This window comes from Haliotis rubra, unplaced genomic scaffold (genome assembly GCF_003918875.1).
Source record: "Haliotis rubra isolate DU_JTF1 unplaced genomic scaffold, ASM391887v1 Scf656, whole genome shotgun sequence".
NCBI classification, from domain to species: domain Eukaryota; kingdom Metazoa; phylum Mollusca; class Gastropoda; order Lepetellida; family Haliotidae; genus Haliotis; species Haliotis rubra.
In genome coordinates this window covers 515,535-587,623 of record NW_025767364.1, presented here as the reverse complement: position 1 = coordinate 587,623, position 72,089 = coordinate 515,535, and the positions used below count along the sequence as shown (strand labels likewise).

Genomic DNA, 72,089 nt, shown 5'->3' with positions numbered 1-72,089 from the left:
CCCTATGTTCTGCTCCATGTCCCAATGTTCTGCTCCATGTCCCTATGTTCTGCTCCATGTCCCTATGTTCTGCTCCAATGTTCTGTTCCATGTCCCAATGTTCTGCTCCATGTCCATGTCACAATGTTCTGTTCCATGTCCCAATGTTCTGTTCCATGTCACAGTGTTCTGTTACATGTCCCAATGTTCTGCCTGTCCATGTCCCTATGTTCTGCTCCATGTCCCTATGTTCTGCTCCATGTCCCAATGTTCTGTGTCCATGTTCTGCTGTCCCTATGTCCCAATGTTCTGCTCCATGTCCCTATGTTCTGCTCCATGTCCCAATGTTCTGCTCCATGTCCCTATGTTCTGCTCCATGTCCCTATGTTCTGCTCCATGTCCCATGTTCTGCTCCATGTTCTGCTACATGTCACAATGTTCTGCTCCATGTCCCTATGTTCTGCTCCATGTCCCAATGTTCTGCTCCATGTCACAATGTTCTGTTCCATGTCCCAATGTTCTGCTCCATGTCACAATGTTCTGTTCCATGTCCCAATGTTCTGTTCCATGTCACAATGTTCTGTTACATGTCCCAATGTTCTGCTCCATGTCCCTATGTTCTGTTCCATGTCCCAATGTTCTGCTACATGTCACAATGTTCTGCTACATGTCCCAATGTTCTGCTCCATGTCCCTATGTTCTGCTACATGTCACAATGTTCCGCTACATATTCCTATGTCCTGCCACATGTTCCAAAGTTGTGGTAATAATTGTCTCACATTCTGCTACATGACTGTCTGTTCCACTACAGAACTGTGTTCCTGCCTTACCTGGAGACCAGCTACACAGAGGTTGTGAGTCTGATGGAGTTCCCCGCCCCGGGGGTAAAGAAAGGAGCCATCTCCTCCCTGTCCCAGTTCTGTCTGTGTGTCTTCCAGGTCTTCACCGAGACACAGTCAGCCGAGACACAAGCAGGTGAGCTTAATGGAAATCTCCAAATGTGTTTAATAATGTACTTGTTTAGTGAGTGAGTGAGTTAAGATTTTACGTCACATCAGCAATATTTCAGCCATATCGTGACTATGTATTTGTTGAAAACTGAATAGTGTAAATAATCATTTTGGACTAAATATTTTGACGTTGGGAACCTAATGCTTTCGATGCAGGACCTTGTGACAAGCACTGTCAAATATGATTTTGAGTAAGCTACATATATTTGACCACAGTTATCCCAGATGTTCCTAATGCTTCAGCGTGTGTCTGCTATCTCAGACTGAGGTGCTGTTTGTTGCTGTGCAGATTTCACTGTGGCATCTGGGTTCAGTTAGTCTTGAAATTTGTTCCAGTTATGTTCCTTGGTCTGAATACACAATGCCATTCAGAAAGTGTTCAAATGCAGCAGGTTAATATTATTATCTTAAAAAACCTAATTTTTGGAAGCAGATTAAAAAACAGTGTGCCACCTTTCCATGTTTTCCAGAATGAAATTAGACATTATTATATGATAACAAAGTGCTCTTCTTTAATGGCGTGTAATTTCAGCGCCTTTCATAAGTTCTGGTCTTCATGTCATGAACTGTTCACATGATTTGTACATCATATGCTTGTATTGTATTGTAACCTGAATGTCCTTTGTTGAGTTTTCGGAATAGACTGTAAAACATCTTTAAAAACAATAAAATTATATTTAAATATAAAAAATAATTAAAAAAACAAATGTAGCAGGTTATATCTGGGATTACACTTTCTCAGTGTAACTAGACTACCTTGTGTCTGATTTCCATCTCTGTGTAGGTTAGATGTGCTGGCGATGCCTCAATCTGAGCATGTGGGTTCAAATCCCAGTTAGGACTCAACCCTTCAAAAGTTCTATAATCTGTACTTATTGAGAAAGTGTAATCCCAAATATCACATGTATTACTTGATCCTTGGTGTGTCAAGAGACATTCACTGTGCCGGGTGGAACAGTGTTAAACAAAAACTCACTCAGTCACTCCTACTCTCAGACAGGCACAGGTGCATCCTGTAAAATGCAGCTCTTGATCATATCTATGCTGATTAAGGCATAAAACTACACTCACTCACTGTGTCTCCCAGCACTCAGCTCCATGATGCCGACAGTAGTCCAGAAGTTACTGGAGGTAGTCAAGACAGACATGGATCGCACCACTGTCATGGCGGCAGTGGATGCTCTACACGACATGCTGGAGAAGATCGGGGAGCCTGTGCTGAGAGAGACAGGCTCTGCTGATGCTATTCTCACAACAGTGAAAGAGATCTTTACACATAAGGTAGGACATCAGAACATAAACACTCCAGTCTTTCAAGTTAGGATCATCCAGGGGTTCAATTAAAGCCACTTGCCACACGGCAAGTGACTTTAAGAAAGTAACTTGTCCTGACTAATTTTCCACTTGCCCTGATTTTATGACATAATTATGATGATGTAATTATGAAAGAAGAAATCAACATGGTATTTGATGTTAATGTTTACTGGACTATTTATTGAAAAGTGATAAATAGCAAAGAAAGATAACTCTACTTTATTATCATTGCGAAATGTAATAGCTACATTTTGAGCAGATATGAAATTAAATCCAAGTTTGTTTGCGGTTTGAAACCATAAGTGGAAATTATCTAGTAGCCCACGGACAAGTAAGATACCATTATTTGATTGCCCGAAATGAAAACTGACTTGTCCCGGCGTCGGGCGATGGGATTTTTTAACCCCTGATCATCAGTCTGAGATTAGCTGGTAGCCCAAGGTTTAGGGTAGCTTAGTCCTTTAAGTATCATGAGCATATTTTTTTTAATCAAAGTCACCAATTTAACCAATGATTTTCAATACTATAGCATTGTTGATTAGTTGTATCAAGGTGGTAGACGTCTACACTTGTGTTAATTTGTACTTTCCGGAATCATTAAGCTTGAATGCTGTGATACTGAAATACTCATGAATATTCCATCAAACAAACATAAATAAATGTGCAATGATCTTGTCATGTTATTATGATGATTTGAGTGATCTGTGACCTTGACCTTCTCCTGCCCTTGACTCCAGCTGGCATGTCAGGATCAGGAGGATGAAGATGATGACGAAGCCCAGGCGGAGTATGACGGGATGTTGATTGAGTCTGCGGGGGATGTGTTGCCGGTGATGGCGAGGCTCCTGGGAGGTCAACAGTTCCTCCCTTTCTTCAGCAGCTTCCTCACTGACCTCCTCAAGAGACTGGTATGTGGGGAGGTTGGGCTTGAAGGGGAAATCAAAGGGGGTTCATATAGAGGAGATCAGGGAGTTTGATATAGACCTTGGGATTGATATAAGGCAGATCAGAGGATTTGATATTGAGATCAGTGGTTCGAAATAGATCAGATCAGGTGGCTGAAAGAGGGGGATCAGTGGGTTTGCTTCTATAGAATATCAGAGGGTATGACATGAAAGTATTTGAGATCATGGATACAGGGTATTTCGCGGGATGTGATATACAGGGGCTGGGGTGGTTTAATGTAGTGATCACAGGGTTTGATGTAGTGGAGACTGGCTTTGACGCAGAAACTCACTTTGACGCAGAGATCACAGGGTTTGATCATGATTTGGAAATGACTGAGTTGGAAACCGATTTTTGGGCTGGGTCTTATCATAGAAATTGAAAATCCGCATTTCAAAGAGGCCTCCCTGTCTGTAAATTGGGTCACATGCTTTGATACAGAGGAGATCATCTTTTGAAACTATTTGAGACAATCCTGTTCACATAAATGTATTCTTGATCAGAACAATACTATGTAAGCCTTTATTTAACATCAGGGGATGTGAAGCCTTTGAATTGCTTTCTTCAGATATATCCTCAATCACATGTTAATTCATTACAGAAAGAGACAAGCTCCACGTCAGAAAAGTCTTTTGCAGTAGGCACTCTTGCCGAAACAATCGAAGCCTGTGGTCCTACCTCTGTAGCATTTGTAGAGACATTGTATCCGGTGTTTGTGAGGATGATAAGGGAAGAAGATGATGAAGTCCGCAGCAACGCAGTGTACGCCCTGGGCGTGCTTGCCATGTATGGAGGAGAGAAGATGCAAGTGTATCCTTGATGTTCATATTTGGAACTGAGTGAATATTTCATCTGAAATGTACTTCTCGTAATAAGTAGAAGAACACATGATTCTTTCAGCGTTCAATGGTTAATCTGTATAAAATGTCAGTGTTCTTTGTCACTATTGTAATTAATCAGTCTCTTTATGTCACCTGACCCAAAACTGACCCCAAAGACCACCTCCGTGGTGTAGTGGTTAGAGCGTCCGCCCGGAGAGCGGAAGGTCGCGGGTTCGATCCCCAACCGCGTCATACCAAAAGACGTTAAAATATGGTACTTGTTGGTCACTGCCTGGCGCTCGGCATTAATTGGTACAACAAGGACTGGTCGGTTCAGAGTCAGAACACAAACAATTCTGGAACACTTGTTTTCATTAACAATATTTTTCACATGGTTTGTTTTGTCTGTTACATTTGTAAGCACTACAAGCTCGTTTCAAGTCATGATTGAATTTATCTTAAAGATTCCAAGAAATTTATGTTCCTAACATACTAGTCATCCTTTAAAGATGTGAAATTTTGCCAGAAGAACTACATATTTTCCCCCTTATTTTAATGTGCAATAACAAATTTCATAAATGATGCTAACCAATTATTTTCGATGATTGATCGGTAGTAATGAACCAATCATCAATTATGAGATTTTAACCAATTCCCAACACTAGTGTAAACTAAAGCAAACCAACATTGGTCTCAGCTCCAGCAGGCAATCACCTTGACACATAACCTTGACACATAACCTTGACCCCTTCCCAGCCTGTACAAGGATATCTTGAAGATGTTGTTTGACATCCTAAACAAGGAGACTAACGGCCGCGTCATAGACAACATCGCTGCTGCCAGCTGCCGCCTCATAATGGCCAACCAGGATCAGGTTCCCCTTGAACATGTCAGTACAACAATGAAGCCGTTGAGAATAAGAGAATTAATTAGATCCAGTTGTTTGGGTAGAAAGTTTTGTTTATCTGTTTCATCAATTTCAGGAAATGACTATATATAAATTGTGCTGGTGAAAACTTTTTCGTTTGAAGCTGTCTGGCAGGATTGGGTGGATTACCCAAATCATTTGTGATAGTATAGGTGTATTATGATTTATTGCTCCATGAAACTTGTGTGATTTTGTGACATTCTGTTATGAGCTGGTTTTGGCTCAGTGACAGGCTGCTGTTTTAGTATTAACAACTTTGAAGCGGTCTGCCTGTTCACCTATAATGAGTTAGCCTACAAGTTCCTGATGTTGTCTGTGTGTCTGAAAGATTGTTCCATCTCACCAATGCTCTACTATCTCTTTGTGGAACGGGGCCCTGATTCGTGCTGCCTATTGACATGTGATTAGTTAGCCTACAAGTTCCTGATGTTGTCTGTGTGTCTGAAAGATTGTTCCATCTCACCAATGCTCTACTATCTCTTTGTGGAACGGGGCCCTGATTCGTGCTGCCTATTGACATGTGATTAGTTAGCCTACAAGTTCCTGATGTTGTCTGTGTGTCTGAAAGATCGTTCCATCTCACCAATGCTCTACTATCTCTTTGTAGAACGGGGCCCTGATTCGTGCTGCCTATTGACATGTGATTAGTTAGCCTACAAGGCCCTGATGTTGTCTGTGTGTCTGAAAGATTGTTCCATCCCACCAATGCTCTACTATCCCTGATTCGTGCTGCTTTGTGTTAGAACAAGGCCCTGATGTTGTCTGTGTGCTGCTCCTATTGACATGTGATTAGTTAGCCTACAAGGCCCTGATGTTGTCTGTGTGTCTGAATGTTGTCTGTTCCATCCATCCCACCAATGCTCTACTATCGCTTTGTGGAACGGGGCCCTGATTCGTGCTGCCTATTGACATGTGATTAGTTAGCCTACAAGGCCCTGATGTTGTCTGTGTGTCTGAAAGATTGTTCCATCTCACCAATGCTCTACTATCTCTTTGTGGAACGGGGCCCTGATTCGTGCTGCCTATTGACATGTGATTAGTTAGCCTACAAGGCCCTGATGTTGTCTGTGTGTCTGAAAGATTGTTCCATCTCACCAATGCTCTACTATCTTTGTGGATGATTGTCTGCCTATTGACATGTGATTAGTTAGCCTACAAGTTCCTGATGTTGTCTGTGTGTCTGAAAGATCGTTCCATCTCACCAATGCTCTACTATCTCTTTGTGGAACGGGGCCCTGATTCGTGCTGCCTATTGACATGTGATTAGTTAGCCTACAAGTTCCTGATGTTGTCTGTGTGTCTGAAAGATTGTTCCATCTCACCAATGCTCTACTATCGCTTTGTGGAACGGGGCCCTGATTCGTGCTGCCTATTGACATGTGATTAGTTAGCCTACAAGGCCCTGATGTTGTCTGTGTGTCTGAAAGATTGTTCCATCTCACCAATGCTCTACTATCGCTTTGTGGAACGGGGCCCTGATTCGTGCTGCCTATTGACATGTGATTAGTTAGCCTACAAGTTCCCTGATGTTGTCTGTGTGTGAAAGATTGTCTGAAATGATATCGCTTTGTTGCCTATTGACCCTATCCTGACCAATGCTCTGAAAGATCTGATTCCATCCCACCAATGCTCTTATCGCTTTGTGGAACGGGCCCTGATTCGTGGGCCCTGATGTTGTCTGTGTGTCGGGATTGCCCTGATTCGTGCTGCCTATTGACATGTGATTAGTTAGCCTACAAGGCCCTGATGTTGTCTGTGTGTCTGAAAGATCGTTCCATCTCACCAATGCTCTACTATCGCTTTGTGGAACGGGGCCCTGATTCGTGCTGCCTATTGACATGTGATTAGTTAGCCTACAAGTTCCTGATGTTGTTTGTGTGTCCACCAGGTGGTGCCGGTCATCGTGCAGTGTCTGCCCCTCAAGGAAGACATGGAGGAGTGGACCACCATCTTCACCTGTCTCCTGCAGCTCTACAGTCAGGGCAGTGAACATGTGAGTACTCACTCCTGTTTCTCACTTGATGCTTTACCCATGAAGATCTGGGTTAGAACTGATCTTCAGCAACACATGCTTGTCGTTTGATGCGACTAACAGGATCAAGTGGTCAGACACGCTGACTTGGTTGACACATGTCACTGTATCACGTATCAATGCTGGGGATTATCTGGTACAGACTTGATTGTTTACAGACCGTATTGCTGGAGTAATGCTGAGTGCACAATCAACAACAAACAATCAAACTTGCTGCTTTTCAGCATGTCTGTTGTAAATGTTTTCATTTCAATTTAGTGATGCTGCAGTTTTCACATCTTAAATGAAAACGGATCATATTTTGATATGGAACCTTCCAGCAAATAGTCTCACTGAAAATTGCTTGTAGTTCACCCATGGCAAGATGTCATTTTGACCCCAAACTGTCTGTTTTTGTTGTGAAATACTTGTGTATGAGATATAAGTATATTGTATTTGTGTCAACTTTTTTGGCATATGATGATATACTTTCGAGTACTTGCAACAAAATATCAAATGATAATATATATTTTTTAAATGAATTTTGGAGATAAGGATGAAAATCTTGTACTGTTTGGGAATTTTTTTTCTTCAAACAATAACTTGAAACTATTAGTTGGATTATTTTCAAATTTGGGGATCACCGTCCATATTATCCCCAGACGCGTTTTGGGGGGGGTATTAAAATGGTCTCCGTCCATGCGCATGCTTTTCCGTCCAATGAATTAAAATTTCTTATGCGTAGATCTGGTGGTGTACTGGTCCGTGCAATTTGTCTTTAAAACATTTGAAAAAGCAATTTCTTCACCAAACTTGAAACTACAGATCTGGTGGTGTACTGGTTCCTTGGTATTTTGGAATTTGAATCAAAACATTTTTTGGCGATCATGGCAACAAGTTCCTTAGAATAGAAATCTATAACTCTAAAACCAGGTTGGCACATAGTGGTCAGAGTTTACTGTGCCTTTGAGTTTTGGTTTTAAAATGTATTTTGGCATTTCCATGGCAATTAGTTTGACATAGACTGAAATTGGTGATAGTGCTCTTTCTGGAGCAGAACCTTTCAATACTCTCCTTCCACTTTCTATATACACACCTAAATTTTTGTTCTTAACTTCGTAGACATAATCCTGTAACTTGTGGGTGATATTGATGACTTTGTCTTCTTGTCTATAATAGAGGTGCAGTGCAGAGTTTTGTTTTGATATTTTAAATTATCAAGAATTATTACATATTACATCTCTTGAGTCCCACAAATAATTTGTTTGCCAGTAACTTTTTGCAATCATTTAGTGGATTTGCTTAATGGCTTCTTTGTTTATTGGTAGAGTGCTGTGGAAGCTGGATACAGATCTTGTATTTAGATAAAGAATAATCAATATTAATTATTGTGCAGCTAAAGCTGGGAGTCACTGTTAGGAGTATAGTGAGCCCTGTTCACAGTTTTTGTTTTTGTTTGTCCCCGGGCCGCAATGCTGAACGGGGGACTCTGTATTCAGCGTGTCTGTACGTCCCGATTCTTGTTAACGCGATATCTCATGAACTGTTGTACCCAATGTCTTCAATTTTGGTGACAGTCTACATTTGGGGATTACGCAGATACCAGTTGATTTGGGTGACCTTGATCTTATCTTCAAGCTCGCTATGACACTTTGACCACTTTTCAAACTTATGTAAACGCGATATCTCATAAAACATTGCACCCAATGTCTTCAAGTATGTTGACAGCCTACACTTGGTGATTATGCAGACTCCAGTCATTTCAGGCATGTTGTATGTAACCAAAAAATAAAATGTAGTAAATGTGTTACAAATATTCCATTCTTTAGCAGTGGGGAACATTGCCATATCAGTGGAAAACAATTGTTTTAATAGTGGTCAGACACTTGCCATCATTAAAGGATTCTTGGAAGGAAACCCTCATCTGTCGTACACACCTGGAGACAAATACATCAGATGCAGACCTTGCAAGTCTGTGATATGTGCCGGATCTGTATAGCTGTAATGTAGGAGGTTCTGTTGGATCCTGTCTTTTCTTTTAGTGAGATTACTTACCAACTTTCTTTCTCTGTAATATTGATATTTTTGAGACCTGATATTTTTCTTGAACCCACATGCAAACTGCAAAATTGTCACATTGTTACATTTTATGCTTATGGTCCCTTCTTTGATGATTATTCAACAGGTAATAAAACTGGTTCCACAAATACTGAAGTTGATAGCCAGCCTTCTTGGTTCAGACACAATCAAACAAGGTAAGCATGTCATTATTTTGGAATATCCATTCCATTCCCCACATGGGTACAATGTGTGAAGCCAATTTCTGGTATCCCCTGCCATGATATTGATAAAAGCGGCGTAAACACACTTACACAGTCACTACTCTGTGGCTAGAAATTGGCGGAGTGTGACATTAAAAAATGATACTCATGCTTTCAGCCATTGGTTTTCCTGATCCCGACTAGACCGCCTCCGTGGTGTAGTGGTTAGAGCGTCCGCCCGGAGAGCGGAAGGTCGCTGGTTCGATCCCCGACCGCATCATACCAAAAGACGTTAAAATATGGTACTTGTTGGTCCCTGCCTGGCGCTCGGCATTAATGGGTACAACAAGGACTGGTCGGCTCGAGTCAGTATAATGTGTCTGAGTAGGGTATTCATGCTTCACTGCGGCATGGTATCTCAGTGAGCTAGCACTATAAAACCAGCTTCAGTCTGGGCTAGTACAAGCAGCCGCACATACACATACACACGCATGCACGTCGTCATATGAGCGAAATATTCTCAAGCACGACGTTAAACCCAATTTCACCTCACCTCACCTCACCTGATCCCGACTTAATTATTTACTGATATGATATAGCTGGAATAGTGTGGAACAACATTCACCCAGTCACTAAATTTCTCCTTTTATCTGCAGACATCCAGCAGCTGTTGGTCCAGTTTGTCCAGACAGTGGCTTCAGCCTACCCTGCTGTATTCACAGAAGTCAAGGCCAGCATCGGACCAGAGCAAGCCAACAAACTGGACATGTGTGTTGCCATGGTAGCAGGATCACCAACAGGATGAAAGCCTTCTTATTTCAATACTTTTATTCCGCTCAAGCCTTGTGCCTATGCAGTTTCTATTTTTAGTCTTTGAAACCATTCATGACTTGTCTTCGATGCGAAATGTTGTTGGAAAGCCGCTGTGGTTGTTGGGAGAGAGTTTTGTGGTGCTTAAAGCTGCTTGTAACTTTTCGGCCAGTTTTTGTTATGGCCTGATAAGCATGTGATGAAATATCAACCTTTGCTGTGACGTCCAGTGATAATGTGTCGTTACTACTTTGTGAAAGTCAGTGATAATCTTCATGAAACCTTGACAATCTTCTAGTCAAGTTCCCTATACTATGTTGAAAATGAAGAGTTAATAGTTACTCTATCAGCTAAACATTTGATCTTTTTTTTCAAAATGAAGTGTTAACAATAGTTTTTCTTTCCTCTAAGCATTTGATATTTTTGTTGAAAAAGAAGAATTAACAATAGTTTTCTTTCCTCTAAACATTTGATATTTTTTTCTCGGAAAACCTTTTCTCATTCCACTGTGAAAAGATATGTAAGAGATAATAAATTAAAGGTATATTTTCTTACCATTTAACATTTTCTAGATACATAACTGCCATTTGTGTTTTATCTTTGACAAAAGATATGTCCCGGGCCATGTTGAGTATGTGACTTAAGATGTCTGAGAGTCTGTGATAAGTCTCTCATACTGTAATAACCTGACAATCTGTTGTGAACCAAGCCGTAGCAATGCCTGAAATAGCACTGTAAATATGTATTTTATATTGAAGCTATCAAAATGTGCACATCAAACAAAATGGCGGTCAACAGACTGATAACATATTGTTCCATATCTGTCAGTGAGTATTAACCAAATATATTTGTTTATATGCATGTTTTATACAAATGTTTTGGTAATACTTGCAGTCTCATTTAGATGGGGTGGGGTGTAGCCTAGTGGTCAATTCCTTCGCTCGTCACACCAAACACCCGGGTTTGATTCCCCACATGGGTAGGATGTCTTAAGTCTAGTTCTTGTGTGCCGTGATGTTGCTGCACTATTGCTAAAAAAAGGCATAGAACTCAACTCACTTACTCCTCATTTCGAACAGAACTTTACATCATTCTGTCTAGACTGTTGAGACCTGGCATGGGCTTTCACTGCCCCGTCGGAATGAAGCTGAGTGACAATTAAGCTTTGTTATCATTATGTCCAATCACCAGTCATGGAAGAGCTTTTCGGGTTTTTGAGAAGGAAACAGAGCTGAATGGAATTTTGACATCATTTTCTGTGGGAAATTATCAAATCGACAGAATGTGAAAAGCACACAACATGCCAGTCTGTTTTATTGTTCATTCAGAACTGAATGTTTATGTTGTATTAAGGGATACAGAAGTCTCTATAAGAAACCTCCATGCTGCTTGATGAGTTACAATGTCAACCTGATTTGACCCATGGAGAATTTGTGACAACTCGAGGGAGCCATCCAATCAGAGTTAAAGATCTGATTTATTCAGTTGTGTATGCATTACAAATGAGTTACCATGAGTCATTTCAGCATGTATGTTGTCATTTGAAAAAAGATCTTTGGACCAAGAGATTAAGTTGTGTTTTGTGTTTTCAAATTGAAAAACACATTCTGGCTAAAGCTTGAGCAGTGCATGATTTGTATAGTTGCAGTGTAGCTAAGTAACATCTCAAACCACGATGATTTGACGTATCTGTACAAACCAAACCACTGGTTTTAGTTACAGTGAGAGGTTTTATCTGATCAAGTTTATACATCAATATGAATCTGATTATGCATGTTCCTCCAGTTATGTTAAGACTATGTATGACATACACCAAATATATCAAACATAGGTTGCTTGTTAATCAAACATCAGTAAAAAATGTTTCATCTGTTTCTATGCCTTAAGTGCAAATTCTGAACTTGCTAGCTCACTTTCCATCAAATGAGAAACTACAGTTTGTTTTACAGTTGAAGTCTGAGCAAGCACTTAAAGTTCCATGTTGGATCAATATTTTAACTCTGAGTTTTGGGAGGGAGGTGTTCGGAGGTTTACAGATTTCTCCTGGTGACAAAATCTCAGGCTTGTTACAGTTGAGAATTTTCACAATAGAAATCTGCTAAAATTGTCATAGTTATCCCTGAAATTAATTAAGATTCTCCTTTGAAGGTATATAATTGAGTGATGTACATGTTAACTCAAAAGCTCTACTGCACCAACATCTATGTTAGGATTCACTCAGCATTTGCTGTTAGAAGTTCTTGGTAATACATACAGTCTTTGAGGGCCTTGCACAATTTAGTTAGAAGATCTCGAAACCTAGTTGCTGTATTTTCACTTTCCTACTGGTCCTTTCATGGTGCCAAATAGGAGTTGCAGTTTTACATGATTCCAGACGTCAGGACCAAGATGTGTTCCACTGAATGCATTCCATGATCTGTTGATTGTGTTTTGTCTGGAGGTGTAACGATACATTGATATACAGGGGTGGAAATAACCCATTGCCCGACGCCCGAGTCCAGTGTTTTTTTCTGTCGGGCAAGCAAATTTGTATATCACACTGTACCAGTTGACTTTCCAATATTAATTATGTTGTTTATTTAAAAAATCAACAAGAAAACAGCCGGTATAGTGGAAAAATTATCAGGGCAAGTGATTTTACATGTGCCACTGTACCGGAGTACACTAGTAATTTTAAAGGTATTTCCACCCCTGATATACAATACAGTGGGATACAATTCGTATCCTGATACAATACATGCGATTTAAAAGTTTGTATTGTCTCTCAGGCTGCAGGTAAATCAAAACCCTGAATCATATGTCGTTAAATCTCAGACAGCAAAGATATGGGACATTGTGATTGAGAAACATATTGTAATTATTTCAATACTGGAGTTGTGTATCTATGTATTGTATCCTGCTCCTTGTATCGTGATACAATACTGTATTGCTGTATCTTTACACCACTAGTTTTGTCCTGTACAGTATGCTGTTCACTGTCTAACTGGTTCTGTGTTGATGTTCTCTAGCCACTCTGGTGGCTGAGTGGATTAGACGGCTGACTTTAGGTGCCTGACTCTGATGGTGTGAGTTTGAATCCCAAATGGGACTCAACCTAAGAAAAGTACTTGAGTCTGTACTTCACTAAGGAACTGTAATCCCAAATATAACATATGTTACAAAGGGAAAACAGTTGTCTGATTGGTTACAATGCAACCAAAATGGTGTAAAATATTGAAAATATTTCTAAAGGTCAACATTTTGATCTATCAGCTGTCACAGACAATTTCGGCCGTACAGTATTCAGAATAGTTGTTATTTCAGTGACAGTGATCATTGACAGATAGCTCAACCTAACTGTGTACAGGATTAGAACCAGTCAAAACTTTAGGATGGTTTCATTGGCAGCTGCCTCTTTTCTGTAAAGTAGACTAGGCAACTGTCTGTATGCAGCTAATGCTGGAACCAGTAGACTGGCAACTGTCTGTGTGTACTGGTAGACTAGGCAACTGTCTATATGTAACTGATGCTATACTGGTTATATGCTCTATATTGAGACTATTTATTCTCCTCTGCCTGCAGTATTAAACCCTGACAATGGTGTACAGGGAGATTGGAATAGTGAGAAATGGAAGCTAACTTGCCAAATAACTTACTAATTAATCAATTTGGAGTATCATTGAACAGTTAACATATCCCTAACAATAATTTGCTAAACTATTCTTCTCTAGAATAACCAGTTCTGCTTGCAGCATTGTAAACTAATTTTCAGCCTTCCTTTAAAATTCAGCACTACAAACTTAACAAACACATGACAATACCCTAGAATGTAATTTGTGATTTCTTTTGAATACAGTACTGACAAAACATTGCCATGTAACATCAGACTAGATGCAGTGAAGTGTGAGTTCTTGTGGGTGGTGGGGTAGCCTAGTGGTTAAGGCGTTTGCTCGTCACACCGAAGACCTGTTTGATTCCCCACATGGGTACAATGTGTGTCATCTCTACACCCCACAGCACAGAATAAGTGAGTCACACATATTCTCTTTAAGTCTGGTAACTTGTCATTTGTTTCAAGTGACCTGTTGCAAAGAATGTTGTTATGAAAAGTTTTGGTTGTGAATTCTGAATATGCTCCAAAATTTTAATCGACAACTTACATATGGTCTTATTTTAGAGATGTTGAAAGCATGACCAGGTCCAGTGTTGGTTTGTTTTGCTTGTGTTTGATCATTGTTGAAATGCTGTTGTACAGTTAAACAATTTGACTGATATAAATGTTCTTTTTGAATTTTCTTTGAACTCTTAAAATGTTATTAGCTGTAGGTTGTTGAAATGTTCGCTTTGTGTATTTCTTGAGTGTTTGTAAGTGTGTTTAGAATCTTGATGGCCATTTTGAAAATGTTTTCCAAAAATAGAATCCATGGTTAAAAAAATGATTATTCAACGATATCAGAACTATTTTCATCAAGACTATTATGTCATCCATGCTGTGTCAGCAGTTTTAGATTGGCACAAAAGAAACTTGACCGGGAACTATATTTATGGTATAGACGTATACTCTGTTGGCACTGATATATCTTTATAAAATAGTTAATTAATGATAATCATGACAACTGATGATGTAAGTGATGAGAATTACATCGATAATGAATGAGTGAGTGAGTTTAGTTTCACACCGCTTTTAGCAACATTCCAGCAATATCACAGAGGGGGCGACCAGAAATGGGCTTCACACATTGTACCCTTGTGAGGAATCGAACCCAGGTCTTCATCATGACACGTGAACGCTTTAACCACTAGCCTACCCCACCACCACATTACATTGATAAACAAGGGATTGACCATTACATGTTCCGGAATATGGGGGGAGGGGAGGTAGAGTAGTGGTTAAAGCCTCGCTGGTCATACTGAAGACCCGGGTTTGATTCCCCACATGGGTGCAAGTGTGGGTACATGTCTGGTGTCCCCTGCTGTGACAATGCTGGACTGTTTTTAAAAGTGGAGTAAAACCATACTCACTCACTCACTCAGCGATATGGTGCAGAGGACTCTGTTCTTTGTACATTAATTGTCAGAAGAGACAAAAAAAATTGTTTTTATTCCTAACACAAGATGTGTTTTCATCTGTTGGTTTTATCAAAATATAGAACACTTATTTTTCACCAGTTTCTCACTCCCATTCCCCTTGAAGATAAGGTGGTCAGTCCAATTAAATGATGAACTGTTGTTTCTGCAGATGTGTTTAAAAGTATGTCATTGATTATGAAATAGACATAGAGATATTTGTGATGATAAATCAAGTAAAGTTTAACATCAAAATGTAATGTACGGCAACCAAAATTTCAGACTTATGCATTGCTATTTTCTGGCATCATTGTTGTTTGTATTTTATGAGAATGGTATCATGGTTACAGTGCAATATTTTCTTATTCATATTTGGATTCTTCCATTTCGACTTTGCCCTGAATGTGAATTAATTGCCTTTCAAGTGTTCAAAACTTTTTCTTTGGGATGTTATGAACTGTCCATTGTATTGAAGTCATTCCCTTTCTTGATAGGGCAAGGCTGCACAGAATTACACATGTTGCATATCCAGGTTTAATTTCACGACATGTCTTTAAAAATTGGCGGGCATGGGGGCCAATATGTCCAAGGTGCTGCTGTTCTCTGTGTAGGGTTGCTTCCATTAGGCATGCCAGGAAGATATAGATATGGGTTTGAATACACATGGTCCCAAATATATATCTGGGTTTTAGAGGTGAAACGGTACGCTCTTAACACGGTAAGGTACGTATTGCAGTACAAACCCTTTGGTTCGGTCGGTTTCGGTTTGACTAGGTTTGTGCACACCACACCATAACGTAAGACCTGCACTTTCTTCCTAGATCAGGCAAACACACTGTGACACTTTCCTCTCATATCAAGCTCACACGCTGTGAAATAACTGGAATACTAAGCAAAGTGGCTCAAACCCCAGCTCACTCAAGGATTTTGTTTGAAATACTCTTCCTTGTTAGTGATTGATGATCTTACATGTGTCACAAGCAGGATGCAAGGAGCTCAATTTTGATGTACCCGGAAGAGTCCTCTGCTGGTATTATTATATTGCGGGGAGCATGTCAAAGCACCTTACAGTGTTTAATGTCGGAATACAGACAATACTCCCACAATTATAAACTACACGTGTCCCTACTGCCAGATAGGGCTGGGACGGGTGAACCGGATACCTGGGACGGGTGGGTAATGAGTTGGACCCGGTACCCGTCTCAATACCCGGACCCGTAATGATCATCTGACTAGTAGATTAAACAATGTAATATGTTATTCTTTCATATTAAAAGGTTGTATTGTCTTTGAAGATTTAGACATAATTACAGTCACCTCTTTTGAATATAATACAAGGTTAAGATATTGAAAAAATCAACATTTTAGCCTCCGAGCTGAAGAACATATTTCCATTTCTTACAAATTTGATGTCAGGAAATAACATAACGGGTATCCGGGTAGGGTAATAGGGGGTGGGGTACCCGGGTAGAAAAATTGGGCCCGTCCTAGCCCTACAGTAGATGTCATTGTCTCGCTTGATACAGGGAAAAACGAAGCACCTTTGAGCAGGTGATCTGGATACTAGCGCTATATAAATATATATAAATAATAATAAGAGCTGTGTGACAGGCTGCATTTTGACAAAATGCAACTGTTGTAGCCACTAAGTTGTAACATTTGGGATAGTCAACATGCTCCTATTGTTAAGTGGCCTGTTATTAATATGCACCCTGGACACACCTTGAAGTGATACCCTTGTATCATGTATCCTGAATCTGTCAAGGTGTGTTTTATTTATTCATTAGGAAAGAAACTTCAGAGAGGACAAGTTGGTAGTCATATCCTATTTCTGTGCTGGACAGTATGTTACATCCAAAGAGAAAGTTCTGAAAATTATTTTCAGTCAATAAATTGTGATGAAACAGAGGTATGTGTTGTCTTTTTGTTGTCAGCTGTGAAATCTGCAGGGACTTCCAGAACCCTGATCACACATGATCATATATCACCCAAACATGATCACACATCACCGTCTCGTGATCATTTATTACTAGCACATGAAGGGGGGTGGGGTAGCTTAGTGGTTAAAGCTTTTGCTCGTCACAACGAAGACCTGTTCGATTCCTCACATGGGTACAATGTGTGAAGCCCATTTCTCGTGTGCCTCACCGTGATATTGCTGGAATATTGCTACTAGTGGCGTAAAACCATACTCACTTACTTGCACATGAATGTATCTCAGCCAAATTGAAAAATTCTTAGAAAACATATGAGTTTAATTAGTGCTGTGTAATGTGACCTAGACTGACTGACTGACTGAGTTTAGTTTTACGCCGCCTTTAGCAATATTCCAGCAATATCCCAGCAATATCACACATTGCCCATGTGGGGAATCACCAGAAATAGGCTTCACACATTGTAATACATGTGGGGAATCGAACCTTTGGTCTTCGGCGGTTTTGGACGAAATAGCTTCAACGCTTTATCCACTAGGCTACCCCACCGCCCCATTGTGACCTAGAACAGGAGCTGAAGTGGTAACACTAACAGTGCAAGGTTAGCCTTGGGTATGAACAGAAGTATGTTCACTACAAGGGGTGTGGAAATACTGTGTTTGCTAGGGTGATAGCTGAGTCACTGATGATAACAGCTAGTATTGCAGTGTTTTCGCCACTTGACCCTGGACAGTATCCAGCATGGTGCTCATCAGAAATGGGTTTGAGTCATGACATACATATTTTGAAAACATATCTGATTTTTATTCAGACCTTTAAAAACTATTTCTGATGTCTACATTCTAGGACATTGACATTCTGATAATCCATACAAGCTTCATAAGCTGTTCACATGATGAACAAGGATGTTATATACCCCTAGTGGACAGTACACAATCCTGTGCACTTAAAAGAACCCACGAATCCGTTGGTATATGACCAGATGGTGGCCACATGAATACGTGCAAACACCTAGTTGCGGGTACAGCAACGTGCAGTGAACTTGGACAAAGTACTGTGACTATGTATCCCAGTCCACCCAGCTGTGAATGGGTACCTCGTTAGGTTGAGAAAGCCACAATAACTCGGTGCGCCTAGTGGCTGCAAGAGTTGTATACTCCTCAGGGAGTTGAGGTTGATAATAGGATGTGCCATTGAGATTGACATCCAATGATCGAGGGGGAAAAATATCATTGCCTTGAGCACACACTAGTTGCCTGGATATGTGCGCTATATAAATATCCTATGATGATGACATACATTCTTTGAGTGGCATGTATAGAAGTAGGTGAATCAGATAAGGAACAAACTTTATGGATGAACAACTTCTTTATTCGGAAGATGCGACGTTTCGATACAGATTCTTGAATCGTTATCAAGCAAGTATGGGTCAGGTACGAACGAACGGAATTTGGAGTTTAACGTCGGCTTTTAGCCTAGCCAATGTCGCCGACGGGGTAGGTGGGGTTTTATGTAAATGAGTTAATAATGGAGTACATAGGGAGTAAACCACCTTACCCAAAAAATGTAAATGAAGGGGAATTAAACTTACCTGAATTTTAAATAATTGGTGACATGTCCAGGGCAACCCCAATTACCAAATCCAATGATTTATTTTTTTCCAAACCATGGAAACATGACTTAGGCTGTGACTATGAGGATGTCATCTTGTACTCTCCTTCCACTTTGCTGTATACACTTCAAAACATTGACATAATCATAATTAGTAGACATATTCATAAAGAGTATTTTGCCGTTGCGGGGGATATTGATGACTTTGTCTTCTTGTTGAGTCTTGACCTGACAATTTAGTTGTTGACACCATAAACATCGATCTACTAAATAGGATAGAGTGGCGTACATCAACCAAGTTGCCAATCCTAAACCCCAAAACCTTTTTGTTGCACTTGAAACAACTTGACGATAGAGTCAAGAGAACACTGCATGTACAATCACATAACTATGTACTGTCATCAATCCTTAATGTGAGTCGGATCGTGAGGTAGCCTAGTGGTATTGTCTTTTTCACACCAAAGACCCGGGTTTGATTCCTCACATGGGTACAATGTGTGAAGCCCGTTTTTGTTGTTGCCTGCTGTGCAATTGCTGGAATATTGCTAAAAGCAGCGAACGACCTAACTCACTTTAATATGAATGAGTGAACATGAAATATCAGCATTATTCCCGCTGTGCCACAATGGCCTCTGTCAAGTCTGAACAAGAGAAACTAGTGACTGACAGCATGGGCAAAGACCCATACCGTCATCCAGACAATTATTTTTGAGAAACCTCCATCTCTTTATAGGGTTATTGCCTAATGTTTACGAATCATTAACCTGGAAGGGGCCGGTGGGGTAGCCTAATGGTTAAAGCGTTGGCTCGTCACGCCGAAGACCCGGGTTCGAATCCCCACATGGGTACAATTTGTGAAGCCCATTTCTGGTGTCCCCGGCCGTGATGTTGCTGGAATATTGCTTAAAGCGTAAAACCAAATTCAGTCAGTCAGTCACTAACCTGGAAGGGAGTGATTGGGGTAGCCTAGTGATTAAAGCGTTTGCTGTCACGAAAATCCCCACATGGGTACAATTTGTGAAGCCCAATTCTGGTGTCCTCCACCGTGATGTTGCTGGAATATTGCTTAAAGCAAAACCAAATTCAGTCAGTCATTAACCTGGAAATGAGTTAACCATGTTAATCCAGACGATCTCATCAAGAATGACAGATTTTCAGAGTGTCTCAAGTTATCAAATTTTGTTCTTAATACTCTCTTCTCTACACAAATATCTGCACATGAAACATGCCCTTGTTTCTCGCTGTTCCCTTATTTATTTCCATCAGTATATGTACCTGTGATTGACGTGACCTGGCGAAGTGTGCCCAGGTATGGCTACACGACACACTGTTCTACATGAACAGGAACACCGTTCTTCTACATGGTATCAAGGTCATCACACTGCTGGAAGTCCAAGGTCAAACAGGAGGTAATCACGCACAAGACTAATTACCTTCTATAATTTATTCCCAGTTTTCCCCAGACAGAATAATGATTGATGTTGGAGTCTCTCTTTCCACGTGAAGTCCACTTCACCAGTGTTTCAGAACTCCATCTAATATGTTACCCATGCTGAAGGGTGTCACCATTTTGACAAAAACATCAGTTATTTATGGTGCCTGGTCATGTAACTGAGGGGGAAAACAACTGGTTGTCACTATAGTACAAGTATAAATGAGACACTGATAAACCTGGGATCATCACTGTGATGAAACTGGGATCTTAAACTGCTATCAGTATGATCAACTGATCCTGCCACACCCAAGGGACACAACTCTGCATTAAAAATTGTGGCACCTCAGCCCACTGACTGACATCTTCCCCCTTAAAAAAATGTCATTATTTGATGTGTAGTTCAGTGTTGGTGCAGAATAGCTACATTAATAGATAAACTGCTACGAGTGGCATTCAAAAAGTAGTCAGCCTAACTATGTTCTCGATGTCCAATGTTTGAAAAGCTTCCATTTCATTTTGAAGGAATGATTAGCAAAGCCATATCCAAAATTTCACATATGTGGGTAATGTGGTTAACGAGACATTAATCATCACAACACATTGGGGGTATAATATTTCTTTAAAAATTGCAGAAAATGAAAAATGATCTGTCATTTTAACAAGCCATTGTAGTTTCAAATTGCTTTTCATGCACTTTAATACCTAAGTTTGATTCTAGCGGACTTCTGCCTATCTCAACATCAAAAATGTATCTTGCATATTTTGTTTCCTGAAGTTTGTGATGCATTTATTGCAGATTTGCATTTCTTGGGAGGTACCAGGATAAAAAGTCAAACAAAATGGGGATCGTGAGGCTGGAACATGGCAAAACCAATTTGCTTGAGTCTGACAGATAATATGTAGAAAGATAAAACATAAAACAGCTGCTTTTGTATCATTTTCTAGGTGAGGCTGACTACTACGCCCCTCATATAAATCCCGAACAGGTGAAAAATCGGGCAATGTTGAGCATAGTTGGTTGCAGAGTTGAGTTGGATAGGAGACAGTGTTGATGTCAGTTTGACTCATGAGAGTTCCTTGGGCTTTATTCCTGCTGTGTCTCCATAGGTTAGTGGGGGTGGTGAGGTAGCCTTGTAAAAGCATTCGGTTGTCACACCCGGAATGTCTGGGTTTGATTCCCCACATGGGTACAATGTGTGAAGCCCATATCTGGTGAATGGGTACCTGGTAGAACATTACACTGACACAGTCCACTGAACCCGGCAGTGAATGGGCACCTGGTAGAACACTACACTGACATAGTCCACTGAACCAGGCAGTGAATGGGTACCTGGTAGAACACTACACTGACATAGTCCACTGAACCCGGCAGTGAATGGGTACCTGGTAGAACACTACACTGACATAGTCCACTGAACCCAGCGACCGCCTCCGTGGTGTAGTAGTTAGAGCATCTGCCCAGAGAGCGGAAGGTCGCGGGTTCGATCCCCAACCGCGTCATACCAAAAGACGTTAAAATATGGTACTTGTTGGTCCCTGCCTGACGCTCGGCATTAATGGGTACAACAAGGACTGGTCGGCTCGGAGTCAGTATAATGTGTCTGAGTGGGGTATTCACGCTTCACTGCGGCATGGTATCTCAGTGGGCTAGCACTATAAAACCAGCTTAAGTCTGGGCTAGTACAAGCAGCAGCACATACACATACACCCGCATGCATGTCGTCATATGAGCGAAATATTCTCAAGCACGACGTTAAACCCAATTTCACCTCACCTCACTGAACCCAGCAGTGATGTGAGACTAAAACATACACTCCACGTTCGGGGTTTTACACAATGCAGCAATATGTGTCAAGTATGCACGAACATATGATGCACAGTAATGTTCTTTATACCAAATTATTGACAAAACCATAAAAAGGCCCAAAAGTGATCATCAAATCTTACAGTAAAATACACTGCACCACTGTATTACTTTACAGGGCCCTAATTGGGCGGTGGGGTAGCCTAATGGTTAAAGTGTTGGCTCGTCACGCCGAAGACCCGGGTTGGAATCCCCACGGGTACAATGTGTGAAGCCCATTTCTGGTGTCCCCCGCCGTGATGTTGCTGGAATATTGCTAAAAGCGGCGTAGAACCAAATTCCGTCAGTCAGTACAGGGCCCTAATACCTCCTTCAAGGACCCTTGAAATCAATTGTGCCATCGCTGTTATCATTATTGATTCTGTAGTCAAGAAAATACGTCTGAGAATGGCAATGCAGGAGTCCTTGATCTTCATTGAGAACAGCAAGTGAAATAAAAAGATTGCACAAAATGTAAAATCAACCACTTTATAAACTTACTACTATGTTGCTACAACATGAACGACTGACTATAGCAACATGCTGTATTCATTTGTATTCAGTAGTATTATGCCTATTAATGCCTGTATGTGACACACATGTTAATTACTGGTGTAAAATTCATACATTGCAAGCAAGCATACAAGGGCTGTAATTTGTATGGTATGCCTAAAACATACATTATATCTATATACTGAGGCTTCTTTGCCAAAATATCTTTTTTATCTTACCCCACACACAAATGTCATTTTCTAAATTGGCTGAGCCAATCAATGTACCCCACATTTTCTATGTTACCTGCTGGAAATGCCGAACTGTGGGAATTCGTTTGGTACTTCGTGTTAGTAGTGTTTGGGCTGTTGCCTAACTCCGGTACTCCTTATTATGATCCAATACGTGTGCTTCAAACAGTTCAAAATTAACATTGAGGTGTTCGCTAAGATAAATCGGTGTTCACTGGTCCCTCGAGGGTACATCAACCCATGGGCCCCGAGTGACCAGTGAACAACGTATTTATCTTACCGAACACCTCAATGGTACATTTGAACTGTTTGAAGCACTGGTATCGGATCATAATATGGAGTACGACAAGAAAAACAAATTTAGAGTTATCTCCCTTTCATCGATTTGCATTTGCAAAACGTCGGTAATTTCCGTACATCATACGTGATTTAATGTTATTCGAGATAAAGAATTACTACTATGAAGGACCAAATGAGTTCGGCAGTCCCAGTGGGATACATGGAAAATGTTACTCGCTTGTAAGTAGGATACATTGAAAATAATAGAAGAGCGCTCAGCGCTCAGAAAACGACATTTAAGTGTGAGGCAAGATAATGGTTGGTGTACCTACTATGTTTGTTTATGTTCCCCTGGCCCTTCTGGCTCAGGATACATAAACAAACATCGAGGGTACATCAACCCATGCCCCCCTCGTGACCAGTTACTAACAGCTTATACTGTCTGCTCCAGTAAATCAGAACTTTTTTCAAGAAAAGTACAAATTAATGTAATACGTGTATTGTAGATGAATTAATATTTTAAACAAAGATATTTCACTGATTATTTCTCCAAATACTATTATTATAAATAGAAAATGAAAAATGATTTGAGCCAGCAGAAAAATATTTAACAGTCTGTTGCTATTGCTGTATATTTACATAGCAAAGCTCAAGCAACTTATAAACGTGTACATATAACAAAACAGGTACATACAGACCTGTATGACCAAAAAATATAATGTACCAGTTTGGAAATTGGAATGTCATGGTTATATCGATAGGCCATCTCCAAGATAATAACTGCTACAAGAAAGAAATGTCATTCAAATAAAAAAAATATTTATATTTATATTCATGATAATTGTTGTTCTAATTTTATTAGTTTCAAATAATTACAATTAATAAGTAAAATTAAAAGTATTTATAAATACTTTTAATTTTACTTATTAATTGTAATTATTTGAAACTAATAAAATAAATACTTTTAATTTTACTTATTAATTGTAATTATTTGAAACTAATAAAATTAGAACAACAATTATCATGAATATGCCAATATTCATCATTTCGAGTGTTCTCTCAACCAAGTTTCCACAATAAACAACAAATTACCTGGTTGACAAAAGTTTATGGATAATAGGTTCTTTATAGTACTATATTAGTGACATTTGGTAAAGAGCCATATACCATTGTCAAGCAAGACTGATAATGGTGTAAGTCGTGCTTTACAAGGGTCTAAAGATATGTACCAGCTTGGATATTGCAGAAAATGACTCATCAAGATAAAAAATATTTCATCATAAGGCCAGACCAATTGTATTTCTTCTTTTACGGATCCGCCAGTCATATTTTGCAAGAAAAAAAAAAATTAAAACAAATTAATTATCCCCGCACAAAAAATAAAATCCTAATGTTTTCATTGGCCAAAAATGTTAAGTTACAAGAAATGTTTATGTTAGATTGGTGTTTGCCCCATATTTTGGTGCAGAAAACCACTTACCGGTACTCTTAAATGTCACAAAAACAAAGGAACTGATAATTGACTTTCGGAGTAAACCCACAGAAATGCTTCCAGTAATAATCAACGGTGAATGTCTTGAGACAGTGTCGGAGTATAAGTATCTGAGAACCTTCATTGACTCTAAGCTGAACTGGAACTCTGAAACTGATTTAGCCCTATACAAAAAGTGTCAACAACGTCTTCATCTCATGCGTAAACTGAGATCTTTTAATGTTAACCCATCTGTGATGTCATCTTTTATGTAGCATTTATTCAGAGTATTTTAACATTTTCCTTCCATTGTTGGTACGGGTCTCTCTCAGTTCATCTCAAATCTAACATAGACAAAATTGTTAACACTGCAAGTAAAATCGCTGGAGTCAGATTTGAATGTTTATCATCAATATATGAGCTGCAAATCGTGAATCAAGCTGTCAAAATCATATCTGACCGTACTCACTACTTAATTCGGAATACAACCTCCTCCCTTCAGGCCGCTGCTACAAAGTTTGAATTGTGAAAACTAAGAGAGCCCGTACATCCTTTATTCCAAGTACCATATCTCTCTTATACAAATGTGAAATCAAAGAATTTATGTAAATATGTTTGGTATCTCTCTAATGTGTCAGTAGCTCTGCTGATGTAACACAAATTCCTGAAAAGGCATTTAGGTATTATTCTATTCTATTCTATACACTTCATTAATTGCCAAAATTAATTTACTTTTAGCATTTAAATGGAATAGTATTTTGGTGATTATTTTATTTATTCCTTTTTACCTCCTGCCTATAGGTTTTCTAAGGACAAAAATCTGTAAAACAAGAAATAAAATTGGTCTGGCCTAAACATACAGACATTTTGTTCATATGGGCTGAAACATTCATTAATGATAACAGTGTTTCATGGGTGAGAAAATACACATGACATAATTCACCGGTGCTCTGAAATATTAAACTCATTATGGTAAAGAATACATGTGATTTTATGACTACTTAATTTCCAAAAGACAAAATGCCGTGTCAAGTGAGGTTAATATAATAACCCGCAGACCTCACTTGGCTATAATGGAATTGTAAACTCATCGCTTCTGATCAGAGTGGCTGTTGCAACTGCATCATCATTATCATTATCATCATCATCATCAATTGCACCTGCATCACTGCATTCCTGTGATGATACTGATTTGGAATTGCTTTATCATCATCATCATCAATTACATTTGCATCACTGCATTCCTGTGATGATACTGATTTGGAATTGCTTCATCATCATCATCAATTGCACCTGCATCACTGTGTTTTCTGTGACAATACTAATCCATAGTTGCTTCATCATCATCATCAGCAGCAGCATGGTGTAAACACTGTGGTAAAATTCATATGTATCACAGCAATTGTGGTAAAACAACAAAAAGTAAATATGAATAACCATCACATAATGCTTCTCACATGTCACAATAAGCATCATACAATCTGTCATGTGTTACACTGGCAGTATAAATGACATAGAAGCTAGAACGTGGATCCAGAAACTTGATAACACTCTTGACAGGCAAACTTCAAGAGTACCATTAAATCAACAAGTTCAGTGTATTTCTTGGAACAATACCGACTAACAGGATCGGGTGGTCAGGCTCGCTGACTTGGTTGACACGTCATTGGTTCCCCATTGCTCAAATCGATGCTCATGCTGTTGATCACTGGATTGTCTGGTCTAGACTTCGATTATTTACAGACTGCCGCAAATAGCTGGAATATTGCTGAGTGTGGTGTAAAACTAACCTCACTTACTCACTTGGGACAATACACCAAATTTCCAGGACCATTTGCATAACTTTAACAAAAATGATCCTGTTTCAATAATCTTGGGAAATTGAAGAATTGAGAATGCTGAAGGACATTTCGTTAAATACATCCTATATACAATTGCTATAAGGCTATATAATGTGTACTGCATATCGTCTATCTCCTGATATGCCTCTCAATACAATGAGTCTTCCAAAGAATTCCAGTACATATGACTGGTAATGTATATATTGCTATTATCATACACAGATTTCGATAACCAAAAAAACAGAACTATATCACTTCAAGTTATATCAGATTATAACAACCCATAGTTAGCTACAGATGATTAACGTCAAACAGAAAATCTTTATCATTTCTAGGACTAGTGTGCCAGATGGCTTGTCACTTGTCCCTGGAAACAAATGACACATGATTTAAGGAAAAGACGGTTCCCATGTGCTAAATATTTTATCATCGGTTTCATATGTAATAGGTCACTTGGCAACACTGACCAAAACATACATCAGTCTGAAGCCCTGTATGACATAGCTACACATCCAAGATGTCAGATAACATGACAGTAATTGTGCTGGATAATTTAACTCTCATACAATCAAATTCAGAATTGTATATTCCTGTAGTGTCGCAGATATGTTGCATAAACAGAAACAAACAAAATTCCCTTAAAACTCAGCATAACATCCAAACAGTACAATTTCCGAGAGTCTCTTGTCAAGTTAAACATTAACAACATCCAACAGCACTCTCACAGCTTTAGAAGAGGTGCAGTATTGTCTGAAGATGGAAAGACATCAGAACCTGTCACAGGCAGTTCCTGATACCCTGTTAGCGTGTGCCGGTACTTCCGACCAGCCTCTTGTGCACTGTATGCAGGCCTTTCATGCTGCCCTCCAGCTTGTCCACAGCCTCCGGGGTCAATCCGCTACAGTAGGATACATCAAGATGACGCAGACGATGACAGTTGGTCTCGACATAATACAGAGTGTGATTGGTCAATCTGTCACAGCTAGACACATCCAGGTGGGCCAATCGTGGACACTTACTTGTCAAAGCTTCTACTGCTGCATCAGTGATGTTTATACACTGATTCAGGTGGACTTCCTCCAGGCTTGGATTGTTACGGGCTATGGCAACAAGGCTCTCATTGGTCATCCCATGTACCATGCCAAGGGATAAGCTCTTAAGTTCCTTGAATTTTATTGCTTCTTTCAGACCAAGGTCTGTGAATTTGGAGCAGGATGTCAGGTCCAAGGTTCGGAGACCTGACAAGTTGCTGAGGCTGTAGAGCTCTCCCCCATTCTTCACCATGGCCTCCAGATCGCCAATAGACATCTTCTTGTCCTTCCCACCACTACCAGATGGCTTCTTGAAAATGTTGGAGCCTTGTTCTGAATGTCTGCGAGTGCAGCGGCATTGTCCATTATGACCATCAAGAACATGAGTCTCGTACTTAGAGTCATCCAGTTCCTCGAGCCCCAGCAGACCCTTGTCTGATAATTCCTTACACCATGCAAGTCGCAAGTATCGCAGATGCTTCAGCCTCTTGGAGACCGCGTGGACACTGATGTCAGTGATATTGAACAGAGAGCCAAGGTCAAGGTGAACCAAACTGGGCACAGTTTTTGTAAGTTCCACAACAAAGTAGTCAGTTAGGGCAGTGCAGCAGCTAAGGTTGAGGTGGGTGAGCTTACTCTGTATCCCACTACACAGCCCCTGAATCATCCCCTGGCTGAACAGCTCGTAACACTCAGAGAGGTCCAGACTTTCCAGGAGAGACATGTACTTGAACAGTTTCACAGAATTGTCAGTCATCTGCCTGCATTTGTTGGCCTTAAATGATCGCAGCTGGGTCAGGTTGGTTGCCACGGCAGCAATGCCACTGTCGGTGATGTCAGTGCAACTGCTGATGTCCAGCCTCTGTAGACTCTTCTGTTGGCGACAAAACTGACCAAGGCCAGAGTCGGTGATCTCTCGACAGCCAACAAGGATAAGTTCCTCTAAAGCGATGTTCTGACACCTGGCTAACTCGGAGAGATGGCAGTTGGCAATGGTGGTCCGGCTTAGGTTCAGTGACTTCAGTTTTGGCCCCTGTCTGTCAACAAAATCCAGGACGTTATGGAAGGTAAGAACAGCTGAGTTGGTCCCGACCTTACTTCCCTGGGGGTAGTAGGTTGAACTGTTGAATGTTATCTGAGCATGAGCAAGAGACAGTTCCTCAACATTTGGACACACTGATAAGATTCTATTGAAGCTTACATCAGACAGAAATCTTACTGAAGCCAAGTTCAACTTCTTAACATGCTGCAGAGACTCTTTGAGGCTTTGGACATCTGACTTGCGGTCAAGGAGGTTGCCTGACATAAACAAAGAATTACAGCTTGTCAGGTCGAGAACGGTCAGATTCTTGCACAGCGATAGAAGCTTCACAAATGTTCCTTCAGTAATGTTGGAGCCCTTGAGAGACAGGTTTATCAGACTTTCGCTCATGTACTCAAAGAACTTGACCATCTCATTTACGGAAGAGGTAGAGTTGTCGATATGGTTCAACAACAGGTGGGTCAGTTTTCTCCTCGTGTGGCAGTTGGTTACATTACTGTCCGAGAAGTTGACCACCATGTCCCTCTGTAGAGCTGGATCCATAGATGCCTCGTACCATGCTGTGTTGACCAATGCAGCCTCCTTACGGTCCGACACACTGAGGAAGCTCATCAAGTGGGAGATGACCTGCAGAGAGAAACAATAGGTCAGTTGACAATGACTTATTAAAGACCCCCCCTACTGTGAGCTACTTATGGATGGTTGTTTGGTTTGCTGTTTATATTCACCGCACTCAGCAATATCCTAGCTATATGGCAGAGGTCTGTAAATAATGAAGTCTGGACCAGACAATCCAGTGATAAACACCATGAGCATCGATCTACACAATTAGGATATGATCACACATGTCACCACCCAATCCCATTAGTCGCCTTTTATGACAAGTAGTGTTGGGAATTGGTTAAAATCTCATAACTGATGATTGGTTTATTACAACCGATCAATCATCAAATTGGTTAGCGTCATTAATGAAATTTGTTAATGCACATAAAAATAAGGAAAAAACATGTAGTTCTTTTGGCAAAATTTCACATCTTTAAAGGATGACTAGTATGTCAGGAACATAAATTTCTCAGAGTCTTTAAGATAAATTCAATCATGACTTGAAACGAACTTGTAGTGCTTATGAAATGTAACAGACAAAACCAACCTTGTGAAAAATATTGTTTATGAAAACAAGTGTTCCAGAATTGTTTGTGTTTGATTATAAGAAAACATGATCGATTGCTTGGTCGTTTAGTCACTGCGACCAATCTTCGATTATTTCAATTAATCGGACCACCACTAATGACAAGCATGTTTAGCTATTAATAAAGACCAATTCTAATCCGGATCTTCACAGGTGACAGATTATAATTGATGAAGATAACAGAAATGTTTAACTCGTGACTCATTACTGGGAAACAACATAGGGTGGGTCAGTTTGTATCACTGGGATACAAATCAAATAAATTGTTCATTGCATGAAAAACCATAGGCCCATAAACATGTTGTGCATACAATACAGTACAGGAGCATATATTAAATAGACTCATATATCATTTCAGTACATTTCTACTCATCAAAGCATATTTGAAACATGACACAACAGATTTTAGACCTTGAGAATTTGTGGTTGCCATAAGGCTAATAAATTGTTGTAAAGTCTAATGTACACACAGGCAAATATATTAAGTAGTTTGTCTGCTTCTAAGATTATCTTAAAACTTGTAAAACATTCATGGCCAGACTAAATGGTAATTTATTTGACTCCATTCTTCCTGTATGTTTCTTTAAATTCTAAACAGTGATTACGTAAGAGTACATGATGCATTTAAATTTTAATGCAGTACATTTGTCCATAATCCAGTAATATCATGTCTGAGAACACCAAGAATGACTTTTATGCTTAGGACGCATGTGGATAATACAGAAAAATCAGACTCGAGGATTTAGATGTGAAAAACAACTTTAACCCCTAGAGATTACTTTCATTCTTTGGTATTTAGATGGTCCTCTGTAATTCCAGTTGTATCAAGACAGGCAACAGATGGGCCAGACAAACCAGCGGTTGATATCATGAGAAACACCCAACCAAGTCATTGACCATCTGAGTCCATCTAGAGTGAGTGAGTGAGTTGAGTTTTATGCCCGCTTTTAGGAATATTCCAGCAATATCACGGCAGGGAACACCAGAAATGGGCTTCACACATTGTACCCATGTGGGGAATCGAACACGGGTATCCAGCGTGACAAGCAGATGCTTTAACCACTAGGCTACCCCACTGCCCCTCATACAATTAAAATGCAATATGTATTATGTTATATATATGTGAATTGATCAGGGATTAAACTATGTAACTCATGTTACTGACTCGTATAGAAACAGCTCTGACTGACTAAAGTGAGGGAGGGAGGGAGTTTAGTTTTACGCCGCGTTTAGCAATATTGCAGCAATATCACGGCGGGGGACACCAGAAATGGGTTTCACACATTGTACCCATGTGGGGAATCGAACCTGGGTCTTCCGTGTGATGAGCAAGCGCTTCAACCATTGGACTACGCCACCGCCCCTTCACTGACTGTCTAAAACCCAGGGCAGCTGTCCAGTAATAGATTAGGCAAACACAGTGAGTGAGTTTTACGCCACACTCAGCAATATTTCACCTATATGGTGGCGGTCTGTAAATAATCGAGTCTGGACCAAACAATCCAGGAATCAACAGCATGAACATTGATCTGCGCAATGGAGATACGATGACATGTGTCAACCCAGTCAGCGAGCCTGACCACCCGATCCCTTTAGTGGCTTTAGTCGCCTCTTACGACAAGCATGGGATACTGAAGATCAATTCTAACCCAGATCTTCACGGGTCTAAGGCAAACACAACCATATTGCAACTATATGGCTGGTATGACTGGCCTGTGTGAGATCATGTGAGCTTAGCCCATATATGCACCAGTTCAAAAGGTGAGGTGAGGTAAAATTGGGTTTAACGTCGTACTTGAGAATATTTCGCTCATATGACGACGTTCCAGTTCAAAAGTTGATTGTAGGATATATATAGGAGATCATAACAAAAATAACAAGCCTATTTTATTCCATGAATGATGCTTTGTCTCTCATTAATACAAATAGTGGAAGAAGGCAAAACAAGGCCTTGTGAGTGAGACACAGCAGACAACAACATATTTCAAAAGTTCCAGTTGGAGTTCGTTATTTCCATTGTTAACAAATTGTTAACTGTAGGCACCTAAACCTGATAAACTTATATTTCCCTGTGATCACAAGTACAAATACTATTATGAAACATAACGAAAGTACATGTTAATTTAAAAAGGGTTAACCCTAAAATGTTTGCTCGCATACCTTTGACATGATATTAAGTTGGTACTGACTGCCTTGGACCCGTGGGCTACTGTTAGCAACTCTTGGTTATCACTGCCACTCGTATAGAAGCCAGGGTGGTTATTTTCAGGGACATGAGTGACAATATAAACATTGTGAAATCATGAAATGAAATAGCTCTGTAACCAGGTTACCTGGTACATCAAGGAACATAACCCAACTGGTAATATGCCAGGTTAATATTTATCATTTCATAATTATTTACAGGAATATAATGATAGTTTTTCCTTTTTTATTCTCAGAATATAAGACGTGTACAATGTATATAATGATGTATAAAGCTGGACACAACAAAAATGGGAGGGTAGGTGGGTGGGGGGTTGGGGGGATTGGTTGGGTTACACATAGATACAACATTCCCTCACAGTGTCAGCCATCCTATAAAAATACAGAAATAAATTAATTCACATTGTCAATGATTACTACAGAACAAGATTTTCATATTGTTTCCATTTGTTATGGTATTCCTGAAACCTTGCTTTGCTATATATATACCTGATTTGTTCAACCTTGCAATAGTTCAATTCTTTTTTAAATGTGGATAGATACGGTATTCGATTTGTAAGTTTACATTTATAGATATGAAATTTAGCTAGTAATAAATAATCAAGTCAAATATAGTATCAATGTGGAAGGATTCTGAAATGCCAAATAACACTAGCTCACAATGGAATATATAATTCTGGTAGCATGTGAATATTTCAGCATAGTCCACTGAGAAAGATTATTCCAAACAGATTCACTTTCCCTACACCCCCAAAACAGATGGAGTATTGATTCCAGTTCAGATTTACAAAATGTACATAGATGCTATTAACAACATTCATCCTGATTAAGTATGTATTGACTGGTATAATTCTGTGTAGTAGCCTGTATTGCATCCATCTTAACTTTGCATCAGATGTACTTTTAAATGCTTTGATAAATATGTTTGACCAGTTCTGTCTTACTAATATTTCCTCTTGCCATTTTTCCATTATCTTTAAATTTTCTTCAGTCTGTGTCATAACATAGTAATATTGCTTCGAACCTCTTCTACAAGAAAGCAACAGAGTAATACATACATTCTGTGACCTATCTCCTTCTATAAAGTTATCTTTAAAAGTTTCAATCTTTTTAAATAAATATTGATAGATCTTTTTTTCTTTTCTTTTTTATTCCAGATAAAGACCTGTTTCATTTAGAGGTCCTTGCCAGGTTACCAACGGACCTCTTAATCTTATACATGACTAAATATTGCTTGTGGTTTTCAATAATCTATTATTTGAGCAAAACTTTCTGTTGACCGATCCCTTGCAAGAAAAATAAAAATTGAAAATTTTAACTATAAATTGTATATTTCTATACCGTACCTATCCCATCTGACACCCTGCACTCCCTATTTCCCTCTGCCGCAGGCTTACTTTGGTTCATACAGTGATCCTTCAACCCCAAACACACACACACAAACACCCCCCACCCCCATCATGAAAATGACCACATTGAAGTTAATGTTTTGCAATGCTCGGCAGAGCCAAGGTGGGGTTCAGGGGTTCGTCTCCCCACTGAAAATTTCTGGATCCGCCTATACATACTAAGGTTTAAATGCCTTGATGCAGAAGCAAACAGGAAATTGAAAAAGGAGGTGCTCAACATGCTGAAGGGAAACGATACAGACTTTAAAAAACAACACATTTTCACAAATGAAGTATGCACCATTATGTTTCCAGTGATTAAGGAAATCATTAAAGAGATGGTAGCAAGTACTTATTATAAATTTATTCAGTTATGTAATCCATGCAAAAGTGAAATTCTAGAAATAAATAAAAAATACTAAACACTCAATCTGGATTTAGATTTCATTTGTGAAAGTATTGCATCAGTTATGACTCATATCCAAAACATTAAATTATTTGGGCAATTATAAAGTCAAATCCACAGAAATTATGTATGATGTAAAACTCTGCTTCAGATACTGTCAGCGACTGTGACCTGCATAAATATTACTGAAATATAATAACATGGCTGAGTGTTTTCATAACATTACTGCCATGAAACAGCATAATCATGATAATAACAAATTTCATATTGCTTCTTGTCTTTATAATCTCACAAAACTGGGTTATTTACATAGCTAATCTATTCATAACTTACTCACACCACGGCAAACATGCTGATACACTTAGAGAGTTAATCAACAGTTTATATTCTTTCGGGTTGTTTCTATCTCATTGGACTTGGTTGAGAATGTTGAGGGTATCAAAGCGAACAATGTTCTCTTCTTTCCCGAGTTGCAAATCACAGAAATTATTAACTGATAAAAAGAATATAAAAAAGTGTGTATTTAATAATTAATACATGTCTTTCTTTCAGTATTTAACATCTTGACACATGGACTGATAAATTGGTGTCTGAACAAGATATTACCAGCTCACCTTTGCCATCGTCTGCCTCACGGAGATGGCCTCTTTTCCTTATCAAGGAATGATTATGATTGAAAATATTTTTCAAGCATCGTAAATAAAGCTGTCTTTACATTTCACAGTCACCTGGCTTGTTTATATCCTTTTCAAACCATGTGACAACTAAGAAGATTTAAAAATAGAAGATTCGATTTTCGAAAGGTAAAACTTAAAATGTCAATTAAAACCATCTCATTATCTAGTATCAAGCCCCTGTTTTGTTCACATTCACAAGTTGTCAAGTCATTCTCCAAACGTCAAACTAAAAAGATTATAAGTAACAACAAAATGGCACCATTAACTACTCACCTCTGTTGGTAGTTTTGAAGCCATAACTTCTGCAACGTTGATATAAGATGTTGTTTGCTGGTTATATCCGTGTACGACTACGTATTGCTCAAATGATCGTGACCTCAAATGACATCACATTCACAGGCAGATGACTCGATGCGGCCATTTTGTTTACATGAAATGTCATGTGATTTACCGTTGCGTAAACAAATATTAAGTTTGAAAAGTAACTGAAAAAAATTAGCGATCCTTCGTCAAATCGATATAATAATGCTTAAACACCAATACCGTCTAATTAATCTTATATTCAGAAAAAAAATATTATATAAGTTATGTTTGCATGGTCAGCTGGGCCCCGTCTCTATACCGCTATGACGCAAATTAACGACGCGCAAAGGGAATCGGAAACCAGCTTAAAGGCCAAAGTTTATCTTGGACAAGATGGCGACCTCCATAGCTATACCGAGACGGGTGCCTCTACTCTTAGTGGCAGAAAATGTGTTACTACCTGGTTCCTCGATGCGAATTCCTGTCAGAAACATCAGGAAGTGAGTGTCTTTCAATTGCACCCGTTGTCCTGGTTTGTCTTAAACGCTATGTTTAATGATCACGTTCACGGCAATCGTCAAAAGTGTGCTGTTAGTGTTATTGTCACGTGACAGGTGCCTGTCAGCTGGTTCCAAGTGCCACATTCAATGATAAACAGGTCCTGATAAAGGGAAACGCTCATGCACGTATATCGACTTCAGTGATCATCGTTCTCATCTTCACTCATCTGTATTAAATATGTTTTATAACTAGTGGGTGATGGTATTTTTCTGATACTGTTTTGGTGAGCATTGCATCATGACTTGCACTGAACTTTATTTAAAAATATGTAACTTTCAAATTAAAGTCTTTTTTTGGCTTTCAACCCTTTTCCTATTCTCTACCAAAGTAACGGAAAACTTTACTGCAAGATATCAGGCTTTCTCCTTCATTTCAAGCCTTCAGATCAAAGTTTAAAAACACTGTCCTTTCAATAAAGTATATTGCACAAATCTATATAGCCAGGGCCATTAACGACCTAGTATTCTGATGTTAGCATATGACAGCTGGATGATATATATTGTAATATTTATGTAAGATTTAATAACTAAAGTATACAATACTCTTTGACAAAGGACACTGGAATGTAACAGCTGTGTGTCCTGGGTTCTCATGAAAATAATGTGAATACAGACATGGTTGTACAACATTTCAGCATGAATATGGTGAAGAGCCGTCTCCTTGGGCGCAATACACTAAGCAGTACTGTCATTGGTGTCATACCTAAGGATCCAGCTAAAGATGATGAGGTAATTTGGCTTCAATCTTCATTTATACAGGGGCGGAAAATATATATAACCTTCTGTGAAATTGTTTTTTTAGGGACCGATCATAATTTATGGCTTGGGGGTGGTGTGTGGGTGTGTGTGTTTGTTTATATGATTTTTTTGGGGGTGTTCCACCCATTTTGTTCTGGGGAGGTAGGGCGGTCATCAATTATGTACACACATGCACTAGGGGGTCATCAATTTTGTACATATAATATTTACAAATTATGCGTGAAAAATATCTGAATGGGGAGGGGGGGGTCATTGATTTTGTACATGACAAGCAGGGGGGATCACTTACTTTGTACATAAATTTTAGGGGGGGGTCAGTCACATTGTACATGCTTCTCCATAAAAATCATCATCGCCCCCCTAGCCATAAATTCTGAACGGTCCCTTACATACAAAAAATATTACAGTATTTAGAAATTTCCTTTGTGTCATGTTGACATTGTTGGGTATTTTCAATATTCATGGTTATGTGCCGCTCTCAAAAGTAGATATTGTTCACATATTTAGTAAGTTAAAACTGCATCAGCATTTCTCAACCACATCATGATGAGACCAAGTTTTTACATACGAGCAGGTTCATCATAAATACTCTTTATATTTAAAAGAAAACTTATTATACCTATTGAATCACAGTAATATTATTCACAACTTTATTACACAAGGGCTATAAGCCACCAGCAAACAAATCTAGGCCACCTTGCTGGGGGTTCATTTACAAATTACATATGTATATTTGGAACAATCTAATGGTTACCATGGTTACAATGTTTTCATAATTAAAGCATACCACTGAATGTCTCGCTATGTGTAGTTTTGGTAAAATAGTTGTGTCTTCAGTTTCTGGTATGTTTTAGTTCACAATATTTCAGGTGATATCAAACCAAAGTAGATATTTTGATACGGTTCATCATGAGATTTGTAAAGTAATTAACTGATGTTGCAGTCTGAATGTGAAAACATGTAAAGAAAATATGTTAGAGTGCTGCATTGATCATGTTCCTTTTGATAGTAGGGCTATGATTTCCCTTTCCTTTTTGTAGAGTGAGTGAGTTTGGTTTTACGCCGCTTTTTGCAATATTCCAGCAATGTCACGGCGGGGGACACCACAAATTGGCTTCACACATTATGCCCATGTGGGGAATCGAACCCGGGTTTTCGGCGTGACCTTTTTGTAGAGGAACAGTCTGCAACTAGACCAAAGCTTTGTACAATTCTGTTCAGCCTAAGAAGCTTAGGTACAGAAGTACTTGTAATAACATTCAAATCAACTGAAATTGATGCTGTCAAGTTTGGGATAATTGCTTGGAAAGGTTTGGGCACAGTTTGGTTGAATATATAACTATCTTCATGTTAATAATCAAACTGACATTTTCCAATTTTCTCTTTTAATTAAATTTGTAGGATGATGAGCTTACAGCACTTCATTCCATAGGCACAGCAGCTGTTGTTGTTCAGATAACTGGTACCAACTGGCCAAGACCAGCATACACTTTACTTGTTACTGGATTGTGCCGGTTTAAGGTGGAATCTATACTTCAGGAAACACCATATCCTATTGCAATGGTTACACAGTTGGACAAACTTTCTGAAAATGACCGGGGTAAGTTTCAGTAGTTACACCAACTTGGTCAAAGGTTAAGGTTTCAAAATGTTTTGTTAGTATTTAGTTTTTGAGACAAAATACAAGTGAAATATATCTGGAACATATTCACTTCTATCCTTGGGAATTTATCTAGACTTGCTCAGGGATGTTTGGCGCTCAGTCAGCAGCAAATGTCAGTACAACTTGCAGAACTGGGAATTGATAATTTCCCAGAATTATATATTTCCCAGTTGATGTTCAGGGTGCCGTTGTACAAAGCGATCACAGCGCTAAGGTGACCGTAAGTCCCATACCTTACATAGACTTGCGGTAGTCTTAGCGCTAAGGTTGTTTTGTACAACGGCACCCTGATCTTCATTACAAATAAGATGGGACCTTATATTACTGCTAAGTAGTGCTGGTATTGGCATACAACCTGCGATACGATACATCACGATACTAAAATTTTACTCACCACGATATATTGCCAAAGTATTGCGCACTGAAGCTGCGATATGATACGAATCCCGATACAAGAGTGGCGATGCGATAAGTATCACGGAAGGACTAAACGCTTATGCGTTTCCACCTCTAGCACTACTACCACAAGTAATACAAAAAATCAAGCAGACGACAATGCTGCAACTGAGTTTGGTCGGCCCTATTGGCCAGCGAGGATATGGCTTCCCGTCCTCATACAAGAACTCGGAAGTCCAATCCTGAAACTACCAGAGTGGTCGAGCCTGCTCGTCCATCCACACACCAAGCAAGCTCACGGGAATCCGGCATTGTTCCAGCTACACGCATGGAGCGTATCAAAGCTTGCCTGAAGACTAGAGGGTACTCCGCCAGAGCAGCGAAAGCAGTAACACTAGCTCTACGCAGATCAACTTGCAACTTGTACGATGACAAGTGGCAGAGATTTGATCAGTATGCAACGAGAAAAGGCTTTACAGCGGTAAAAGCGACCCATCCTCAAGTGGCGGAATACCTGTGTCATCTGCGACAGACGAGACACTTAAAAGGTTCAACACTCTCAACGTACCTGGCTGCTCTCAGCACAGTTATCACAATGAAGACGGGTGTCAAGCTGACCAAAGTACCAGAGATACTGGCACTACTACGCTCGTTCAAGTTGGAAGACCAACAAAAGAAATTCAAGGCTCCTGCCTGGGATCTCAACATAGTTCTACAACATCTCACCAGTGACGCCTACAAGCCTCTAGAACAGACATCCTTTGAACTACTGACTCAGAAAACGCTGTTCCTGATCGCCCAAGCAACAGCAGCATGGATGTCAGAAATACATGCTCTGGACTTTGAACGAACATGATTTGAATCATGACATCGTGACATCGTACATCTAGGACTGAGATAGGATTTTATTGCCAAGAACCAACTGCCCGGCCAGCCTGACAGACAGTTCCACATCCCAGCACTCTCTACAGTCCTTGGGCCACAGGATACACATGATCTATCCTTATGCCCTGTCAGAGCACTAAAAGTCTACCTACAAAGGACAAAAACAAGGAGACGAAAATTCAAGCGCCTATTCATCCCCTTATCTCACGGACAACGTTATCGATATGGATGAGAGCCGTTATACTAAGGGCCTACAAAGCAGCAGGACTTGAGCCTCCATGAGCCCCCCAATCCCCACGAAGTCAGAGCCCTGGCGTCTACACTTGTCCTGCATGGAAACTGCTCGATTACAACAATAATGGATGGCTGCTTTTGGAAATAAGACACAGTGTTTGCCAACCACTACCTCAGAGACATTGTCACCGAAGACGTCTCAGGCATTCACCAGTTTGGGCCACTTGTTGTAGCACAACAACTAACGGTTCCACAAAGGCGCTGAGAAAAATCTCACCCTTTTATCACGTGACTTGTGAAAATCAACGCTCTGGAGAGCAAATGGTTAAAGTCCATGCACACATCTAGGGCAGACTAGCATGAGTGATAGACCCTGTACTTGTATAGGACATACTTGTACATGAAGAAGGGTCACATCTCCTCTTAATGCGCACATCAAGAGATGGAGTTGCAATAGATAACTAATGGAACATTACTATATCTAAAAATCCACATGGAAATGTCAGGAGAAGTTTCGGAAGAAATCTGACAAGTGGTTCCCCCCAGACTTATCAGAGGAAGTTGAAAGAACAGAATCATCAGCAGTGCCGTCATAAGTTCCCATGGGGGGTAATACAGGACGTAAATCAACAGCCAGAGAATCCAGATGTGGCCTGACTCACCACCGATTCCGATGGATTCTGCAAGCATTTAGCATGAGTCAGGATTAGGAAAAATATGTAATTTTCTGACTAAAATTGAGCCCTCCCAACCTCCCCTCTTATGGCACTCTGGATTTCCCTGTAAATTTGGTGTCGGGCATACATACGGAGAGAGTGACAAAACATGGCCGGTCATGTGACCAAAAGGGCACCAAGAAGGCAAGGGAGGTAACTCGTGGGTGAGTGGTGATTTTACGTCCACTTCAAGGGATTTCAAGTGTTCCACTATCATTCACAAGGAGAAAGAGACAAGCATTTAGCATGAGTCAGGATAAGTATAAAATATCATTTTAGTCAGAAAATTACATTTTTGAACATAAACTCCTTTAAGTTGTATGTTTCAAATTTTGCAGAATTTACCACTTATGTTCCTGATTTGTCTTTCAATGGTAATTAGATACAAATCCTAGATAGGTTTGTCCTTAAGATGCCTTGAAAAACAAAGGCCAAATGTGGAGTGATTGCAGGTTTGGCAAGATATGATCAATGGATGCAAGAGCTGTTATTCACTGAGAGTTATCATTGCAGGAAGCCATAAATGTGACCCACTTCACATATGTGGATGTTTTCAGTGATTTCTTGCTGACTAGAAACCTCTTGTATAGATACGTTCATTGTATATGTCAGTTCTGCTATACATTTATTGTGTTTATTATTTATGTTTATTATTTCTGTTATTGAAGAGGATATGGATGAAAACCAGGAACTCACTGCATTAGCGATGAATTTCCGCGACCAAGCTGCCAAACTTGTAGAGATGCTGGATATCTCAATCCCAGTTGTTGCCAAGTTGAAGGTAATCACTGTAACATATTGCTCGGAAGAGCTTATTGAACAAATATGGAGGTACTTGATGATGATTTTTCCTTCATTTAATCACTTTGAAGATTAATCTTTGTTCTTTCTGTGGTGGTGACAGAATACTGTATATCTGCTAAAGGATTCACTGCCACATTGACGTACTACAGTTTGTCTCAGTCAAATAATATATTTTTTAACTTACCTTACCATAGGTCTTATGCATATTACCTCAAGCTCCGCTTAAAGAGATCAGACAGTCGTTGATTCGCCATTCTGTAGAACGGCCACCTCGTGTATCGACGAGTGTACAGGCAACGGAAGTGACGTGATCTCCCCTCCCGCGCAAGCGCGGTCCATCCAAAATCACTTTTACTTCAAGCGTCTTGCTGGTCAGACGTTTTTGGTTCGCTAAGTTTCAGACACTTACTAATAGATTTCAGATATTAAAGTTATTGGTATGTATGTTTTTCTATCTTATGTATCTTCTCTGTGGGTGAAGAACATAATTTACAAGTAACTTCACTTACCTGGCTACCTCGTGTTTATGTTTTTCACTTCGGCTTGGGTGTGTCCCCACGCCCGAAGTTTTTTCCATCGTGGCATGTTTGGGTGTTTTGATACCTCAAGGGTTCTTCCACCTTCTGTTTCATGCTTGTTTTTGTGTACCTTCTTTTTCTTGCCTAATTTGTGTGTTTTTCAACGCTTTTCGCGCTCAGTGTGGGGCAGCCATCTTGGTTGTTTATTATCGACTGTCCCACTTGAATTCAAGGGCCGCCCATTCTTGTGGGAGGGTGCTTCCATTTTTTCGTCTGCAGGGGTTGTTTCTAGGTTTTTTACGTTTCACATTTGTGTGTTACAGCTTTTGGTGTGCATGACCCGGCAGTTTTGTTGCATCTGCAAGGTGCAGAAGTCTGCCAAGGACCCACACCCCTGGTGCCCAGACTGTGCGACTGTTGCCTGTTCCATTGACGAGCGCTGTCACTTTTGTACTCCGCTGTCCGTCGCAGATTTCAAGGCCTACCTCAGCTCTAAGAAGAAACGCTTGTCACAACGGAGGAGGAAAATGTCTTCCCCTGTTTCTTCTGTGGACTCCCGGTCTTCTCCCCCTCGTACGCCGGTCGGACGCTCTTCTCCTGTGATAGATCAGCCGGCCCACCCTGCGCCTCGCTTGCTGACGCTTCGAAGCTGCTACTGCCTGACGCTTTTTGTTGACCTATCCCACCCGGACGCTTTGTCGCATCCGAGGTTCAGAAGTTGCTTCGACGCCTCCTTTGCCGGGCAGCTGCCGGAGCCTGCTAGCACCGTTCCAGCGCCGTTGCCTAGCTTTGTCCCTGCGCCGACGCCTGTGGCACTTGATTCTCCAGTTGCTGACTTGTTGCTTCAACCAACGTCGATGCCTACGCCGACGCCCATGCGGACGCCGGCGCCTATGCGGACGCCGACGCCGACGCCGACGCCCATGCTGACGCCGACGCCTGTACCGACGCCAGCGCCAACTCCGACGCCTTTGGCAGACTACCGTATCCCCAGGAAGGCTACAGTGTCTAGAGAGGAGAACCTACAACGTCAGTTAATGGAAGAGCGCTTCCCGACGTCAGGACGCCGAGCGTTCCCATCGTGCTCGACGATCTCGTTCCAGGTCTCCTCGGCAGCATCATCGGTCTAGGAGTCCTCGTCTTAGTTCGGATACTTCTCTTCGCCGTCGTCGGTCTGATTCAAGGTCTCGCTCTCCCGTACGTTCCAAGGATAGGGAGAGGCGCTCAAGGTCACCGATGCGTGGTAGGCGATACCGTCGGTCCCGTTCAAGGTCACCTCCTGTTCGCCGCTCGCCGCGTCGTCCACGTTCCCCGACAGTTACTTTGAGTGCTGCTTCTCAGTTGTCATCGGTGCGCCCACCGAAGCCTGCTGCTTCGGGTCAACGATTTACTGCTCCTACCGTGTCCTGGGAGGACACTGAGGAGCGCTATTTTTCTCCCGATTATAATGAGGAAATGTTGCAAGAGGATGATGATGATGGGGGCACCTACCTCCCTCTCTCTGCTGTGTTCGACTGGATTGCCGACAGACTGCCGGATTGTCCTTCTCCCTCTTCAGGTTCGGGCCGACCGAAGGCTATTCGGTCTTCTCCGAGTTACTCCTCCCGCCTCACCCGATGGTGGCCGATGCTGTGGCTTCTTTGACGCTGATTTTGCTACTTTGTCTCTCAATACCACGATAAAGGCTCCAAAGTCACGCAAAAGGAGACTACAAGATTCATAGTTTGATTTTGCCGATGGAGGCGCTGCTCATGACGAGTCCTCAAGCTTTATCGGCTTCCCCACAGGCATCCTACCGAGTGCAGGACTCCAAGATGTTGGCCATTGATGCAGAACTCAAGCGGATGTTGAAGCCGTATCAGCGTTGGCCCGGCAACTTCGGCTGCTGCTTGGGATCTGACGGAAGACAACACGTCAAGGTTAGAACATCTTACCACCCTGTTTCAATGGCAGGGCAAGGTGTTGCATGATTTGCTGGCGCACCTCCGGCGGCTCTGGCCATGACAACGGGTTGTTCGGGCGGATGGGTTTCCTGGAGCCCTGTTCTTGGCAGGAAAAGTTTAAACTGTTAAGAGCCCCTTTATGCGCTCGCTTCCTCTTTAATGACGGCATTCGAGGTGTATAAGGAACACGCAGAGCTTACCAATACGGAGGTTTCTTTGTTTACGTCAAGCTTTGAGTTTGGCCTTCGTGGCAGATCATCTGCAAGGGGTAGAGGGAAGCGCCCGTTACGTCCCGAAAGAGACTCCGCCCCGCGACGCCTCTGGCAGAGGGCGTGGCGTGGCAGATCCGAACCTGTTTTTCAGCGCAGCAGGATCGTCCCCTGACCCCTTCGACGCCCCGGCAGGGGTGGTAGGGGAGGCGCCCTTACTTCGGGTCGCTGAAGTTGCGACCCAACACGACTGGGACCTCCCGCCTCAGTCGTGCCGGTTCGCCCTACTCCAGTAGGCGGGAGACTGGGGATCTTCTGGCCCAATTGGACAATCCTGGAAGACCCGCTTATCACCAACATTCTCAGGACCGGTTACAAGCTGCCAATCACCGTGTCACCGCCTCTGACTTCAACGCCCCAGTCACGCGTGTGTATGCTCCAGACCAACAGTTACTGCTAGCAGACAGCATCCACACTCTGTTACGCCAAACAAGCTATAGAGATAGTGCTAGACCCCGACAGTCCCCGGGTTCTACTCACCAATCTTCCTGGTTCCCAAGAAGGACTCAGGGAAACTACTTAATGATTCACAACATGGCAGTTTTCAACCACCTTTATCTTCCGGAACCGCCTCACTTCCGCATGGTGTCCCTGGAACAGCTACGAGCCAAGCTTGCGCCCAGGGTCTGGTTGGCCAGCCTCGACCTTCAGGATGCCTACCTGCATGTGCCCATTTACCACCGTCACAGAAAGTACCTGAGGTTCTTTTTCAACGGGTCCCACTACCAGTGGAAAGTGCTTCCATTTGGAATTTCCACGGCCCCGTGGCTTTTTACTCGGATTACCTCGCCGATCACCCGGTTCCTCCATCTCAGGGGCATCGACTTCGACCCTTATATAGACGACTGTCTCATGAACCACCTCGACCCTCAGTTGCTTCGCAAACAGATGCACTTTGCCATTCATCTCTTGCAGCAACTGGGATGGATTATCAACATAGACAAATCCCACCTGGAGCCGTCCCAGGAACTGACGTTTATAGGAGGCCTCTTCCTGACACATTGCGACCTTGTCAGGATTCCGCTAGATCGCTGGAGAAAGATTGTCAGTTTCGCCAACCGAGGTCTATCCCAGCCGCTCGTGCTCAGGGAGTGGCAGTCCCTCTTAGGTCTCCTCACCTCAGCCCAGGACTTGACGCTCAGAGGTCGCTTGATGCTTCGGCCGTTACAGCGCTTCCTGTTGCCTTACATCCAGGCGGACGACCTTCAGTTGAGGTTCCTTTTGCCCCTGCATCTCCACGCTTACCTCCGTTGGTGGACTGTCGAGTCGAACGTCTGCGCAGGAGTCTCCTTGACAGAGTTTGTTCACGATCACGAACTGTTCGTAGATCGCCTCTTCAAGGTTGGGGTGCTCACCTCAACGACCAGACCACCTCGGGCTGTGGTCAGGCACCCGAGCTAGGATGGCACATCAACAACTTGGAGCTGCAAGCAGTCATTTTAGCGGTTCGACACTGGGTGCCTCTGTTGCGGAACACCAGGCTCCTGATAGCCGGACAATTCCACGGTGGTGTGGTTGATTCACAATCAGGGAACGACCAGGTCCAAACAGTTGTTGGAGCAGACGCTCCAGCTGGCCAGTCTCCTGGACGACAATGGCATCAGCGCCAGAGCCCAACACATCCCAGGGTGCAAGAACGCTTTGGCAGACGCTCTCTCAAGGCCGGGCAAACCGTCTCCAACAGAGTGGATGCTACATCCAGAAGCGTTCAAACTTCTTTGTCACAGTCACGGGCCGCCTCTGATCGACCTGTTTGCGCACTCGCTTCAACACACAGCTGCCGCTTATGCGGTTCTCCGATTCCAGATCCAGCGGCATGGGCGGTCGATGCCATGTCCTTGTCGTGGAGGGTCTGGGCGTGTACGTTTTCCACCGTTCTGTTGCCAGCGGTAATAGCAAAGGTCAAGCGGACAGAGACGATTCGTCTGCTTTTGGTCACGCACCTTGGTGGCCAGCCAGAACCTGGTTCCCAGATCTGCGCTCGCCTCACCGAAAAGAAGTCCGCAACAGTTACCAGACTGGCCTCACCTGCTCAGGCATCCCCACAGTCGACAGTGGCATCCCGATCCGACTCGGTTTCATCTGTGCGGTTGGATCATCTGCAAAAGGCTGAAGGCCAAGGGCTTCCACGGGTGTCGCCAAGGTTATTGCTCGTGCTCATCGAAGTCTCCACAAGATCACTCTATGATGATAAGTGGGTTTCTTTGAGAAGTTTTGTGCACAGAAGTCCAAGGACCCATTGAAGGCTTCTCCTCAGTTTATAGCAGAGTTCCTTCTCTTTCTTCGAAGTCCCGGCGCCTCAAGGGCAACACTATAGGAACTTATTTATCGGCTCTTAACTCCGCTCTGGCGGTCAAGTCGCGACAAAAAGATTTCCAAGGTGCCAGAACTCATCGCCATCCTCAAAGCGCTTAAGCTGGAGGACCAGAAGGCAAAGCTCCGTCCTCCGGCTTGGGACCTAAACGTCGTTCTTCGTCATCTGAGAGGTCCCCCTTATGAGCCCTTGGACACGGCTTCTTTTGAGAACCTCTCCAGGAAGACAGCTTTTCTCTTGGCCCTGGCCACAGCAGCTAGGGTTAGTGAGATCCACGCATTGGATGTCACCAGGGTGCGTTTTGAGCAGTCACGGCATGGTCTTGTTCATCTCGGACTGCTTTGGGACTTCGTGGCCAAGAACCAGCTGCCGGGACAACCGGATAGGATCTTCTCCATCCCTCCTTTGTCTTCCATTCTAGGACCTCACGGCGCTGAGGAACAGCTGCTTTGTCCCGTGAGGGCACTTAAGATTTATATTGCCAAGTCATCTTCCAGGAGGCAGTCTCGTAAGAGACTGTTCATCCCGTTGTCTTCTGTGGTCGAAGGTGAAGTTAATAAGAATACGCTTTGCGCTCTGGCTCCGCATACTACCATCCTGACCGCCTACGATGCCAAGATCTGCCTCATCCTACAGCCACTAATCCGCATGAGATTAGGGCTCTGGCATCCACCATGGCTCTCCACAGAAACTGCACCGCTCCAGCCATCATGGAGGGTTGTTTTGGAAGTCCTCTACTGTCTTCGCTAGTCATTACCTGCGGGATTTGGCCGCCGAGGACGTGGAAGGTCTTCAATCGTTTGGTCCACTGGTGGTTGCTCAGCAACTCACCCATCCTACCGCCCATTAGGTAACTACTTCTTCTTACCTTCTGGTCTTCAGGTTAACTTACACTCTGGGTGTATTTGTTTTCCTTAGGGTTGCCTTTAGTCACTATCTGTCTCCTGTTCCAGGCGCCTCCTGCGACAGTCTGGCGATTCAGTAGTTTCTTCTGGTTTTCCCTTGGCATGTGGGTTTTTCGTGGGACGGTCCTCTGGAGCCCGACACCGCCGTCCTACTGTCGAATCCATATGCATAAGACCTATGGTAAGGTAAGTTAAAAATTTATTAAAATCTAAATATTTTAGATATTTAAATACTTACCTTACCATAGGGCGGTAACTCCCTCCCAACGCTGGATGCTCCTCCCCTCTCTGGGCTCTTCGGACCTGGTCAGTAAAAGTGATTTTGGATGGACCGCGCTTGCGCGGGAGGGGAGATCACGTCACTTCCGTTGCCTGTACACTCGTCGATACACGAGGTGGCCGTTCTACAGAATGGCGAATCAACGACTGTCTGATCTCTTTAAGCGGAGCTTGAGGTAATATGCATAAGACCTATGGTAAGGTAAGTATTTAAATATCTAAAATATTTAGATTTTAATAATTCTTTATAAATCTTTAATTTGTTTTAATCGTTGCCAGAAAATGCTGGAGAATCTGCCAAGTCAGCACCTTCCGGATGTGTGTGCAGCCATTGTGAAAGCCTCCTACACAGAGAAGATTCAGGTGCTGGATGCTGTGGATCTGAATGACAGGTTCAAGAAGGCTCTGCCCCTGCTGATGAGGCAGATCGAGGTATTTATAGAGGGATCCATGAAGATCCGGATTATAATTGATCTTCAGTAACCCATGCTTGTCGTAAGAGGCGACTAACAGGATCGGGTGGTCAGGTTCGCTGACTTGGTTGACACGTCATCGGTTCCCAATTGTGCAGATCGATGCTCATGCTGTTGATCACTGGATTGTCTTGTCCAGACTCGATTATTTACAGAACGGCACCATATAGCTGGAAAATTGCTAAGTGCGGTGTAAAACTCAACTCACTCACTCACTCATAGAGACAGTGTACAGGCTTCCATACTTGCCTTTAAAGGAATGATACAAAGTTGCTAGTGTATAACAGTCTGTACAAGGTTTGAGTCTACTAGCCCAAACTTGTCATATGACATACAGCCTTTGAGGTTTGTGGTAGTCCACAAGTCAAGACTGCTTCTTTTTTAGGGCTATGATTCCAAACCAGTTCTACATACTTCAGTTTTGCTATGAATTGAAACTGAATGAAACTGACAGAAATGCAAGCATAGTAAACATTTATGTCTTGTTCAAACAGAAATAGATACAAACTCTGATGAAGAGTGAAATATGGTTTACTAGTTCTCTGGGTTGCCAAAATAATCCTATAATCTGTTACATGTGATACCTTTGCAAAGCCTGTGTGCAGCGAAAACTCTTTCCTACTAGTAAGGGGGCAGTGGGGTAGCCTAATGGTTAAAGCGTTGGCTCATCACGCTGAAGACCCGGGTTCGAATCCCCACATGGGCACAATGTGTGAAGCCCATTTCTGGTGTCCCCCACCGTGATGTTGCTGGAATATTGCTAAAAGCGGCGTAAAACCAAACTCAGTCAGTCAGTCAGTCCTACTAGTAAGCTTAACAAATATAAGTTAACTCTGCAAATTATAACTGGAAAGGTGTCCAGTCTTAGGAACTTGATCTTTTATGTTCCTACAACTAGGGTCTGAAGCTTCTTCAGCGAGCACGGAAAGATGGCAAGGTGGAAATTGTGACCCGGAAGGAAGGGTCAAGGCCAACCAACATGCGGAGTGTGTTCAGGAAGCTGAGCACAGACTTGGAGGAGGAGGATGGAGACAATGAGTCAGATGACCTTGACCTGGAGCAGAAGATAAAGTATGCTTGGTCATTAGATTGTTTGTGCCATTCATAACGCCTGTCAAGATCCCTGTTGTAATTGGTCTTCAGCAACTCAAGATTCTTGTAAAAGGCAGCTGAAGGCATTTCGTGGTCAGACTCAGCTCACTTGGTTGATGCATGTCACCATATCCCAATTACTACCTACAGACCTACATACATACGACCCATGAAGATATGGATTAGAATTGATCTTCAGTAACCCATGCTTGTAGCTGGAAGAGCCATCGCGACTAACAGGATTGTTGGTCAAAGCGTCAGGCATTGACATTTTATGAGTTCTTGGCAAACGTAATCAAGATCCAGAAGATACAATTAATGTCATCTAGAACAGTTGAATGTAGAGGTTTTAATGTCAAGCAAGAGTTGGTATCAACACCGCTTTAAACAGTATGCTGTTGAATATTGATCTTCGGTAACCCATGCCTATCGGAAGATTATTTACAGACCGCTGCCATATGGCTGCCATATAGCTGGACTATTGCTGAGTGCGGCATAAAACTAACTCACTCACTCACTCATATGCCAATTGTGTAGATCATCGTCAATCACAGGACTGTCTAGTTTAGTCCTTATTATAAAGACCTTGGTCATACAGCTGTAAGAAACATTAAACAACCAACTGTTGCTATTACATGTGATTAGGAAACTGGTAACAGATTCTCTATATGGGGGCGGTTGGGTAGCCTAGTGGTTTAAGCATTTGCTCTTTACGCCAAAGAACCGGGTTCAGTTCCCCACATGGGTACAGTGTGTAAAGCCCATTTTTGGTGTCACCGCCATGATATTGCTCGAATATTGCTAAAAGCGGCGTAAAACCTCACTTACTCACTCACTCACTCACTCACGCTTTATGAAGACAGTTTGAAACTAGAGTATTATCTGACGTCACTGACACTATCACAGCTTCATGTTTCTGTTACGACAGAGCGGCTAACATGCCAGAGCAGGCGCACAAGGCATCAATGAAGGAGCTGAAGAGGCTGAAGAAGATGCCACAGCACATGCCAGAACATGCTATGATCAGGTAGTCATCGGTTTTTAACTTGACAGGATCGCAGTTGTGATCTGGTCCCACTTGCACAAAGCGATCTTAGTGCTACAATGATCCCATACAAACATCGGCTAAAGATGGTCATAATGCTATGATTGCTTTGTGCAAATGGATCCTGATCAAATACTGTGGTAAGGGATGATTCCCATTATTAACGGTTCATGTATCTTAAACATAAGCATAAATATAAGCATAACCATAAAAATGGTTGTCAGCGAAGGTTATTTTTGGCACCGAGTATATGTTTATAATTCCCATGGATAAGCTGACCCCTCAAACTTGAAGTATGTTCCATCAACGACGCAGACACCATTACCAGAATATTACATAATAAAGATTACCGTGTTTGTTTACCTTTTTAACGATCACTGCTTGCATCAACAACGACGCCATTTGGAAAGTGGATATACAGCGTAAGTGTTGGTGAGAATATTACATAATAAAGATAATAAAGGTAGGCATGTGTTAACATATAGCCTATTTGTTAAGTAGGAAAGTATTGCTGATTTTGACTGTGTACAGTCAGACCTCGCTACTTTAACACTTTGGTTTTTAAAACCCGCTCGATAGTGAAACGTCAGCATCGCGGAAACCACAGTATATGCACTGAGTTACTTCCCCTTGATATCTTTCCTTACTATCGATACGTGAAGAAATCAAAATAAAACATCAAAGACAATCACTGGATTTATTACACATTGTTTCACTCACACATTTTACTTACAAAAGTAGTCTTTAATGGTGGGCTGCTGCAAAGGTTGTTTTTTCACCAATCTGGGATTCTTGACTTGGCAGAATTTGACATGCTTGAAACAGTTCTTGATCGCCTGACAGGAAACATCTGCCCATGCAGATTTCACCAACGCAAGGCTCTCTTAAGTTTATACACTGGGGTTTGTCGCCTTCAGCACACGCGATGAAATGTCTCACTTATATCTCTTGTAATAAGCTTTGAATGTCCGAATAATACCAGCATCAAGTGGCTGAACTACCGATGTAGTGTTGGAGGAAGAAAGTGAACTTTGACATTTGTCACGGAGAAGTATGACGCGAACGCCACGCGGACTCCTACACTGTCTATCAAAAGTTCTCAGCCAATCACAGAACATGTCAGAGGTCATCCACGCTTCGTGTTGAAACAGTACCCAGCATAGATTTCGGATTGAAGTCTTTCCCAAAACAGCGTGGTCGTCGAAATTTCCCTATCACTTATGATAAAGGGATCAGCGGGATGAGTCGCTAAGTCGCTAAACAAACAATGTGTCACTTTGCGGATTCAGATTAACGAGGACCAGATTACCGCGCCTGACTGTACATGCTTAAACAAGTGAGAAAATTTGAAAAGTTTTTGCCGTTGAGACGATTCCTCGTGATCTGTGTTCAATTTCAGTTTGCCCCTTAGCAATGCTTCGAGTTGCAAGTGAGCGGTTTGGGTCGTATGAATGAGTGACTGTGAGTGTTGTGTGTTGCAGGAACTACTTGGAGCTCATGGTGGAGTTACCGTGGTCCCGCCAGAGCAAGGACGCCCTAGACATCTTGCAGGCCAGGTGTGTCATGTTACAGATTGTGTAGGTTATAACAACAGTTACAATGGCGTTATTACCCTGTTAGTCTGGAAAACCACCCTTTGGAATAATGGCGACTGGGAACCACAATTTGTGAGTAAAGGGACATAACTGTCGGACCGGGGTCTGACTAGTTACAGTATGACAAGATTATATTGTATCTACATTGGAATGTTTGGTGCAAGCTGATGAACCTCATGGGGATTTGGGGAAAAACAGGTGCCCTGTACCAGTGTATGAAATAAGCCAAACCCCAGCCAGACATCAGGGCTGGTAACTTCAAAATGTTACCAGTCCAAAATGGATTTAACCAGACCAGACACCAAAATATGACTCAGATGTATGTAACATCTAAATTTTTTACCAGACCATCAGGCTGGCTAGCGGTAAATCTAGACTGTCCGTCCGAAATCTAACCAGTCTCGGGCGGTCAGACGGGCCTTATTTCATACACTGCCTGTACCCAGTGCTTGTTATTAGAACTGATTGTGCGTCATCATGGGTGTGGCCAGGACGACTGTATGTGATTGTGCCCTGATCATGTGGAGTGTTGTTTATGCTATCTGCCACTTATTTATATGGCCAATTTATAAATTATTTTTACCACTTGTTATTGACTGAGATAAAAACTCATTCATGTGCTGTAATATTTGTTATGTTTGATGTTACACTTTCTCAGTGAAGTACAGATTCTAGTACTTTTTGGGGCCTAAGTCCCATCCAGGTTTCGAACCCTCACTCTCAGAGTAGCACCTAATCACCAGCCCACAAAGTCAGCAATCTATCCCAGCAACCAGAGATTCCACAAGAGTGTAAACCCCAAATATAACATGTTACATTTGTTGACTGAGATGAACAACAATTATGCTGAGTTTATGGTTTCATCCATGTGATGACCCAGTTCTATGTCCTGACAGGAAGGATCTGGACGCTGACCACTATGGCCTGGACAAGTTGAAGAAACGTGTCCTGGAATACCTGGCAGTCCGCCAGCTCAAAAACTCTCTCAAGGGTCCAATCCTTTGTTTTGTCGGACCCCAGGGGGTGGGAAAACTAGTGTGGGACGGTCCATAGCCAGCACACTGGGCAGAGAATTCCATAGGTAACTCGGCCTTTATCTACAATGAGTACTTCATTGAACACAGTGAGGTGGTTGGGAAGCTTTAACTGTTGATATATTTCATGTTAATAATTATGTTTGTGGTAGATTCAAGTATTTGTACATATATACATAGCTTTTAATTTAGATTAGTGAGATTAAGTTCAGTTAGTATAAAGTAATGCAGTTTTGGACCTTGGTACATTTGTACATAGATTTTTATTAAGATTAGTTAGATTAAGTGTCGTTAGTATTAAGTAGTGAGGTTTATGCCCTTGTCATCATTAATTACTTTTGTTGTGTATTGATAATACGTTTGTGCTTTTTACTTTATTCCAGTTGAAAGGAATTGACTTTTTTCATGTATGTTTGAATTATGTTAAAAGAAAGTCTTGTCTCTTTGTTCCAGTTATTGAATTAAGTTTTGTAAACAGCAGGCTAGATTACATAAAAACACAGACTTTCTCTGATAGTCCTGTGAATTCTGTTTGTCCACTAGGATAGCACTGGGGGGAGTTTGTGACCAGTCTGACATCCGTGGTCATCGTCGGACCTACATTGGCTCCATGCCTGGACGGATCATACAGGGGCTGAAACTCGTCAATACCCACAACCCGGTCTTCCTGCTGGACGAGATAGATAAGCTGGTATGTGCAGATGCATGTATTTCTCAGTTGGTAACTAAGTCGACAATGACTAATGTTTGACCTTGTGGTAACAGGCAACTAATGGAGATCAGCTGAATACAACCAAGCTCTGTGCTGTCGTACCAAGATGTGGTGTCATACCCTGTTGGGATGTCATTCGTTGATGGGGTACAGATATGATAATTGGCAGCTCCCTGTGATGTAGATGGAATATTGCTTACTGTGGCTTTAAACACACCCCATTCACTTCCTCACTGACTGGTGTCATACATTGATGGGGTGTCATAACCTCATGTGGTGTCATACATTGATGGGGTGTCATAACCTCATGTGGTGTCATACATTGATGGGGTGTCATAACCTCATGTGGTGTCATACATTGATGGGGTGTCATAACCTCATGTGGTGTCATACATTGATGGGGTGTCATAACCTCATGTGGTGTCATACATTGATGGGGTGTCATAACCTCATGTGGTGTCATACATTGATGGGGTGTCATAACCTCATGTGGTGTCATTCATTGATGGGGTGTCATAACTTCATTGTCATATGTGGTGTCACCCCATGTGGTGTCATATGTTGATGGGGTGTACCTCATGTGGTGTTGGGGTGTCATAACCTCGGGGTGTCATAACCTCATGTGGTGTCATGCATATGATGGGGTGTCATACCAGGATGAGGTGTGGGTGTTGACATATGTTGATGGGGTGCCCTAATAAGCCTCATAGCCTCATGTGGGTCATACCCGCTGGGAAACTGGGATTAAAGTGTCAAAAACCTGATGGGGTCCATGTAATGTAACTGGAATGTGGCTTATGGTGACTTTAAACAACACTCCCTCACTGACTGACATCATCTCATGTCTGGTGTTGCAGAGCAAGAGTCTCCATGGCGACCCTGCTGCTGCTCTGCTGGAAGTTCTGGACCCGGAACAGAACAACAACTTCGTAGATCAGTATCCTAGTTTAACGTCCGGAGATAACCATTATGTGCAGGTGTTAGTGAGAATTTCCTGAGGCCTCAAATAGTAACATTTCTGTGCATCAGATACTATTGATACCGAAATATGTGTTTATTGACATGTTCTGTCAGTTTTAAGTGCTGTCAAACACAAAATTTCAAACATTACTTTTGGATCGACAAACTTTGACCTTGTTGTGTTTTTGAGATAAACGATTTGATGAAACCTTGTAACGTCCCCAAAAGCGTTAATGTATGTTTCATAACTATGGCTATATGTCAGAGGTGGATCCAGTATTTTGAAAGAAAGGGAATGTGCATATAACCCAAGTCACAAATGTACATGGCTGAGGGTGCAGTTAACTTGTAAGGTGTATGACAATAACAATGGGAGTCACACCTGCACAATCCCTTTCTGAATCCAGCCATGTATATTATTCCTGAACAAATTCAGCTACCTCAATGTCCCGTTTGACCTGTCCCAAGTGCTGTTCATCGCAACAGCCAACAACATGTCCACCATTCCACCAGCCCTCCTGGACCGCATGGAGTTGATCCAGATCCCGGGCTACACCCAGGAGGAGAAGGTCAACATCGGTGTCCGCCATCTCATGCCCAAACAACTCAAGGAACATGGACTGACTGCGGAACAGATACAGATCCCTGAGGATTCCATTAAAGTTCTGGGTAAGCATACATACTGTTTCTGTTCTGATGATATTCTGTAAATAATGAAGTCAAGACAAGACAGGTTATCTGATTGATATTACTGCTGGAGAACAGTTCTGTGCTGGAAAATATTCTGTGTTCTATAGTGGAGACCTGTTCTAAGCTTGGGAAGTCAGGGAAGTATTCTGTGGTTGGTAACTATTTCATGCTGGGGATCTGTTCTATGCCAGGGGAAGGAACTATTCCCTGTTGGGGAGTTATTCTGTGGTTAGGAAGTGTTTTATGCTGGAGAACGATTCTTTGTTTGAGAATTGTTCTATGTTGGAATCTCCACCAAATCTGGAAAAATCCAGCTATTTTACACTGCAAACTGATTTATATTATTGATACATACAGAGAATGGGACTATAACTTATGTGATAATAAATCATGACCCAACGGGGACAGACTTTGAATGTTCCATTTCTTCTCAAATGGGGAGGTAAAATGAATGATCAGGTGCAATGAGGAATAATTTCAGGTTGTTGATCATAATGGAATCACTGTTTTGTCTGGGTCAGAGGTGATTGTTTACGGGCTGCTGTAATGTTGTGAAATACAGTCAAATCCCGATGAATCGAATGCCAGTGTCTCGAATATTATGCATAACTCGAAGTACCTGTCGGTCCCGACCATTCCCTGTTATAGTTGTCATCATTTGAATACCGGTTACACGAATTCGTCTCATAAATACACACGATGACTCGAGAAGGAAATTTGGTCTCATGAGATTCAAACAACAGCAATCTTGTATACATAAGCCGGAAGTCAGTCAATGAGAAGTTGATTGGTGTAGCAAACTGATCCAATTAACAAACCAGCGCGGCTGACACCTTTCCACCATTGACGGGTGAGTTCAAAAGGCAGATTAGTGATTTTGCGGAAATCACTGTCTGAGCTAATCAGACTGGAACTGATAAGGTGCCCCTATTAGTGATATGGATCATTAGATAAACAAATGCTTAGGTGGAGGAATTAGGACTGGATCATCTTTTTTTCTACCCTCATAGACATACCTATGTCTCGAATACATTGATAAGTCGAATTTATTATATGGTCCCCAGTGATTCAACTCATTGGGATTTGACTGTATGTCCAAAACATCAAATAGAACTATCTACAGTGGTTTTAGGAGGTAGTATTGCTGTAAGATGATGTTTGTGTTCCAGTGGCAAAGTACACCCGTGAGGCAGGTGTTCGTACGTTGGAGCGACGTATTGCAGCCATTTGCCGGGCCGTGGCTGTGCGGGTCGCAGAGGGAGTGTCCAAAGCTCGTCGGGAGAAGCTGGAAGCCACCCAGGGTGACAAGAAGGATATCCCCTCTGAGATTCTGTCGGCGAATGATTCTCACGAGGCCTCCACGCTCGCCCACCCTCCTGAAATGCCGATAGTCATCGATGAAGCTGCCATTGAGGACATCCTAGGGGTATGTGGCCACTACTGGAATATTATTGTTTGTTTGTGGTTTAACGCTCAGGTCTGTAAATAATCTGGTCTGGACCAGACAATCCAGTGATCAACAGCATGAGCATCGATCTACTCAATTGGGATACGATGACGTGTCAACCAAGTCAGCGAGCCTGACCACCCGATCCCAATAGTCGCCTCTTACGACAAGCATGGGTTACTGAAAACCAATTCTAACACGGATCCTCACAGGTAACTAGAATATTAACATTGTGTGCTTACTGGGAATTTCACACACCAAAATGTACTCCCCATCAAAAGTTTAGACTCACTAGTGTAAATGTAGCCACTTACTTCAGTCAACTGTTCTGAACTAGATTTTGTAAAATAATCCATGCAGTTTAAAGGTACTGTTTATACATGAGCTGATGTATTGTAAAACAAATTCATGATGTTGAAAAGTTTATTGTCATGTGTTCAATAAATGATGAAACTTGGTGAGAAAATGGCGATTTTTTTTGTCAAAACTTTACACGAAAATGCAGCTGTTCATTTGCACATGATCTTCAGCAATTTGATGCATGATCCTGATACAATTAATCTGCATAAGGTTTGCAGATGTTTCCCCCAAGTTAGTGGAGAAATTCATCTTGTAACCATATGTACATACATAACTTATAGTGATTGATTTAAGCGAGTCTAAACTTTTGATGGGTAGTATATATGTAATTTACACAATACCCTCGGCAGAGCTTGTTCGAAAAAAATGCAGATCTTTTGAAAAATCTTGTAGGTACATCTTTGACCCAGATTATTACCATCGCTTGTTAGGTTTGCAAAGACAGTAGTCAGAATATTAAAATTAGGTAAAGAATATATAGTTTTCATAAATATGTGTATATTAATTGTTAATAAGAACACTAAGTCTTTTCCACTGAACATGCTCATTAGTTGAAGATTTGAAGCCTGTTGTCCAATTGATGAGAAAGAAGTTTGACTGATCCGATGTTTGGCACATGCAACTTGACGATGTTACTTTTGATGAGTGAGTGAGTTTAGTTTTACGCCGCACTCAGCAATATTCCAAGTATATGGCGGCGGTCTGTAAATAATCGAGTCTAGACCAGACAATCCAGTGATCAACAGCATGAACATCGATCTGCGCAATTGGGATGACATGTGTCAACCAAGTCAGCGAGCCTGACCACCCGATCCCGTTAGTCGCCTCTTATGACAAGCATAGGCGCCTTTTGTGGCAAGCGTGGGTTGCTGAAGACCTATTCTACCCCGGATCTTCACGGGTCCGGTCAAACTTGAACGACATGTAAAATATTTGCTTTATCCATATGAGTTTCTATTATTTTTTGTTCCCCCTCATTTCGGGCCTACTTTTGATGAAGCCATCAGAAAGTGAAAGCAGACGTGTCACATTGCACATCTTATGGAAATATCTCATATGTTGTAAGAACATATAGTTACAGAGTTGGCGTTCTTGACCAAAACTTGATGAAGATATTCTTAAACGCATGCATATTTCCTGTATACATAAGACATGCAGTATCAGTTTATGAGCTCTTTCTGTATAGTATTGAATCCAAGGTGTTTGCAAAGACATGATAGATTGCGGGCTACATTGACATCAGTTGGATGCTAATACTAGTAACAGTAGAACAGGGTTTGATTCCTTGTATGAAATGTTCAGATATTCTGAGCCAGGGAAGATGTTTTGTGTAATCATTGTGTGAAATATTCAGATTTTCGTAGCCAGGAAATATATTTTGTGGAATCCTTGTGTGTTGTAGCCTCCTATGTATGAGAGAGAGATGTCGGAGCGCCTGGGGCAGCCAGGAGTAGCAGTCGGGTTGGCATGGACTGCCATGGGGGGCGAGATCATGTTTGTGGAGGCGACTCGCATGGAGGGAGAAGGAAAGATAACTCTGACGGGACAACTGGGGGATGTGATGAAGGAGTCTGCTAACCTGGCTCTCAACTGGGTCAGGGCCAATGCAACTAGAGTAAGTTGTCCATCTTCTGAAGCTACAGTAGTAGTTCATCAGCTCCTGAAGCATGTGTCAACCAAGTCAGCGAGCCTGACCACCTAATCCCCTTAGTCGCTGTTTTACGGCAAGCATGGGTTGCTGAAGACCAATTTTAACTCGAGCTTCACAGGTAGGAAATAGTTGGAGCTACCTCCCTTTTCCATGCTAGGATCTGCTGATTTGAATCTCAGATCCGCCCTGATGAACAATTATTGGTTCTCAGCACCATGACCCACTATGTGGGGTTTAATACCAGAGTGGAAATCATGTAAAAGTGGCACCACTCTCTGCTTTCATGCCTTATTTAGCTGACATTATTTAAGGCTTGAGGCAATTTTGAAATGACCTTTGATATTTTAGACAATTTTGTTTGGTGACAAGGTGAAATCTATTCTCCAGCTGAACATGAAATCTGACCTTTGGACAACACTGACCTTCACATTCACTTCCCTGCGGGTGCTGTTGGCAAAGATGGACCATCAGCTGGTGTTACCATAGCAACTGTCCTGGTGTCACTCTTCAGTGAGCGATGTGTTCGCTCAGACACAGCCATGACAGGGGAGATCACTCTAAGAGGACTTGTTTTGCCTGTAGGTATTAAACAATGTTGAACTGGTTATGAACTTGTTTGTGATAACTCACTGTAATAAAATGCATAATTTCTCCTTAATTCTCCATTCATCTTAATGAAAGGTTCTTAGATATTGTCCAAAAAGAAACATTTATGAATGTCTTGGATTTTGCAGTGGCATAGGAGTATAGTATATTGAACTTAGAATGAAGGAAGGTTGATAATGTTTGTCAGTTCACCAAAGCCTTTTGTCTTATTACCTAGGTCGGTGGTATAAAGGAGAAGGTTTTGTCAGCACATAGAGCAGGAATTAGACGTGTGATCCTGCCACGCAGGAATGAGAAGGACTTGCAGGATATCCCCGCTAACATTCTGGTAGGTACTAGTGTTGGGAATTGGTTAAAATCTTATAATTGATGATTGGTTCATTACAACCGATCAATCATTCAAAAATATTGGTTAGCGTCATTAATGAAATTTGTTAATGCACATAAAAATAAGGAAAAAACATGTAGTTCTTTTGGGCTTTTTTGGCAAAATTTCACATCTTTAAAGGATGACTAGTATGTTAGGAACATAAATTTCTCGGAGTCTTTAAGATAAATTCAATCATGAGTTGAAATGAGCATGTAGTGCTTATGAAATGTAACAGACAAAACCAACCTCGTGAAAAATATTGTTAATGAAAACAAGTGTTTCAGTACTGTTTGTGTTTGATTATGAGAAAACATGATCGACTGCTTAGTCGTTTAGTCACTGCGACCAATCTTCGATCATTTCAATTAATCGGACCACCACTAGTAGGTACATGCAGCAGTGACAGGAATATGTTGGAGGACATGCAGCAGTGACAGGAATATGTTGGACTTGCATGGATATCCAAACATTTCAGGTTCAGACTCACTGCAAAAATAATCAGATGGCTCATCAGCAGGACATTTGAATGAGAAGTACCTGATTAGTTGAATAAACTTGGTATGTTGCTTTGGCTTTGAAGGCTGTTTAGTGCGTGTGATCCATAGACTTATCTGAAAACCATAGAAACAGCCAAGAACTGAAGTAGATTTGCCAACACTGGCCTTCAGTTTATTTAAGTAATAGACATTGTCACAAAATCATGTTGAACACAAGTGTCGTTTTGATTTTCCAGAAGGATCTATCTGTTGTGTTGGCAAGTAAACTAGAAGATGTCCTCAATGCGGCCTTTGACAGAGGGTTCCCGTCCCTCGCTCCTTCCCCAGTGGATGTCAGCAAGCTCTAACAACCCTGACCTTCCAGGATCACCTTGACCTTGCCTTGGCCAACCATAGATCTTTCTTTACCATATGGTATTCACAACACAGATTAGATTGATGCTTTAATTTATGAAATGGATGGTTACTTTTAGGATATAAAAATGTATGAATATGAAGATGAATATATATTTGCTCCTTGATGCATCAATATATTTTCTGAAAATTGTAGCCAAGTTAAAATTATTAAAATGAATATTGATGAGTGTTGAGTGTTTGTAGCTGATGCTTCTGATACAAGTTGGCCATGTTGGAGCGAGTGAATGTTATTTTAAGCCACAGTCCGCTATAACCTAGCTGTATCATATTAAAGTGTGGACCAGGCATACTAGATCTGTATTGTCAAATAACATTGTTGTTTAACAGATGTTTACCATCATTAATTTAGTAATTGGGAGTAATTGCTGTAAGACGTTTGTACTGGAGAGCTATATGCCATATAGTTCCCCTGTAGTCTCCAAGATTGTCGGGGTGGTGGGGTAGCCTAGTGGTTAAAGCGTTGGCTCGTCACGGCGAAGACCCGGGTGTGAATCCCCACATGGGTACATTGTGTGAAGCCCGTTTCTGGTGTCCCCCGTCGTGATGTTGCTGGAATATTGCTAAAAGCGGCGTAAAACCAAACTCAGTCAGCCAGTCAGTCCAAGATAGTCACTGCTGATGTCTGTGTGAGAATGAGTGTGGCGGGAATGACTGTCAGGGTAGATAACTCTGACTGACTGGTTTCAAGCATTCTACTGGAAAGGATGGATGGCCTTTAACAAGAGACTGGTTGAACTGATGTATAGTTGTGTGTCATAATGTTATCTGGTGTGGTCAAATGCGAAGTTTAGTGGATCCTTTCCAGCTGAGATGTTTTGCATTTTGGAAATGAATAAAATATGCGTTATAAACAGATAAATACGGAGGAAAATGTTATATTCTGAAAATTGCTATTGATGATTGTTTGTATAACAATGCATTTATTGTGTGTGTAAACACATTGATTTCTTGTGACTCAGAACGCTTGGCACCTACCCACTATCACATGTATAGGTTGACATCATACCCTTTGCTATGATTTGGAATGAGTATATGTGTAGCTTATCAAGAAAATGTGTTTTATTCAAGGATGCAAGTTTATTTTGAGATGTGAATCAATCATCTCTTCTTTATCACTGAATGACTTGATCACAATGGGTGCATCTGTTGTAATTATGATGTACTAGTACTTGCTACATGGTACTGATGTTCTTGTTATCAATAAAATGTTACGGAATATAAATATTTTCTTGTTTACATTTCTTTTTGAATAGCAAATGTTGCCACCTCGCTAATAAGACATTAAGGCACATTTTGTGTCTCCTGAGACAATGCTGACAATTATGGATATATTGTTTGAGGGATTGTCGCACATCAGTGAATTTTTATCTAGAACAAAAGCTTCTGGTAAAACGGGACTCCCTGTGTGGGAATGTGATCCAGCAGTACTCCATAGGTCGGGGCAATTATTATTAAACTTCAACTTACAGGTAAGTCTCTTTAATTTTATAATTCCACCTCCCTATTCCAGAATCCCATAAGTTGTTTAGAGGAAATCATATGTTCTACATAAAACATAACAAAACTCAAGATCGCTGCTATCCAAGATTTGCTAGGTCAACATGAAATAATTATTTCAGCCGTACGTATGAATTGGAATATCTTAAGAACCATTGACTGGATTCTTTTCATACTTGGTACCTAGATTCATCACAGTATGAGAAAGGTCACAGTTATTTCAAGGTCACAAGCGGACTTTAACGTTTTAGCCTTGTCAGCGAGATATCTCAAGAAGAAGTCACTGAATTTTCTTCAATTTGACACCAAGCTTCATATAGGGAAGGCGCAGGACCCAGTCGATTTTGGTGACCTTCCCATAATTTTCAAGGTCACGACAACACTTTGAAGATTTCAGCATGTTAGCCTGCATGTTAAGCTTGTCAGCGAGATATCTCAAGAAGCGTTCACGGAATTTTCTTCATATTTGACACCAAGCTTCATATAGGGAAGGCGCAGTGTCGATTTTGGTGACCTTCCCATAATTTTCAAGGTCACGGCGACACGTTAAGATTTCAGCATGTTAACCTTAATTTTTCTTCATAGACTTTCAAGACTTCTCTTGAATGTTTTTTGAGAAGCAATTTCTCTATTACTATGTTTTGCATATTTCATACACCATGACATTGAGCCAACATCAACATCACTCTGAGCCAATAACAATAAAGTCTCTCCGAATTGTCCAGTGCCAGATATAGGCTTATCATAGAACTGCCTGAACAGTGGCACATTGGCAGAAGCAGCCTCACAATGTTGAGGCTGATCTCACATTGTGAGGCTTAAACATTGCTATTTTGCGTTTCAAAGTGTTCTTGGTTTGGTTGTGACATAAAAATGGTTGCACGTTTTCAAAATGTTCTCTGGGGAAATGTGGTTGGCCCTGAAAAGGGCCGTATGAAGCACAGGTAAACGGGGCGAGTTTCAGCCGTCCTAATGTCGCCTGGTGTGATGGGGTTGCACCTTTCATTAAAGAGTTCTGTGGTGACGTTTGATGCACAGGTAGACGTGTCGGGCATCAGCCGTCCGTATGTCGCCCAGTATAGCTGGCCAGCTCCATCATGTCCCAGGCTATCTTCTCAGCATAGTTGAAATACATGTCCCGGACACCCTCGATGACGGCCAGACGCAGCCGGAGGTGGTATCTGTAACTTCGGCGGTTCACTGCCAGTGCTCTGTCGTACCGGACCTGCGACTCCCCCAGACGCTCATTCAACAGATGGACTTGATTGACAGCCCACTGGAACCTCTTCCGTATCTTCTTCAACTTGGTCTGGCGACGTGTTCTGGATGCGATGGTCATTGTCACTTGTGTTCCGTGGAATGGACGCTGATGATGTGGAACTGAACTGTTGTTTGCGGCATTTAAACTGATTTCCCTGTTGTTTGTGTAGCATCTTGATCGAAGCCAGTGGATTGTAGTTGAGTGACTGGTGTCACCCTCTGCCACCGTGCACAGTGATGTTTGTTTAAAGGCGATAGTGAGTTGGTATTGTCTCGCGTAAATGAGGGCACTGGCTGCTTTCTATGTTGGAGTTAATCTTATCTGATTAATGTAGTGATTGAACATGCTTGATATGTAGGTTATATCTGAATAAGGGTATCAAGAATGAGGGTGCTATAGGCTACAACCTGAAGCCGACGTAAACCTCAAATGATGATGATGATGATGAATCCGGAACAGACATACCTACCAATGTTATCAAATGTTATTCTTATTATGAATAGAAGGCAGTCAAAACTTGAGTGAGTGAGTGAGTTTAGTTTTACGCCGCACTCAGCAATATTCCAGCTAAATGGCGGCGGTCTGTAAATAATCGAGTCTGGACCACGCAATCCAGTGATCATCAGCATGAGCATCGATCTACGCAATTGGGAAACGATGACATGTGTCAACCAATATAAAGGAGTTTTGGCAAGAAGAAATAACTGGACTCATCTTTTATATATTTATTACTTATACACCTGCAGAAATCACTTGTTTATATAAAACACGCACACAAATATATTGTGTGAGCTTTATGAAATATATATACAAATATGTTATATTGTGTGACATATGATACATGCATGTTGTTATATTGACTGAATAACTATGTTGTCTACTATATATATCACACTCTGTTTTAATTGGTTTGTTAATTTCGATGACACTGGGAGTGAAGTCACTCATGTAGAACATCACCTCCCTTTTCCCGGACTGTCGACAAGTAATTTGGACGGATTATTTCTTGTTGTCGACAGTCCGGGCATAAACCTGCTGAAGACCTATTCTACCCCGGATCTTCACGGGTCCGGTCAAACTTGAACGACATATAAAATATTTGCTTTATCCATATGAGTTTATTTTTTTTTTGTTCCCCCTCATTTCTTAATAAGTGTACTACCCCGTCGCCGAAATACCTTTAGTTGTGCGTGCGACGTTAAATATAGCAAATAACTACTAACATATGAGTTTGGACTGGTATGGATAAGTCAGCATGATGGAGACGCAGAATTTATTATATACACATCCAGTCAACAAATCAAGAAGTGTTCATATCAGAAGTGTTATTCTATACTTGAAGTGAATTCTTTAGCATTTAAAAATCTCACAAATCATTATTAGCTGTGAAATATGTTAAACAATTAGCTCATGAAATGTTTAGAAGTGGACAGTTCAGCAAAAGTGTTTTTGATTATAATGATGAAAGTTTGGTGTGTGAACATTACCAAGCTCTCATATGATGACACTGCTGACATTTGAGTAAACTATGTGAGTGAACTTTGTTCACGCTTTACGCGATGCTCACGTTATCGAAAATCTTAAAACAACTCTTACTATGGGGTTAGCGTGACTCCAGCAACACCTTTAATATCAAAGTTTACCTGGGGTCGACTTCGTGTCCATAGCGAAATTTCAAAAGGTCGACTTCTTGTCCATAAACCATTTTAAATGAGTAGGAAATAATGTACGAGTATCTTCTTTTTGCGAAAGAGAGACAAATGTTTATTCCAAAATATAATATCAATAATGCCTTAAGCAGTGTCAGTCAAGCTACTAAAATTTACTGTAAATGTTGCCAGATTTCTTGCGGTACTGGTTTGTGTTAAAAAAGCAAAAGAACCAAACAGGTAACATAAAGTTTAATTGTCATTTGTACTGCGGGTTATGTGGCCTTTTCTACAACTGGGACTTGTTCCATATAAAAGTGACCACGTGTCGGAAATTGTGATGCCGAGAAAACTGGTCCTTCAAGACTATGGCTGAAAATATCTGACCTGAAAAATGTTTTATGCATTAATGCTAAAAACATACATAAACCATGCCATGGATTGTGCTTGGGTGGATTTTACAACATCAGTGGATACCTTAAAACATTAGGATTACATTATTGTCACAGAAATACCTCTTAAGAAGGATTCATCTACGTTTGTCCCTAGTTATGCACGTGCCCAATTGATCTGTGATAAAGTAATGTAATTTCATTTACAAGCGTTCTCAAATGGAATATGGTTGCATGTCTGACTAAAAATTGTTGCACGTTTTCAAAATGTTCCCTGGGGAAATGTGGTTGGCCCTGAAAAGGGCCGTTTGAAGCAGAGGTAAACGGGGCGAGTTTCAGCCGTCCTAATCGTCCTGGTGTGTTTGCACCTTTCATTAAAGAGTTCTGTGGTGACGTTTGATGCACAGGTAGACGTGTCGGGCATCAGCCGTCCGTATGTCGCCCAGTATAGCTGGCCAGCTCCATCATGTCCCAGGCTATCTTCTCAGCATAGTTGAAATACATGTCCCGGACACCCTCGATGACGGCCAGACGCAGCCGGAGGTGGTATCTGTAACTTCGGCGGTTCACTGCCAGTGCTCTGTCGTACCGGACCTGCGACTCCCCCAGACGCTCATTCAACAGATGGACTTGATTGACAGCCCACTGGAACCTCTTCCGTATCTTCTTCAACTTGGTCTGGCGACGTGTTCTGGATGCGATGGTCATTGTCACTTGTGTCCCGTGGAATGGACGCTGATGATGTGGATCTGAACTGTTGTTTGCGGCATTTAAACTGATTTCCCTGTTGTTTGTGTAGCATCTTGATCGAAGCCAGTGGATTGTAGTTGAGTAGCTGGTGTCACCCTCTGCCATCGTGGACAGTGATGTTTGTTTAATGGTGAGTTAGTGTTGTCTCGCATCAAAGTCAGCACTGGCTTCCCTAAGTGTTGAAGCTGAAGACGCTGAATAAAATTGTTTACATACATAATTTGTACAATGTTTTATTTTAAATGTTCTGCCATGCACTTGCCTTCACTGCTACTGACATTAAGCACAATATCTGTAAAGGTTTACATTTCATGGATATTTTATTCAAACCGATGACTCGGAATATTGTCACCTTTCCTCGTGATTTGAAACAGGTTCGATTAGAGGCATCGAGACACAGGCTAGAAAGTCCCATTTCAGCCAATTTAATTTGTATGATTATTCCATTAATTGTCAGAGCACAAATTTGATTCCTCCGCCCTAACCTTAATGTTGTGTATGTGTTTGTGAACACTATCCCAGTTATATTATACCACGTGTCCTGCATGTGTCACAAGGCACAAATGATAACCCAACTTTACGTGACAGAGTTACCTGCTTGGTGCTTTTGTTTTTTAACAAACCCACAAGTCATTTGGCAACTTTTAACAGTAAATTGTCGCTTTATTGACAAAGCTTACGAATACTAAAGGAATTATTAATATTATATTTTGGAATAAGCTTTTGCGGAAAGAGGACACTCTTGCTCATTTGCAACAGCTTGGTGATGTTTACGCAACAAATTTCCATCGTTATCATCAAAACACCTTTTCTGCTGAATTGTACCGCTGTTTGGTTTAACCATTTATTCATGTGATCATGACGGGATTGGCAAACAAGCATAAAGCATGTTTATATCAATGCCGCTCCCTAACAATAGCACAATAGTATTAATAATAATGATAGCATGGGCGGATCCAGGAATTTCGAAAGGGGGGGTGGGGGGTGTTCAGGGGTTCGAACCCCCCGCTCCGCCAACGCAAAAAAAAATCTTCAATGTGGTCTTAAGTCATTTTCAAGGTGGGGGTGGGGTGTATGTTTCGAACCCCCCTGAACCCCCTCTGGATCCGCCAATGGATAGACAGTAACGTACACATGAACTGGGCGCAAAACATAATGGGAATCTACAAGGACAATACTGACAACATAATGTGTGGCAATTTACAAAGAATCGTTGTAGGCAAGTAGACTCAGTTTAAAATTTAGTAGCTGTTGTGATGTCAAGATATCAGCAAGGCACGGCATATACCACAAAAGTAGGCTAGGTAAATTGCGAGAATCTCTGATATAGTTATGTACAGATTTTAATAGTTCCAGATTTACCTGTTCTGATGAGCCCGAATGACCATATAGAATTGAAGACAAATTAAACCCTCCAGTAAGGAAGTATACATTTAATCTTATGTCGTTAAATGTGGGACAGATGAGGAAGAAATGAAGCGCACCTTCGGTGTGATGCCCGCAGTTACATTCAGGACTATCAGATATATATCTGGTAAACTTATCCCCATTTAGATTGAACCATAGAAAAGTATAAAGTAGATTTCACTGGTGTTGTGTTCTTTTACTTCATTTTTTAATTCTCCAAGAGTAGTTTAAACAATATTTATTCTTGTACTTAAGGCATGCACAGTGGGACTGACAAAGAGGGTTTCCCTTATATTAATGTCTCTCACCAAACGAATACATATTACAACAGGATATTTACATCGGAAAGTATTATACGTTCGTGTAGAAAAAACATTGTGACATACTGATATTTTCACGTAAAACGTTTGCTTAGTGATATAAACTTATGAACAGATTGGATTATTTTTGTTATGCCATGATTTGATAAGTTCTTATGGGCAAATAATACAGTGTTCAAGTTGTGACCATTGACATAGAAGTAGCTTACATGACGAATATCTGCATAATTTGGGGATACATATATAAATAGGTAATGATGTACATCCTCCTACGCATGACCACACGGACTTCGTGACTCATTGACAATCAATCTATCAAATTTATTACCATTTAAGTTGCTGTATCCCAATCTAATACGACAATGCAAAATTTGATTATTTCTGCACAATTTCACTATTGTCAATATGCAATCTGTTTTTGTATTGTTGAATACGATTCGGAATCCTTTATAGCTTCATCGAGATTTTCCTATTCAACAATAGCAGACGGCAAGAAAACCTTTTATATAATTCCGCACGGCAATTCGGAACTTGAATATTGTTAGAATTTCTTGTTTCATAAAGTGATAAGCGATGGCTCGTACGAGGTATGAGCTCCGATAAATATTCGGGCGTCAAATCTGAAACAAGTATAAAACAATTTTATGATTGTACCGTCTTATGTCTAATGAAGTGAACACAGTTTCATTATATAGTGTTTGATGATTTGTACCCTTCACAGCACCACAAATTTGATCGCAGTAATCAAAGATTGGAAGAATAAAGGAAATATACAAAGTCTTTAGACTTTTACTTTGTGCGTTGTTGATGAGTGATTTAAATATAGTCGGGCTTGAGGCGATATGGTTACAGATTAAATGTAAAACAAGTATAACTACTTAATTGGACCTGTATATCGCGCCGACAAGAGCTCCGAATATTGTAATTTGATTGATGAATCAATAGGTAACGCAGTTGATCTTAATATGCAGACAATTATAACCGGTGATTTCAATATTGATATTCTGCATGGCAATAATCAAAAGATAGACTATACACAAAGTTACTACGGCCTTCGACAACTAATCACGGATGCTACTAGAATAACCGCAAAAAGATAAGAAATTTTCTTCGACTGTTCATAGCGATAATTTGATCAATGATAGCAAAGATAAAGTAAATATACATGTATTTAATGAGTATTTTGTTAACCATGCACAGTTGATTATCCTGATAAGGAGACTCCTACACTTGAATGTAAAGTAAAGACTTCACTTGAGTGTATTGTATTGACTACACAAGAAGTAAGAGACATCCTATTATCAGCTGATATTTCCAAAGCCAGTGGACCAGACAAAATAGGTAACAGATTTATCAAAATGATTGTTCCATCCCTTTTTATTCCTCTTACTAATACATTCAATTTATCATTAGCATATTGTAAATTTCCAACAATGTGGAAGGAAGTTCCTGTCATTCCTATTCATAATGAATATATAAACTACAGACCAGTAGCTCTTACCAGCTGCTTATCAAAGGTATTTGAAAAATGTGCTTTTTAAACATGTGTTTAACTTCTTTTATAGGATAATAACGTATTGACCAATTTGCAGTCAGGATTCATGCCTGGGGATGGTACTGTATACCAACTGCCATACTTGTATGATTTTATACTACGTGCATTAGACTATGGCAAGGAAGTCAGGGCAGTTTTCTGTGACATAAGCAAGACATTTGACAATGTTTGGCATATGGGAATCATAGTGAAATTAGAAGCTTATGGTATTAAGGGTAACTTACTTGATTCTAATTCAGATCTAAAGAAAGTCACTGCTGGGGTGCCACAAGGATCTGTACTTGGGCCATTACTGTTTTAGTTTACATAAATGATATCATTGAGGGTATCACTAGTAACATTCGTCTTTTTGTCGATGATACTTCGGTATATGTTATTGTTGATAAGGGATGGTGGGGTAGCCTATTGGTTAAAGCGTTCGCTCGTCACGCCGAAGACCCGGGTTCGATTCGCTACATGGGTACACTATGTGAAGCCCATTTCTGGTGTCCCTCGCCGTAATATTGTTGGAATATTGCTAAAAGCGGCGTAAAACTACACTCACTCACTCACTAAGACTGAAGCTGTTTTATTCACTCGCAGAAATGCCGGTAATCAATTTCCAACTCCTAGACTAAAAATGCAAGGAGTAGACATTACTTAAGTCAGCTACCATAAACACCTAAGAGTAACCTCACAATCAGATTGTAAATGGAACTCCTATATTGGTAAATTAGTCAAAAAGGTTCGTCCATTGGTAAATTGTATACGTAGTTTTAAATATAGATTATTTAAAAAATCATTAGAGCAAATGTACAAGTCATACATATTACCAATGCTCGATTACTGTTCGCACCTTTGGGATAATTGTACTAAAGAAAAAGAAAACATTATTGAAAATCTACATTTAGATGTTCTGCGGATGATTTGCGGATCAGTAAGGGGAACAACTCATGATTTAATTTATAAGGAAGCTAACAACATCACAGTCAAGTGACCATAGATTAAGAAACAGTAACAACATTCAAACTATAAGATGTCGTAGTGATTTGTATAGCAATTCGTTTTTACCGGATACAATAAGACAATGGAATGATTTGCCTGAGAATATGTATGATATTTGAAACTATAGGCCAGTTCAAAAATGTATTACAATCATCAAAACCACTTACTTTTGATATTTTTGATAAAAACTTTGGTACGTGTTTCTGCCAAATTATCCACTCACGCCTCAGACTTGGGTGTAGTGATATGAATGCGCACATGTTTGAACGGCATATTTCGGTTGATCCATTCTGCTCTTGTGGCCATCCCTATGAGGATACTTTACATTACTTCTTTACTTGTCCTAATTATTCCAACATCAGATATCATATGTATTTTTATGTACATGGATATAATTTAAGTTCTGTCTTAAATGGAATCCAATCACAAATAAACTTATATCAATTCTTTTATACTAAAATCTGTCCATACTTATATAATAGATTCGCATAGGTTTGATAAATGATTAATGATGTTCAATACGCAGGTTGCTATACAAACATCACTGTCCACGGTGGCAGAGGGTGACACCAGCTACTCAACACATCATCCACTGGCTTCGATCAAGATGCTACACAAACAACAGGGAAATCAGTTTAAAGGCCGCAAACAACAGTTCAGATCCACATCATCAGCGTCCATTCCACGGAACAGAAGTGACAATGACCATCGCCTCCAGAACACGTCGTCAGACCAAGTTGAAGAAGATACGGAAGAGGTTCCAGTGGGCTGTAAATCAAGTCCATCTGTTGAATGAGCGTTTGGACGAGTCGCAGGTCCGGTACGACAGGGCGCTGGCAGTGAACCGCCGAAGTTACAGATACCACCTCCGGCTGCGTCTGGCCGTCATCGAGGGTGTCCGGGACATGTATTTCAACTATGCTGAGAAGATAGCCTGGGACATGATGGAGCTGGCCAGCTAAACTACGGACGGTTGATACTTGCTACACTTACGTGTGTGTCGAACGACACCCTGACTTTGAAACATCAATCATATTCCACCTGTGACCTCTTTGAAATACTTTGATACTCGTGACATTTAGCTGTGCGTCAAACGGCCCTTTGCAGGGCCAACGAATTTCCCCAGGAGAACGCTTTGAAAACATGTAACCATATTCCATTAGAGAACACTTTGAAAACGTGCAACCATATTCCATTAGAGAATACTTTGAAAATGTGCAACTATATTCCATTAGAGAATACTTTGAAAACATGCAACCATATTCCATTAGAGAATACTTTGAAAATGTGCAACCATATTCCATTAGAGAATACTTTGAAAACGTGCAACCATATTCCATTCCATTAGAGAATTCCATTAGAGAATACTTTGAAAATGTGCAACCATATTCCATTAGAGAATACTTTGAAAATGTGCAACCGTATTCCATTAGAGAACACTTTGAAAACATGCAACCGTATTCCATTAGAGAACACTTTGAAAACATGCAACTATATTCCATTAGAGAATACTTTGAAAATGTGCAACCATATTCCATTAGAGAACACTTTGAAAACGTGAAACCGTATTCCATTAGAGAACACTTTGAAAACGTGCAACCATATTTCATTAGAAAACACTTTTAAAAGCATAATTATATTAGACCCATATAACACACTGAAAACATCATATTCAACCAGATAACCATTTGAAACGTGCAACCATATTCCACTTGAGAACACATTGAAACGTGTAACACATTCCGTCACAGATATAACTGGTTACATATTTACATAGCAACAAAGTACAAGCGTAGAAGGAATCCTGAGAAATATTTCCGTGACATGATAGTCAGTAAAATAGAGGATTTGGTATAACGTCACTCACTCACTCACTCTCACTCACTCACTCACTCACTCACTCACTCACTCACTCACTCACTCACTCACTCACTCACTCTCACTCTCACTCACTCACTCACTCACTCACTCACTCACTCACTCACTCACTCACTCACTCACTCACTCACTCACTCACTCACTCACTCACTCACTCACTCACTCACTCACTCACATTCCGAAGAGCATTGGCGAGTGCTTCATAAGAAAACAACATGATTACTGATTCACCATGGCTATACTGGTACGTTACCATCTGACCCGTGAGGATGCGGACTAGAACTGGTCTTCAGCAACCCATGCGTGGCGACTAACGGGATCGGGTGGTAGAACTCGCTGACTTGGTTGACAATTGTCATCCTATCCCAATTGCGTAGATGTTGATCATTGGATTGTCTGGTCCAGACTCGATTATTTACAGACCACCGCCATATAGCTGGAATATTGCTGAGTGCGGCGTTAAACAAACCAGCCAACTTCACCCTCGAGAGGATCAGTGTAATGCAATCTGTAGTACCTGACGTACACACTCCCCACATCACTTCCTCATACCACGTGACATTCAACCATAAATTTCCTTAACATTGGATTACATGATTGTGCGCTATTTTTAAGAAAGACATATACATGTAGTATATTCTTTCAGACATGTATTATTCTTTCAGACATATGTTATATT

At 41.1% G+C, this 72,089-nt stretch overlaps 3 protein-coding genes across 4 annotated transcripts in view; 2 read left to right on the top strand and 1 right to left on the bottom strand.

The window, feature by feature from the left end:
• The window catches only part of LOC124257295 (importin-4-like), a 39,271-nt gene extending 26,715 nt beyond the window's left edge, over positions 1 to 12,556 (top strand). For both annotated transcript variants that reach the window (XM_046691308.1, XM_046691309.1), the window contains 9 exons: positions 791 to 954; positions 2,077 to 2,270; positions 3,041 to 3,211; positions 3,850 to 4,058; positions 4,826 to 4,958; positions 6,886 to 6,990; positions 9,194 to 9,263; positions 9,926 to 12,436; positions 12,544 to 12,556. In XM_046691308.1, the coding sequence (XP_046547264.1) occupies positions 791 to 954; positions 2,077 to 2,270; positions 3,041 to 3,211; positions 3,850 to 4,058; positions 4,826 to 4,958; positions 6,886 to 6,990; positions 9,194 to 9,263; positions 9,926 to 10,074 (1,195 nt within the window). In that variant the 3' untranslated portion in view covers positions 10,075 to 12,436; positions 12,544 to 12,556. The remainder of the gene's footprint in view (positions 1 to 790; positions 955 to 2,076; positions 2,271 to 3,040; positions 3,212 to 3,849; positions 4,059 to 4,825; positions 4,959 to 6,885; positions 6,991 to 9,193; positions 9,264 to 9,925; positions 12,437 to 12,543) is intronic.
• Positions 12,557 to 25,055: 12,499 nt separating this feature from the next.
• LOC124257289 (SCF E3 ubiquitin ligase complex F-box protein grrA-like) lies at positions 25,056 to 34,639 on the bottom strand. Its single transcript, XM_046691302.1, has 2 exons — positions 34,494 to 34,639; positions 25,056 to 28,982 (listed from the first exon to the last, which is right to left on the bottom strand). Exons 1-2 carry the CDS (start codon positions 34,515 to 34,517, stop codon positions 27,084 to 27,086), a joined length of 1,923 nt encoding a protein of 640 aa, XP_046547258.1. The 5' UTR covers positions 34,518 to 34,639; the 3' UTR covers positions 25,056 to 27,083.
• Positions 34,640 to 34,896: 257 nt separating this feature from the next.
• Positions 34,897 to 60,939, top strand: LOC124257290 (lon protease homolog 2, peroxisomal-like). The gene is given in 18 exon segments (XM_046691303.1): positions 34,897 to 35,023; positions 35,719 to 35,812; positions 37,244 to 37,442; positions 40,405 to 40,517; positions 47,048 to 47,200; positions 48,140 to 48,312; positions 49,262 to 49,360; positions 50,860 to 50,934; positions 51,870 to 51,994; positions 51,997 to 52,054; positions 52,551 to 52,698; positions 53,577 to 53,656; positions 54,116 to 54,348; positions 55,539 to 55,795; positions 57,579 to 57,798; positions 58,215 to 58,405; positions 58,651 to 58,761; positions 59,537 to 60,939. Coding segments are annotated over 18 exon segments (2,547 nt in total). The 5' UTR covers positions 34,897 to 34,916; the 3' UTR covers positions 59,648 to 60,939.
• Positions 60,940 to 72,089: the final 11,150 nt, after the last annotated feature.

What these genes read in the sequence shown, in the direction of transcription:
- LOC124257289 (XM_046691302.1), bottom strand. Translation starts at nt 34,517, where the DNA reads ATGGCTTCAAAACTACCAACAGAG. An exon ending in CTTCAAAACTACCAACAGAG is followed by an intron (nt 28,983 to 34,493) that starts GTGAGTAGTTAA and finishes TTCTCTCTGCAG; the next exon opens with GTCATCTCCCACTTGATGAG.